At 34.2% G+C, this 72,089-nt stretch overlaps 1 pseudogene; it reads right to left on the bottom strand.

Annotated features, from left to right (window-relative positions):
* Window positions 1–20,550: 20,550 nt before the first annotated feature.
* Window positions 20,551–56,629, bottom strand: LOC105083667 (NACHT, LRR and PYD domains-containing protein 12 pseudogene; annotated as a pseudogene).
* Window positions 56,630–72,089: the final 15,460 nt, after the last annotated feature.

The following is a 72,089-nucleotide window of genomic DNA, read 5'->3' as shown; positions in this document are numbered from 1 at the left end:
CTCAATTATTTCACTCTTGAGACCAAGTTGCAGTTTCTTTGGGCAAATCAAGATGTTGTAAGACCACATTTTTTCCCCTTGGATCTTTTAATCCAGTTTAAAGGATATATTTGACACCAATTAATTCTTTTCAGAAATAGAAAATAAAAGTATTTGAGCTAAGTATTTGAGCCAAGTATCTGAGCTACACAACTAATTGGGGTTTTCCCTTATCATAGACAATAACAGTTATATTTCACTTGCTGAAAAGGAGTTTTATTTCTCCATGTTATAGCAAATTATGAAATACAGCTAGTAGCAGCCAGCTCATAATTTTAATATTTGCCTCAATATCTCCAAGTCCTACATTGAGACTACATTAGGAATGTGTACTGTCTTTAAGAATATCATAAGAAAGTGTCACCAAATATTTTAACACTAAAGAAAATAAGTTGCCATTTTTCTCACCTCTGGTATCAGTTTTCTCACTTCAAGCACTTGGTCTAATATCCAAAAACCATCCATTCTTAGTTATTTTACACACACCAGTCATTTATTTTTGTTGTCAATTTTTATATCAGCTTTTACTACATAAGAAAAGAGAAGCAAATAAATAATAAATAAATAAATAAAAGCTTCCAGCTTCTAGCAATAAATATTTGTTTTTCCCATGGCTCTGCAGTTTAGGTTAGGAGTGTCTGCTTTAAAATATTCCTCCTGGGGCCAAGGCTGAAAGACAACAGCTACGCAGTCACAGCTCCCCTAGATGTGGCGGATGACACACCCAAGCACGCAAACACATTAAAAGCCCTGCTATTGTCACACCTGCTAACATCCCATTGGCCAAAAATGTAACATGGTTGAACCCAAGTTTAACTAGTAAGGAATGTACTTCTCTCATGGAGTTCAGGGAGGAATTACTGTTTTTCAATACTAATATATCTTTGCTGTAACAGAAAACCATAGACTGTTGGGGTGTGGGTAATACACAATATTGATTTATTTTTCACAATTCTGGAGGATGAGGAGTCTAAGATCAAGGCATCCGCAGATTCAGTGTCTGTTGAGAGCTGAATTCCTCGTTCATAGACAGCCATCCGTTCACTGTATCCTCACATGGTTAATGGGATGAGAGAACTCTTCCAGGTTTCTTTTTTAAGGGCACTAATCTCTTCCAAGAAAAATCTGTCCTCATGACGTAATTACCTACCAAAGTCTTCAACTTCTAATACCATCACACTGGGGGCTAGGATTTCAACATAAGAATTTGGGAAGCAGCACAGCCATTCCATCTACTGCATAATGTAATCGAATAAGTCCCACTAAAGAAGAAGTGAGATAAAACAGAGAATGTCTTCAACAGCAATTTTCCAAGAGTGAAAAGCAAAAATGAAAGGAATGGTATGAAGTCAATACAATATGGTTTCAATGCATTGTGAATCCAGCTTCTTCAATATCTTTTTTCATCTTTGTTGTAATTTAGTCTGGATTATGTAATATTTCTTCCATTTGATCAGTTTATCTATCTATCTATCTATCTATCTATCTATCTATCTATCTATCTATCTATCTATCTATCAATCATGTATCCATCTAGCTAATTAAAATGTCCATGATTAGATTTAATAAAACTCACAGGATATTAGAGAAGCATAAAAATTAAAATTTGAGGAGATCTGAGATTCTACTTGACTATTCATCATTGTTTTCACATTCTCCTGAACTGATAACTGCCCTGGCTTTAAATGTTTATAATGAGAGAACAGCCCACTCTTGAAGGTAGTTGAGCCAGAGGTAAGAATTCTAATGGGTTCTTTCTTATATTCAACTAAATTTGTCCCCTTGCATATTTCACTATTTTACTCTTTCTACCAAATATTACAGGTTTTTCCTCTAGAACAGTATGCAAAAATTATTTGACATGAAAAAATTTTAAGTCAAGGGAACTCAGATATGTTCTTGTATTATCTCTGCCGATCTCTGATCTTCAGTTTCTCGTAAGTCTTAGAGTCACACACTGTTAAGACATGTTTTTAACTGTTATCTACGTCCATTTTTATTTATGTCAAATATAAATGGTAAAATACTCCAGAGAGAATTTTGAGTAATTTATTTAAACATATATGTCTGTAATGTTAACTAATTTCACCTTCATTCTATCAATCAGTGAGATAGTTAGAGCTCACATTGAGTTTATCAACATCTAGAACATCAGGTATTATTCAAATAAGCTATGAATCAAAGCTCATGCAATGTTACACCATTTAAATTAATGTAGTGTTTTTAAAGTTTCTTTCAAATGCTATTAATTTGGCTTGCTAGATCTAAATCACCATTCTAATATCGTTAAGAAATTTTAAATTCCAGTTATTTTGTCTAACTCATTAGATATCCTTTCAATTTTCCTGTGTCCAGAGTTTAGAAAACAGTATCTCATATTTTAATTTGATTAATTCATAAGAGCCATGAGGCTATCATAAAGTGAAATACCAAATACCTCAACTTCCGTCTTGATAGTTTTGGAGCATTTCTGTATGAATGTTTGTAGTCTACTATAGTTCACAGTTTGAACATCTTCACAAGCACATCAAAGGAAGTTTTTAGTATTTTGCTAAAATAAATATGTCATATCCACAATTGACTTCAACTCTGTCCTAATTAATGCCAAATTCAATGGACATTTTTCATCTGTCATCTTCCGTGACTCCACAGCAGAATCAGATACTATTTAATTAGTACATTAAATATACTCTTGGTTGCAATAGACAAAAACCCAATTGAGAATAGTTTAAGAAAAGGAAGGAATTTATTAGAGTTTCCATTTTTTTTCTTTTAAATTTTTCTTCACACTTCCAGCTTGAATCATTGTCAGTTATTGCCTGGAATATCAAAATAGCTTCCTAACTAGTTCCTAACTTTCTCCCATTCCATTTGGTGACTACAACATGATTTCAAACATGGTGACTTCCTTGGACATATAGCTTACTCTTACCTCCTTACCTTCCTGAATTCCAAAGCAGAGACCATCTTTATATTTCTTGAAAACCTTGAGGTCCCCCAATTCTCAGTCTTGGATTAGTTTTTTCCTTTGTTAACTTCCTGGTTTGTTCCCTGACCTTCCCTTGGCTGACTGTATATGTTGTTTAGATGTTGACTCAAGTTCCTGTTTTCTAACTTTTCGATCTAAATTACTACCAGCACCAATTCACTCTCAATCACTTCATTCTGTTTTTTGGCATGAATTACACTCTAGCACTGTGCTATATTGTTTATGTATTTATACACAGTTATTTTGTCTATTATCACATAAGAATGTGAATCAGACTAGAGAAGGGATACCATTTGTTTATAGGTGCATTCCCCATACTAAGAGAACAGTGCCAGATAATTAGTTGGTCCTCATTAAATTTAGTACAAATAAATGTAACACACCAGAGGAAGAAGAGAATGGAAGGAACCAATAGTATATAATCTGCCCCCACTAACTCTCATTCATATGCCTCAGTTTATTTCTAGATGTCCATTTTCTGTCAATCTGGCTATTCTGCAGGCTAGAAACAAAGGTCCTGGAAACTCTAAGTTACATGTTTATTTGTATACCTCTTGATATAAATGGATTTATCCATCTCAGCTGAATTTCTAAAAAATTCTGGAGACAAATAAAAGATGATTGGCCTCACTTTGATCATTGATACCCAATATCTGAACTAATTATTTAAAAGACAAATTGAATATACTGTGGTAGAGACTGCTGGTCTAAGATAATATTAAGTCTCTCATCCTCCCTCTAAGAGCACCACTAAACTGGGTTTCACAAGGCCCTTGCTTTGAGTAGTTCTTGCACATTAAATATGTGTGGGAGTGATGGAGGCTACTTTTAGCTGAGGCGGATAAGAGGAGCACTTTCCTCTGCTGTCAGCAAGATAGAGGATGCATCAGAGGACACGATGGTCATAGGGGTATGGTGGAGTCAATTAATGGGAGAAAACTGGACACAAGAATGGTTGCATGAAAATGACCTGTGGATCTCCAACCAACCCATCTCAGTTAGAAATATACTTTTATTGTGATAGTCAGCTGAACTCTAGTGTATTTTGATACAGTATTTAGCCTACCTGAACAATAAATATTCCCTCATTCTCTGATTTTCTGATGTAAGTCTAAGGCCTTTTCTTGTGTATGGTGCATTGACCCAAGTTCCTAATCAATCAGTCAATTCCTACAAAATTTCTGTAATCAAAAAATAATAAAACATGCTCAATATAGCACCATCTACTTTTACATTTCATACTACTTATAAAGAAGTAAAAACTTTTAGATACTTGCAAATAAATTCATGCACACCTTTTTTTTTTACAATTTTCCATTTCTTATATATATATATATATATATATATATATATATATATATATATATATGGCATTCAGCTTTTTTTTTCTTTCAAATTCTCTTGATATAGTTCTCCCCAATGATTCTATTTACTTTTGTAACAGCATAAACCCTTTTCTTTCAATAGTCATCTTCTATCATTTTACTGATACTCAAATTAGTCAATTAAAAATGATTAAAACCAGCATAAGGCACATTTAGAAATGAGTATAATTGATTTTTGGTAAAAGCATAACTCAACTTGCGGATGAATAACTTTGAGAACATACTGTAAGACAGCTTATTAGCAGAAAGCATTCATCATGTGTAAACATCAGTCATTATTTCTCACAAAGGAGGAAGAGCATAAAAGCAAGATCACCGTTGAAGAGAAGGTAAAAAGGCTTAAAATTTCAACACCACCAAATACCATCATTCTGGTCACAAATCTGTTTCTTTTCAATACAGGTCTTCTAAATTTATGCTGTTATCAGTTTTGCTACCATCTAGCTAGTTTCCAGAAACAAAACCAAGGAACTCTTTCTTAACCAGCTTTCTTCTACAAAATGCATGCTCATTATTTCAGGATCACTTCAAAGATTTCATCAGATAAATACTGAAATGTCCAGTCACAGATCCCTGATCTGTAGAAGGTGTTATTCTTTCTTTTATTTAATAACACAGTACAAGCTTGTGTTGGAAAACTATGTAATGTAATTATTGTTTATTTGTAGATCTTCCCTACTGCACAACAACATAGGCCATGAGGTACTTTAGAGCATAAACAAAATTTTATTAACATTTTTAAATGGTCTGTTTTGAGTAAGGAACATGGTAGGAATTCAATAAAGAACTAGCATGCATTTACTTACTAAGCTCCAGGAACGCTGCTAAATGTTTTACATGGCTTATTTAATTACTCTTCTAAAGAACACTATGAAGTGAATACTGTTAATATTTCAATTTTACAGATGATATGTTGAAAGTGAAAGAAATTGCATTTTTGCTCAAGAAATGTCTTGCAGCTAGTAAGTGTCTTAGCAGTCTCTCTGGGCAAATCACAGTGCAATTTTGGTATAATGTCCCTGCTTACTGAGATGGTCATGCTTCAGTCAAAGGGTTTGAACAATGAATGCGTAATTACACATTGGGATAAATGTATGGAATCAAAGAATGCATTGCTTGTGATTATGTTCTGTGTTTTAATATTTGAATTTTCCATATATTTACATTTATTTGCAGTACAGTGCCATCAGCCATACATTTGTTATATTGCTTATATTACTTTGTGAATAGCAAATACTATCCATTAAAGATTAATTTTATTTAAGTCATAGATGCAAGTTACTCTCAAGCTTTGGAAATTATCCTGATGCGTTAGTTTCATTGAGAAAGTCTGTTTTTAAAATTAAAATCTGTTAATATTTACAGTGTTGCTAAGACTTATTGTGTCTCTCTTCACACCTTAGTCTTGTAATTCCCTAAACATATCATACATATATGCAAATGTTTTATTAAAATGATTCCCTAAAATTAAATTTTCTTTTTAATATTTTTATGAAGGTGCACTCAATTCCTTAAAAGAAATGTTCTTGTAGACTTGTTTTCATTGTACTATTATTAATGAGAGTTTTGTCCTCACTCCTTAAATTTCACACTTACTTACCCTTGCTCTGTAAATAAACCACAGTATGGGAAAACTGGCTGAATAAAGTTTTGCTATTACTAATGTATCTGATTATGGTGATTGTCTCTTAATCTTACTGATTTTAGTCTTGAGTCATACTTACTGGGTAGAAATCAATATTAATTGATTAAAACTGTCACCAGTGAAAGTAGCAGACTGATTTTGCTGCTTAGAGTTAATTTTCTGAATGGAGTTACATTTCTGGTGGATGTATTATTTTTATTATTTTCCTGATGTTTGTAATAGTAATTATAAACATGTAGGAAAATAAAAGAGCCATTCATGACATATGTTAACAAAGAAGTTCACAATCAGTGAGGTAAAATATTTCTTTAAAGAAACTTTTTCATCAAAGAAAAAAAATTTTATGAATGAAACAATTATTTGAGAAATAAGAGTTTTGTCTTAAGTTCTCAAATCTCATTATTCTGTAAGTAAAACCAAAAAGCAAAAGGTTGCCAAATAAATACAAACATACATCAGTAAAACAGATTTACCATCCAGAAATAAAGCCAGTATACTCAAGATCCTAACATTTGATGATGTTAGACTTAGAAGTCTCTGGTTAAGGAATGCTTCAGTTTAGAAATGAAATTTACATGTGTTAAGTCTGCTGCTATCTGATTAAAAATAGGCAGAGAATCAGAATAGACATTTTTCAAAAGACATAAAGATAGGCAGTAAGTACATGAAAAAATGCTCATCATCACTAATCATCAGGGAAATAAAAATTAAAACCACAATGAAATATCACCTCACACCTGTCAGAAAAGCTATTATCAAAAAGGCAACAAATAATAAGTGTTGGTGAGGATATGGAGATAAGGGAATATTCATGCTGTGTGGATGAGAATGTAAATTGGTGCAGCCACTGTGGAAAATAGTATGGATGTTCCCCCCAAAAAGTAAAAATATGACAACCATATAATCCATCATTTTCACTTCTGGGTATTTATTTGAAGACAAAGAAAACACTAATTTGAAAAAGATTCATTCCCATGTTTATTGCAACATATTCACAATGGCCAAGATATGGAAAAAAAATGCCCATCAATTGATGAGTAGATAAAGAAGACGTGACATACACAGACAAACACACATGCACACACACATAATGGAATACTATTCAGTCATAAAAAATGAATTCTTGCCATTTGTGACAACATGGATTTACCTTGAGGGTATTATTAATCATGGTCATTGGTAATTCTCAAAAAGGAGGGAAAATAATTCCTTTATTTCATTAATATTCACTAATCATGTTTTAGAACCCATATGGAAAAGACGGAGATACTGAACTCTATGAATTTTTTAAAATTTGCATATCGAAATACATATTTAAAGGATAAACTGAAAAATGCCAGACTAAAGAAGAAAAACTACAAATTATATAAAGAGTTTATTATATAGAGAGAGTTTATTATAAATAATCTAATATAAAGCATTTTAAAAAGATAAAATATTATGTGGTGGTAATTTTCAGAAAATATAATTAAAATAGACAATTAAAAAAAGAAAAATATTCCAGTGGACACAAAGTCCACAAATTTCCTGGTGGGCCAAAACATAAAATTTAAAACAATAATTAGATAATATCTTTAAAATAAAATCTTAAAATTAGTCATCACTGGTAATACAGGATATTTTTAGGTTGGACATTTGCTTCTACTGCTGTATGTATTTCAGTAAAGAGAAAATTATAGAGTAGTATTTAGTGTAGCTTTAATCAAAGCTACAAATTATATTCCTATGTAGAGAACTTTTCTTCTCTAATTTCCTTCTAAAATAAAAAAGGTAGAGACTGTTATTCTCACTAGGAGCCAAGAGATTCAAATTGCTTCTGTGTAATTAGCTCACTCATTGATCAAATACCAAATATAATTATGAGTCGACTCAGTTACTCATATATCCTCTGATAACATGACATTAAATATTCAAAGAAACCCTTTCAAACAGATAAACTAATAAGAGAAATTAATTAGTATGTTTATTTGTGATTCCTGTTGAAGGCAAAAATATATGTTACATTATCAGCATCAAAAGTTCTTTTGAATGTTTTATCCATAAATTTAACTTTAAATTCTAATAAAGCTGATATTTCAAGTCTGTTTTTTCCATGAGTGCTGATGACAATAATTTCTACTTCACTTTTCAAAAGGAAAAAATCTATTAAGTATAATATAGCGCTAAGAGCCAATCTAACCAAATATCCTGTCTGTAAAATTAACCAAATAAATTAAATTCCTTGCTAAAAAGTTATTATATAATGTACTATAACTTTAGCTGGAAAATGTAGCTTCTGTTAATATTACTTTTTATTGAAATATAATCCATTGCAATGTGTCAATTTCTGGTGTACTTTTGTCAGATCAGATGCCATTTCTGAATAACAACTGATATATGTCTTTCATTCCTCTAAACTTAAAGAAAAAGAACTTAAAAGGGTTATCCTTTGCATAAAAGAAGACCATTTTCTTCCTTCACTGAGAGCATGTGAACATCAAAAAGTCTTACTCTGCCTTTAATTCATGATTTCCTTCAATTCTGTATCTTTTTTAAATGGCCTTTCTTAAAATAGCATCAATTCTTCCCGTCGTAGAATTCCTTCTTTTATATCTCAGAATTATAGTCGAATTGCCCTTATATAACTGCTAATAAAATTCGATTTGAAAATTAACAGAGCTTCTGGTGTGTAACTACACAAAGCATCAAATAACTACATTTCTTCCAGGTGTATAAATGTCTTTTCCAAACTCACCCCGCCCCCCCCACCCCCCAATATCGACGAACAAAAGAAATACATGTTCACAGAAGACAATGGTTGTTACACAGCAATCTAATGCTAACAAGGGTGTTGCAACGTAGTCTATATACTGCCACTGAAGACATTTTGAAGCAGTCTAATCTAAAGTTTAGGTTTACCTTAGTAAAGGAAAAAGCAAGAGTGTTTCTTTATAAAAATTGTTTCTCAGAGAATCATTTCATATCACTTTGACCCGAAGAGGCAGAAAGAAATTTTATATATTAGCCTAGTATACTTTTGTTATGGATTATTTTTTAAAGAAGCACAGTGAGCCTGAACAATGAACAGAATGCATAATGTATGGGAAAATGAACAGTGAATAATAAATTTTTAACTTAAACAAGAACCTATTTCTCCTGAGGCTCAACAGTTTGATCAAGACACCATGTTTTAAAATGTGGCTTATAACCTACCACAGTGAAGTAGGTAGGAAAATGTGTTTCAGATAAGATGTAAATTAAAAAAATCTCCTCCTTTGGTTACATGTCTCAGGGAGTTGGACACTTCCCTTTAATAAATATTTCAATTTAAAGAGAGACGCCTCAGTAAAATGAAAACAAATGGCAGTGCTATTTCCAAAGAGACAGTGTATTATTTTTAAATGGATGCAATGTCCCAGGCTCTGCCCTATGACAGTTAAATGTTCAAAATGAGACAGTCAAAGATAGAGTTAACTCATTCCACGGGTATGAAATTGAGTCTCTGTTTTTGCTCTTATTTGCAAAAAAGAAAAGAGGAGGAAAAATAACACCAAATCGAAATACTATTCTTACAAAGATTATATGTAACAAAAACCAGGCTCAAAGGACAGTCTCAAGGAATGTCACTGCAACTTAGAGCTAACCTTGTGGATGACCACTCTAATATTCTTTGTTACAAGTATTCAGAACATGGAAAACAATAGTTAAGTAGTTATTCCTAGATAATTAAATTTTTAAAGGAACTATTCTTTGCTTGGTCTTTACATTTGAATCTGAAATTTTTATTAGACAATGAAGGGAACTGGATGTGAAACAATTCAACCACACATACTCCTGGTATCATGCAGCTTTGTTGTTCCACACACAACAGGGATTCTCATGGCATCAAGATTCTGACTGTCACATTTGTTTTGTCCAAAATTAAAACCATTGTAAAATATCAGGACAACATGTCCCTCAATTTTCACATTAGTCCCAAGATAGTAGAAAAAATTATGAAAATATCAATATATGTGTAACAGAGCAGGACCTGTGAGACCTTCCAGGGTCAGACCCCTCCGCCATACCCTCTGCTGTAGCTCCTCTCTGAAGTACCCAGACAATAGTATCTCACGTATATTTCCTGAGATTTTAGATGCTTAAAACCACCACCAAAGGGAAGAAATGAACTACTTCATGATTGAGAGCACGTGGCCTCCAGACCTTCTGGTGCCTATGGGTTGACAGTGTTGACACCCTGTTACCCCAACATCAATGAAACAGAGAACTGTTCATGAGCTGATCATGTACCCTGTGACCTCTCCACCCTTACCTGGCTTTTAAATATGCTTTGATGAAACCCGTTGGGGAGTTCAGGGTTTTCCTGTGCATAAGCCACCCCATCCTCCTTGCTCGGCCCTGCAATAAACCTTTCCCTGCTCCAAACTCTGAAATTTTGGTTTCTTTGGCTTTATGGTGCATCAGACACACAAACTGGCATTCAGCAACATATGTAGATGTTGGGTGATAGGATTGTCCCTCCCTCCTTTTCATTTTCATTTCACCTTGTTGAGGAAGAGTATTTTTATGCATTAAAATGCAGTCAAGTTAGACTATAAGAAGTGGTTCCTATCAGCAAGAGACAGTTTGTTTAGCTTTCAGATGTCTGTCTTTGAAGAACATGTATATTGAGTAGAACAAGTTTTATCCTTGTCCTCAAGAAGTTGACAGTGTAAAAAAGTTAAGCAGAAGTGATGTCTTGGTGAACAAAATTAGAACATGTTGAGATTGATTTCTTCTTGGGAAAAGTACAAAAATCTATCCAGATAGTAACTACTACATATAAAATAGATAAACAGCAAGTTTCTACTGTATCACAAAAGGGACTATATTCAATATCTTGTATTAACTTACAGTGAAACAGAATATGAAAATGAATATATGTATGTTCCTATATGACTGAAGTATTGTGCTGTACACCAGAAATTGACACAACATTGTAAACTGACTATGCTTCAATTAAAAAAAAAAAAAGGCTATGAAAGTACATAATATAGAAAACCAACCCAGACTTCGGAATAACTGAGGTCTGTCAACTGAAATAAAATCACACAATGTGAAAGTTGTGAGTTAAGTTTTATTTGGGGCAAAATGAAGATGATAGCCTGGGAGACAGCATTTCAGATAGCTCTGAGAAACCGCTTCTAAGAGGCAGGGAGGAATTCAGTATTAGATATACTTTAGTGTCGGGGTTATACACAGTTAAGCACACATTTAGGCAGGGGCTTGCTGCTAGTCATGAGGACCAGATGCCACCTTTAATGATTTTAGTGCTTTTCTAGATATGAGGAGACGCAGGAATTTGGGCTAATAAAATCTTCTCCTGAAAATGTCTATCTAAAGACCTGTTCTACCAATTTTCCCAGAACACAGAGTGCCTCATTCCTGATCTCCACCCTGAACTCCTTCCAGAGAGCATTGAAGGTCAGCTGCTTCAGTGGCTTGTGATTGAATCCAAGCAGAGGTAGATGGCAAGTGCCAATGTGATTCAATCCTCAACAACTTACTCCAATCTACACTGTTAGCACATATTTGTTAGAATCTTAATTTCTATTATTTTTATTAATATTCCTGTTATCAGAAGAGAAAATTGATGTATTATTGCTCTTTTAATTTCTGGGATTACACAGGTGTTAACATTCAAGTGTCAGAAATCATTATGATGAAATAAAATAGATAGTATTTTTTTCCTAGAAAAAAATGAAATATCTGGGCCCCATACTAAGAGATTTTGAATTAGTCATTATGAATTTTGTTTTGTTTTGTTTTAATGCCCCAGTGGATTGTAATGTTTGGTCAAGATTGAAAAACTCTGGCCAAGACTGTAATTTCCCTGAAAGTTAATTATGCTATGTAAGGTAGCAATAATGCAAACATTGTCAAATTTGATTACATCTACATGTTTTTCAAATCCCTGTATGCTACACATTTTTCCTTAATTCATCATTGAAAGAATTGAATATCCTTGTAAATATCTTTTATGTCGTGATGTGTTAATTGTTATTTCCATGATCCAAATCCTTCTGAAGATAGCTAATTTCTAGTATGGATACTGGACTGCTTGCAAAGGAAGACTATATGTGATTTAAAATGTATGATCGCATGTGACTAATCCCAATTGTATAACTTCTCAACTTTCGAATCTTTACTGCAAACTGTAAATTGCAGCCAAACACTCCACTTATCTAACAGTTATAATTGCCTTAGCAAAAGCAAATTTGTGGGTTAGCATGGGATCGTCATTCTTTTAAACAAAGATGCTAACCAAATTATTTTCCTGCTGACAAAAAGAAATGGAGTAAAGTATTCCAAGTTTTGATTAGCTACTTAAGATTTTGAAATGCATAGATAATGTTTGCTTTCTGCACAAATCTAACATTAAATGCTTATAACTAATGGCATAGGATATACATAATGTATATTTAGGAATTAGTTGCACAAGAGTTAAATGCATCAATAAGTAACAGTTTTGCATTATGCAACACAGAAAGATTCATTTACCAATAGTTGGTGATCCATTTGCAATTCTTTTACTGTTTATTTAGGCCTAATTTTCATATTCTTCCTGATATGTAAACATGCTAGCCTATTAATTTAACTTCAGGATTCCAGTTCACTAGACAGCTTAATGCCCTTGTTATACAATTGCTCTTGTTCTTTGTACTAAAACTGCAATTTTATGAAATCTAGTGTTAAGTATGAATATAGATTTTCTAATGAAGCAAAGCTATTAATATATGAATGCATTCAACTCCTCAGAGTGCATACTTAATGGAACATACAGTCAACTAATACACTAGAAAAACTTTTAGAATGAGATTAACTATCTCTGTGCATTTTAAGCTTTTAACTTGAGAAATATACATTTCCATCAAATTAGCTGATTCTATTCTTTCCAAAAGGGTACACACATTCAAACTTCAAAAACTAAGGATTTTAAACAAAGACAGAGATTTTAACCACACTAAATTAAAAGAATGCAAGGTACCTCTGACATTACAATTTTTCTTAGTTTGCAAAAGTGAACATTTGTTCACTGAGTTGTTTATAGACTATTGAGAATATATGGAAGAATTCATGGATGTGTATCATAATAGTGGTTAAATAATAGACATGAAAAATGACTCTCCACATAGATGACTGTATCAATGCAACATAAGAAAATTCATTTTGAGCTTTCTCACAAGAAGAAATTAATTTAAGAATCACAGATGTGAGTTAAGCAAGTTCACATCTCCCATTTAGGAATTAGTGCTAACAATTTTTAGTCATTCATCAATTTACCTTCTGGGGTAAAACTATCACTGAGATTTTATTAATCTACTTGTAAATTTGGGAGCGGATGATGTCCACCTGAATTTGTACACTAGGATATAGTTTTTATTTCTGTAGTACTAAAATGCAAAATGTAGCTAAATCATGAGTAAAACATTTGGCTGAGTGTGTGCAAGATTTGTTGCATTTAAAGATAAGCAAACTGAGTGCCTCAGAAGACTATACCTTTCCCAATGCCATGATGACTAAGTCAGGACAGGAATGTATTTACTCTCAAAGTCTCTTGCTGCTACAGGACACACTGTAGCAAATCAACTAAGGGATAATCTTCCAGAGTAATGAAAATACTGTATTAAATTTTAGCACATACTTTTAGTTTTAGTAGATTATAGGAATCTGATACAATTTGATTCTGTTTTTTCCACAGTTAGTGTCAAGTGATGAGCAGAGGTTGTCAAAATATTATGCATAAAGTACTTTTCCAGACTCCAAACATACATTTGATAAATATGTCTTTTCTTCTCCTTTCAAACTCTCTAATGATTCCTAAGCAACTGTTCAACTTGGCAAATAACTAGATTCTCTTTTTCAGTACACCTGAATTTATGGTAAGGCAAAAGACTTGGAATAACCAAAATAATACTGAAGAAGATGAACAAAGTTGGAGAAGCCACAGCACTCTTTCAATAATCTCTATAAAATTTAGTAATAAAGATGTGTGGATTGGCAAAATAATAAACACATAGGTAATGCAAGATAATGGAGAGCTAAGAAAATAGACCCACAAACATACAGCCAACTGACTTCTAATAAAGACACAGGCAAATCACTGGAGAAAGAGTAGTCATTTCAACAAAATCATGCTGGAACAATTAATTGTAAGTCAATATGCAAAAACAAAACAAAACAAAAACCCAAAAACAAACAAAAAAAACCTTTAGATACAGATCTTGTACTTTTCAAAAATTATCTCAATATGAACTTGAGACATAAACGTGAAAGGTAAGTCTATAAAACTTCTAGGAAGAAACAAGGGGAAACTCTACATGATCTTGTTGTTGGAGTTTTAGATACAACACCAAAAGCATGTTGCATTATAAAATGATAAATTGGCCCATATAAGAATTAAAATTTTGCTTTATGAAATAGGTTGTGATATAAAATTTGTTACAGGATATCAAGGAGAAAAGTGAACATCATTTGAGGATTTTACCACCTCTTCTGAAGAAAGGATAAGTGTGTTTTTGGTAGTACTCAGCATGGTTGTATCATGTTAGGGGAATTATAACCTTGTTGTTGTCTTTATTTGGAGATGAAATATGGTTTAAGGCAATGTTTATGGGTGCCAAGTTGGCAAGAGGTAGACTTGTGATGGTTACTTTTATGTGTGAAATTGACTGGCCATGGAGTGCCCAGATGAAACATTATTTCTGGCTGTATCTGTGAGGTATTTTGGGATGAAGATATTATTTGAATTGGTGGATTCAGTAAAATAGATTGCCCTCCCCAATGTGGCAACATCCAGTCACATGAGGGCCTGAATAGAATAAAATGTGGAAGGAGGAATTCACCCATTTTTTCCTGCCTTGCTGTTTGAACTGGGACATCTCATTTCTTCTTCTCTGTCCCTAGGGGTGGGTTTTATACCAGTGGCTCCCCTGGTTCTCAGGCCTTCAGATTCTGCCTGATTTACAACCCCAGTTTTCCTAGGTCTCCAGCTTTCCTGGGTTTCCTGGGTCTTCTCAGTCTGCATAGTAGTCTGAAGCCAATTCTTCATAATAAATCTCCTTTTTATGTCTATCTATCTATCTAATCTATCTATCATCTGGCTTCATCTCTTATATCCTACTGGTCTACTTCTCTGAAGGACTCTAATATAGACATCTATTCAACTTACAAAAATAATTCTTAAAATTCCACAATAAAATTTTTAAAAACCTGGTTAAAATGGGCAAAATATCTACAAAGATATCTCACCAAAGAATATATGTAGATGACATATGAAAAAATGCTCAATAACATTTTTATTAGATAATTACAAATAAAAACAATGAGGTACTAGTATAGACCAGTTAAGCTGATAAATTTCTAAAATCTGAAAATATCAGTTTCTGTCAAGAATATGAAGTAACAGGAACTCTCATTCATTGACAGTGGGAATACAAAGTGGTACATCCACTTTGGAAGACAGTTTGGCAGTTTCTTAGAAGGCTAAATTTTATCTTAACATATAATTCAACAATCATGCTTGTAGATATTTACCCAACTGATCTGAAAAAGTACGTCCACACAAAAACCTGAAAGTTTACAACAATTTAAATCATAATTGTCTATAACCGGAAACAATCAAGATACCCTTCAATAGGTTAATGAATTAAGAAACAAATAAACAATAACAACAAAAACCAAACAGGAGTGCATATATATAGGGCAGGATTAGTAAGAAATTTAAAAAGGGTTAACCTATCAAGCCACACAAAGGTATAAATGTTCATTGCTAAGTGAAAGAAGCCAGTCTGAAAAGGCTGAATATTGTATGGTTCCATTTATATGACATTCCAGAAAAGTTAAAAACTACCAAGACAGTAAACACATTAGTGGTTGCTAGGAATTGGAAGAAATATATTGAATAAGTGAAGCAAAAAGAATTGCATTTTAAAACAGTGAAATTCTATGACATTGTAACTGGGCATACATGACCCTATCCCATTTTCAAAGTCTACAGAACTTGAAAGCATAAAGCGTAAAGAATGACATTTAATGTATGTACATTTTTCTAAAAATTAAGGAAGCCAGAAAATTCCAGGATGGAATAAAGAATGTGACCAAAAAAGAAAAAATCTAACTGCCTTATAAATGTATGAAACAACCTTACAGAATAGGGTGGAAAAGAGGGGCCAACCTAATTAACTTCAGAATTGAGTAGAGTATGAAAGACAAAAGGCAAAGGGAATTCTACACCAGTACTACAGTCCAGTTGAGAAAGGTGTTTCCTCTGGGGGCATGAGTTAAGAATTCCAAAATGACTATACATCACACTGGATTAAACAACTGAGTGAACAGATAGTAGAAGATGGAAGATAGATTTTCTCAATGATGGAGTGGATGGTTACAGACAAATGAGGAGAAGGGTGGGACAAAGACTAGGGAGTGTTGTTTGGTAGCTTAGAGAAAATTAACAGCTAACACAATTGCCATTTTTTGTAATTTTATTTACCTCATTATCAATTATGCATGACCAATTTCTTGTGTAATAAATGCATGTTTAACAGCAAACTGTATTCATTGGCAATAAATCCCCCATCCCAGCCTCGTTTCTCATTTCCAAGTTGGGGCTTATTACAGGATTGCCACCTATTTCCTGGAGAGGACCATAGACTATCCTCTTTCTTTCTCACTCATAACTCTTATCTCTTTTCCCAGAGCAGGAGGAGGAGAAGTTAGATTGACAGACACCAACGTCTTAACTCTACTTAAAATGCTGTAAGAAGCTTGGCTCACTGTAGGCATGGTGGATGTTTAAGAATGACTTTGCCTTGTGGGTGCTTTTTTGGGTCCTTCGGAGTCTGACCCCACCAGACCTTTCCAATTGTGTGGGCCATGTCACTATTTCATCTGCAGCTCCTTCCTCAGGAACTCTCTTACTACTGGGATTTTTTGCTGTGTCAGATTTCCCTCTTGGGAAGACTCCCTTCTAACATGAGGCTAGGCTGACCCTACTGCAAGAATTCATATATAGCCACTGGGATTTATGCACATATTAACCACTCCAAGAAGGGAGAACAGTTATTGGCAGATGCAGCCTTTACCCTGCTACCCACAGGTAATTTGATCCTTCCTAAGCATGAGTCAGGAACTAGTCCTTCATATCCACCAATTACCAAAGCACACAGCACATGCTCTCAGTGGTTCTGTTGAAGCCCTTCTCACTACAGTTGGAATTAGAAATGCATCCTTTCATTCCTGTCTCCTGTTCTTCTGGGAACAGCCACACAGACGTCTCTCCAAGTTAAATCTTCTTTAGAAATTCTCATTTAAAAAATTTTTAAGTTATCTGTCTCAAGAGTTCTTGGATTTTATTGTGTTTATGCTTCAGCTGAAATTGAGGTAGAAAGAGTCCCATTTTAACATCATGTGATCGTGGCCAGCGTCTGCAGTGGAATTGTTGGCATTTTCATCCCTTTTTACATAGATCCTTCACTCCTAGAAAGAAAAGAAAAGAATTTTTGAAAAGACTTGTAATTTGATTATTTACTATTTTTTTATTTTCTGTTTTTCTAAATTCAATCACTGCAGATAAATCTTATTTTAATGTCAGTTAAATTAGAGACTGTGAACTCCTATTTATAACCGGTATGTAAAATTGTGAAAGACTCCACTTAAAGGCTTAAGCACTCCTTATTGAATGTTTATGTGACCAATACAAAACATTATAGATAGTGCAGCTACAGAGTGGAAAAGAGACAAAAATCCATAAGATTTTTTAAAGATACTGTAGTAGGTTGTATGGTGGTTCCCAAAACCATGTATGTCTACATCCTAACCCCTAGAACACCTGAATAATCTTATTTAGGAAAAGTATCCTTTGCCAATATAATTACATTAAGGACCTTTAGATGAGATTATTCTAGATTATCTGAGTGATCCCCAAATCCAATGACAAGAGTCCTTATAGAGAAATACACAAAAGTTGGACTGGGGAGAAGAGAAGATGGTGGTGTTAAAGATGGAGGCAGAATTGGAGTGATGCAGCCCCAAGGAAGACATGCAGCCCCAAGGAAGGCTGGCAGCCACTGGAAGCTGAAAAAGGCAAGGAAGAAATCTCTTCTAGAGCTGCCTTCCCTCCAGACAGAAAGTAGCCTTTCATAACCTGATTCTGGACTTCTGGTCTCCAGAATTGTAAGTGAATAAATTTCTGATATTTTAAACCACACAGGTTGTGGTAATTTGTTTTAACACTCTCAGGAAATTAATCTGGGTAGCTTCCTAGGAAATTAGTTGTTATATTAAAATATTCTAAAAAAAATAACCAATGTATGGTACATACAGCCTTAATTTGTCAGTAATTTAACAATCCAGGGAAGATGACTAAGGGCAGCAAGAAGCTCTTCTCGACAAATTCAGGTCCTTCCATCTTTGCCTTCTTTATTCTTTGGCTCTGCTATAGTATGAGTTCATTCAGGAGAGGAGGAAAAGAGAGGGTGGAGAAGTCAAATACACTCAGTGAAAATACATTGTTTCTGCTCTCATTCTATAGGAGAGAATTTGGTCAAATTGCCACATGCAAATGCAAGAGAAGCTAAGGAACATTCTCCATCCTGTGCTTGGCTGAAATCCTATAACTATGGGTGAAGGAGAGAAATGTTTTGGCAGAATGCTAGCAGGATTTGTCAAACTTAGTGTTTGCCAAAATTGGAATTTGCCAAAATTAAAGTCGTTCCTATTTTCAAATCATTAATATCATCTATAAACTTTTGAGTATATATGCAATTATACAGCTTTATTTGTCCTTCATATGATACCATGTCATTTTCAGAATGTGCACAAGGTACATTGTCTACATCATTTTTCTAAGGCAAAATAATTGTAATAAATTAATTTTGCAAAACATGATTCACACATTGTACTTTAGAAAAGCACAAATCCAATTAGCAAATGTGATAATTTAAAGTTGCTAGAAGTGTTGACTAGTTGGTCATTTCTTGAAACAAATTGCTTCTTAGAACTAATCATTATTTAGTTTATTATACAGCCATTAAATGATCAAACTATGTCACCACACTTTTATTAAAACATTTGAAAAGGCAAAAGTTGTATATGCACTTTAAATAACTTTAAAATGTATTAGATGAAGATAAGGGAAACATAAAATATTGAGAAATCTCTTATACTGTCAGTAACAACAGAAATCTATTTCCCTTGTGAAATAAAAAACAAAAACAAAAACAGTGACTCCCATCAGACAAATGGTAAACACAAAACTTGCTTTTCATCCTAGTAGCTAATTAAATTTTTTGATGTATGTGTTTTGAAGATTGTATTCAGTTTCTTCTAAAAAAAATTATACACTAAGTTTTAAGAGCCCAATAAATGCCTTCTTCAAATAGCTAATTTACATGTTTCACTATCAACACGTTTCTTTCTTTCTTTCTTTCTTTCTTTCTTTCTTTCTTTCTTTCTTTCTTTCTTTCTTTCTTTCTTTCTTTCTTTCTTTCTTTCTTTCTTTCTTTCTTCTTTCTTTCTTTCTTCTCTATCTCTCTTTCTTTCTCTTTCTTTCTTTCATGTGGGTAGTTATGGGACATTTATTGATGTCCACAGGAATGATGTCTTCAGAATCTGAGTTACTTCTTTTTCAACCTTTTGTAAGTCACAAGGTTACCAAATATTTTATCTCTACAAATTTCCTCTGCTTCCCATAAATTCTGGTCTTTCTAGATAGCTTCACTTAAGGCTTTATTGTTGCAGGCTCATGGCCTTCTTCTGAAATTTCTCTACAATCATTGGTTTGTCTGAAGTTTCCTGGTTCAAATCACCAAATGTGAAATTCTGGTCATCTAAAGCATGGGACAGGTTATTGGTCACCTATAGTTGGTTAATATGGCAGGTGTCCAACTATGGTCCAGTTGGCTCCAGCCAAGGGACAGAATCATTGTGCAAAAGAAGACTGCAAGTGTTGTTGTTAGGGTTGTTGGCATAACAAGCATTCTAAGGTACACCAGCCTTCTAGATGGTCTAGCATCTTTATTGCACCATTAATATTTGAGAACAAGGTCTCCACCTTTGATACAATTGACATGTATGCAAAATACTTTGTTGCAGGGGTTGTCTTGTGCATTGTAGGAAGTTTAGCAGTACTTCTAGCTTCCACTCACTAAATGCCAGTGGCTCCCTCTGCCTCAGTGTCTCCTGATATTGTCAAGTGTCTCCTGATGGGGCAAAATCACCCTCAGCTGAGAGCTTCTGTGCTAGAATCATCTAGGACCCTGCTATAAATTCTCTTTGTGGCACCAACATTCCTCAAACTAAAATTCCAAGCTCTGTCATATGTAGATTGCATAAATCCCAAGCAGAAAGGATTTATTCTGTATGTAAATTTATCTCTTGAGAAAATAAAAAGCCTGATCATTATGTTGATTAGCAGGTCATGGCATGATCTTCCTCCCTCCTGACACAAGAGAAGAACCAACAGACAGAACCATTCAGCAGCTGATGTCTAAGTAAGGTTTTGTTAGGCAAAGTGCTGCCAGTCTTCTGTGGGTCATTATTCAGGTCCCTTCCAAATAACCAAAAGACCCAACTTTTGCAGCTACAATAACCCAGGCCCTTGTGTAGCAGCCTGATACCTGTTTTTCCCAGGGTGCTATTGGTCAGATAAAGCTCTGGGTCTGGGTTAACCTTCAGAATAGAAGGGAGATCCTCACAAACTTTTCTTATGAGCTGACAGCTTTCCAGTCATAGTTTCTGGAGTTTTTAAGTAGGGACATAGCCCCTCACAGAGCAACCATGTACCCTAGTTTTCCGGATCATTCAGACTCAGCTCCAACTCCCAGAAATGATGGCTGGCCTGAAGCATAGCAGAGACACCCTTCTGCAGATCTGAGTCAGCAAATGCCTAACTGGAGAGTCCGGGGTTTCCACTGGGGTGCCTGAAACCCTTACACATCCCAGCACCTTGGGTTCTCCAGGCCCTTGAAGCTTAGATCCAGCTCTGTTAGGCTGATTCACACTGAGGGTAGAGGTCAGGTCTTCAGAGGCAGCAGCAGTGAGGTGCAAATATTCAACCACAAGATTCTCAGCCAGTGACTGAGTGCCTTAAGTCTTCACATAAGAGCCTCAACTCAAATTGTCTAGCATGTTTGGTGCTGAGCATGGAGGCAATGTCTTGGCAAGCAGCAGTCTCCTGCTGACACTTCCTCCACTGAATCATCTGCAGCCTGTATCTGGGATTCTGGAGCCCCTCACAAAGCAGTATCCTGCCTGGAAGCCCCAGGTCATTGCCCCTTCGGTCCATCCTTATTAAATTCTTATCAGCTATCCAAGATGCTGTGAGGTCCTCACTGGCAGTGCTAGAAACTCAGCACCGCTTCAGCCTCAGGTTCTGAATTTTACAGCTAGGGTGTCTGAGTCCTTGATACAGCAGCTTTACCCCTAGCTTCTTGGGGGGCTGCAGGTACAAAACCAGCTTTATCAGATTTAGATTAGCACTTAGAGGAGCAGCAAGCTCTTCACTGTGGGCATCTGGTAAAATGTTCCTCTTGACTGTACCTGTAGCACCTCACCCTGTCTTCTTTGTCCACATTGGAGGCAGCCCTGAATAAGTGCACCATTGAGATGTTCCTGCAGTTCTTCATACAAAAAGCAGGAACTCAAGGTAGTGATGTTGCTGACCATGACCACTTGGAAGTCACTCAGGGCCTGTTGTACAAATTCCTCCTTCTTTGAGTTTCATAAAGACAGCGGAAAAAACTCCTAGGAGCCCTACTTCAGGCAGACCCCTTGCTCTGAGATTTGCTTTGGATCCACTCCAATAGTTCCATCTTGATGCAAGGAATATCTTCTAGCAAGACTTTTCTTCAGGTTGCTTCTCATTTCCTCGTTCAGGAGTTCAAAGAGGAAATGGACTGGGGGTGCCAACAAACCCCTTTCTAAAAACCCGTACTCAGCTAACAACATCCTCATGTTCTGTTCTGGGCTAGACCCACTCTCCCCACCCTCCAGGATATAGTACATGGCTGCCAAAATATTCTGAAAACTCAAGTGGATGAAGCTGTAGAACTTTGCACACTTGATATCCTTCTAGAGGATGCTTATGTGGATGGAGGGAGAGATATCCCTGGCATTAGACTCGGAAAGGAGAGTTTGTAAACTGCTGTTATGGTCCTGGACATCTGTCTCACCCCGCCACACCCACTCCCACCTTCCAAGTGCTGCTTAAAACAGGTACAAATGACCCAGCACACTGTGGAGACAAATCATAGTGTGAAGGGAAATTCAATGTCCTGCATGACATTGAAGACTTGGCCGCCTGCTCCACAGTGGGGAAATAATTGTAGAAGCACTCCCTCCTTTATGTCTCGGAGAAGCTCAGGATCTCCACATGCTTGGGACCTTTGAGCAAATGTGGAGCTTCTTCAAAGCCATGACCTGGTGGTAATGAGCAAAGACGGCCCAGGCAGAAGCTTCTTCCAAATCAGTCTGCTAAGGAGAAGTTCTGTGAGCCATTTATTCTTCTAGCAGAGGTACCAGGGGTCCTGGGGTTTGTAGAAAGAGGACTTGAGCTCCTCAAAGCCATCAGTGATGAAAAAGAAGCCCTCAGGAACTCAAACTCCTTGGAGGGGTACACTGGGCTCTGGCCAGCAACTGGAGACAAGATCTTGTGTGCTTTGCTCGGAGGGGCTCTGGTTCATCTCCCTACAGTTGATGTGGGAGAGATCATCAAACCTGTCTTGGAAGAGCCTCTAGTTGGCCCTCCAGCATCACCTTGTGGACCAGCATAAATTTCCCGTCCTTGCTGCCCACTGCAGGACAACAGTACACAGTGGCTGAGCGGTGCTCCTTGCCCATTGTATATATTATTTAAATTGCTAATTTCTAACTTTAAATAAGCCAATGAATAACAGAACAGTTAATGTGACATAGAAAGCAATTCACAAATGGTGGTGTGATGGTTAATTTTATGTGTCAACATGGCAAGGCCCTAGATTCTAACTATTGATTCAAATACTAATCTAGATGTTTCCATGAAGGTATTTTGTAGATGTTTCTAACGTTCACAATCAGTTAAAGAGGTAAAGAAAATTTCCCTGAAAAATGTGGATGGACCTCTGAAATCAGCTGAAGGCCATAATAGCAAAAATAAGATTCCCAGAAAAAAAAATTTTGATCAAGATTGCGGCTTCAAGTCCTGTTAGAATTCCTAGCCTGTCTGCCTTGCAGATTTCAGACTTGCTCATCCCCACAATCATGTGAGCCAATTCTTTATAATAAATCTCCTTATATTTAATATATAAATATTTGTATATGATTAATTTCTTTATATATATGTTTATTTATTTCACTAATATATAATATATATAATCCCTTATTTATTCTGTTTCTTTGGAGAACCCTGGCCAATAGAGGTGTATTTGCTAATAATACACAACTGTTGTTCTCTACTGTCTTTCTTTTACTTATTGAACATGGACAGCACAAGTGGATGATAATAGTGTTTTCTTTCAAGCTCATTTATCTGTTACATTTTATAGAAGCTATTCCAATATTTCAAGTATCAGTGACCCAAAGAGGAGCTCTTACCCACAATGTTTAGACAAAGTGTCAATGCCAGTATGAATGACAAGTACATTTTAACATTACATCCCCTGATGGAGGAAGTAATGTAGTCATATTTAAGCCCATGAAAGCAAGAGTAGCAGCTATTTCTACAATTAAAGTTTGTCCAGATTGGGGTCATCATGACAGTCATCTAAAATGACAAATAGAAAATAATGATTTCTTTAAAGATTGGAGATGATAGGACTGAAAAAGAATGTGGGATAAGATTCCAGTTCAAAGAGATGAGCCACGGTGCCTACTTTATACTTGGTAAACTTTATCAAAAATAATATTTATTTACTATTTATTCCTGTAGAATTTTCTTTGTGATTTCGGTAAGGTCCTGAAGTTAAATCCAATAAAGGTTATTATACTTGTATTGCTTTTCACTAGTAGCTAGTTCTTTTTTTCCCATGAGTGATCCAGGGAGACTGTGTGGACTAAAATCAAGTGGCCAGCAGGTCAGCAAAGGGGTAAGACCCAGCTCTGCTCTCTGTAACATTTAGCCGATGCTGACACAAATAGAAAAATGCATGCTCTCTGACCTACTTTAAATAACTTTTATAGTTATATAACCATAAAAGATTAATCCAGGTAAATAGAGTTAGAGTATTAACTTATAGTTATACTGTAATCAGTAATGGCAGTGTGGATGTGTCATTATCATTTCTGCCTATGAATATGTTTCTATCTGTGCTTGTGCAAGGGAGAAGTTACATGGCTTACTGTAACCTGTGAGAAATAACAATTGTAGATAATATTTACTTTAATTGGGTTGGAGTGATTTAAAAATCACTGGTTATATAGAAGTCTTTCATTTCTGGTGTAGAAGGGGGATTTGGGTTGGGGAGTGTAGTAGAGCAGGAGTAATAGTTTTCAAGATTTTGTAATGTACTTACAAGGAAACAATGCCAATGGTTACAAAATTTAAATGCAAGATTTTAAGAAACCTTTTAGTCACACTTCGTTCTGAAACATAGAATTAATTTTCATTTTCAAGAAAGCGCAGTGGTTTTGCTTTGTGTTGCCCACCAAAACAAGAAAAATGCTTTGTTCAATTAAGGCATATCATTATTTGAATGCCTATCCGGGTCAAATTCAAAAGTTGTCCTTTCCTTACTTTACATGTTAACTTCTTTCTCAATGAAGTTATTCCCATTAAATTTGTCTATCTCTCTGTTTCTGTCTGTCTGTCTGTATTCACACACACACACACACACACACACACACACACAAACACACACACCCACATCCTTGAACAACATGGGGTTAGAGGTGCCAAACCTCTGCAGAGTCAAAAATCTGCATATAACTTTACAGTTGTCATTCCATTTTCATAGTTGTACATCTGCAGATTCAACCAACTTTGGGTAGTATAGTGAAACAGTTATGTATTTATTAAAAAAAAACCCTGCATAAGTAGATGCATGCAATTTCAAACCCATGTTATTCAAGGATCAACTGTATATATACATATGTATATATATTCATGCACACATATAAAAAGATATCACTGTCTATAGATATATCTATGTCTGTACTTTACAAAATTTCTGTTCAGGAAGGTCATTAAGAAGACATGACCGTTGGTCTGACCTGTGAGCTGGACCTGGGTATTCAGAGGCTGTTCATGCCCTTCCCTGTCCTTGGAATGTGCACTCTGCTTGACTTCCTAAAGCTAGAAGCTACCCAAGGACACAGCCCTGAGACACTAATGTGGTATTGAGACTATCTGGACTGTGTACACGAGAACCCAGTCAAAGACTCTATATTAACCTTAAGAGTTGGTGGGCTGTTACAAAAATCTATTCATTTTGAGGCAAACCTCTTAAATACATTCCCTTACTTATTAAATCTGCCACTTAGCAATCTGGTGTGTTCTGCCATTTTCTTCAGTCTCTCCCTGTCCTACTCCCATGGGGGCTGGTTTCAGATTACACACAGAAGACTCCCAAGGATAAGTCTATAGATGAATGCATTTCTACCTATGGATACCACCCACTTTCAGTATAATCATTATTTCCAAACAATGATTTATGAGAACTTTATCATTAGGAATTCTTTTGAGTTGTTACTCGGAGGAGAGGAACAAAAGTTATCTCACTTCTCAGTCATCCAAAAAAAAATGAATTTCTAATAGAAGACAGAGCGTGATATAAATAGAAGATTTTATTAGTGAAGTAAAAAGGTAGTAAAATAAAGTACACCCTGAGAATTGGGGGCGGGCCAACCCAAGAGAGGAAAAATGGTGCCTCTCCTTTGTTTTTCCTGTTTTTATATCCTGGCTTAGGGGGCATTTTTGTGACTGACTGACAGCTCACATTCTTTGAGTGCTCAGGCTGATTGACAGCTCACGTTTCTGTGCTCAGGCACACCCATCTCTTTTATGTATGTTCTTACTCATGATGCACACAGAGAAACCTATGGGAGGGGCTTCAAACTGTAATGTTAATTACATTATAATGCGCATTGGGTGGGCCAAGTGAAGCTGGGTCCTTCTCTCTGCTGTGAAGCCACAGTGTTTGATTCTAGCTGGCTTCTTTGCTGGCCTTCATTTAGTAAAAGTTTTTAGAGCCCCTTATCCTGAGCACAGGTGTACTGTTATTTTCTACGTTGCTCCCTCCCCCTCCTCTCCCCTTGCCTGGTGCTCATTTCTAACTGCCTAACATTGTCATCAAGTTGGTTTTAAAATTAAATGTATTCTATATATTCTAAGTCATTGAAGATTGGTAATATTTTCCTTGCATTTTAAATTATACAACCTAAATTGAAAAGCTATCATCTTTTTCTAATCCAGTTCTAAACCTGGCAAAGTATACTGTAATTTATATTTATTTACTTAGTTTCTTATTAATATAGTTTGTTACAAAATTCAATTTTTCCTTTTATTATATTTTTAGTCTGTAATCTAATGACATAGCATTCTTTAAAATCAGTGAATTTAAAATTTTTACTTGATTTTTTCCACAACTTGTATGCAAATTATTACACATGGTAAAATGTTTTTTATTTGCTAAATTATTTCAACACTGTAATATATTAAGTGTAATATCATCTTTGACCTTAACATTTAAAAATTATACTTAATGGTATATTTCCTAAGAAAAACAGAGCATTCTGTTTTTAGTTACCCAATATTAAATATTCCATCAACCCTCCCTCTCTCTCAAAGCACAGCACCTTTTATCATTAGGTAACTTCACAAGTTAAAGCTGCAATGGGTCTTTTTCATTTCCCTGCTTTCCTTGATGTGTCTTCTTAGCTAGAATCTTCTTTATCTTGCCTCCCCTAAGGCAATGTTATAACAGAATCTGGCAGAAATTCAGTAATTGCTAGGAGGTGCTTGATTCCCTCCTGCTGATTGTCACTGAAAACAACTGAACATCATTTCCTTGAATATGTTAGTGCTACAAACTAGCTCTTTACTTTTGACAACACTCAGTTTCAAATCAGTGACTTTTTCAATTATTTTTGTTCCTTCAATTTTTAATTCTTTTCTGCTTGAGAGGATTGCAGTTGGTGTCTCAATTGGTGCTTAGCATTTTCATATTGTAGGTGAGCTTATTTTGAAGAGTATTTTAGAGAAAACTCTCTCCTTGACTATGTTAGGGCTTCATTATTGTGCTAAATTTGTATACTTGGTTTAAAAAAAAATACTTGCGTATTCTCCCTATAAGAGGATGAATGAGAAATACTCACTGCAGTCACTTAAAAAGTATGATACAGAATCACATAATAAAATGGCTGTGAAATAGAAATCTGTTTAACTTTATTTAACAAACTATTTTACAGATCTATCTATCTATTATTGCCAGGTATTAGCATCAACAAAATTGACTGGCTGTTCAAAACACTAAGGAAGCAGGGGTTTAAAACTCTGTTTTGAGTAGGTTTAGTTGAGGCAGAATTCACAATGTTCTAACTACTTCTAAGAATTATGGTTTTATCTGTTCTTAGGGTGAGCTATCATATTTCACAGAAGACACAGCTGGTAAGTGCTAATAACAGAAAGCTGAGTAAGAATATGAAGAAGCAGGAAGCAAACCAAAGATCTTTTATGGGAGAAGACCTGACAACAGAAAAAATGAAGTGCTATGAGTCTAGATGGGAAAAGTAGAGTGGATAAGCAGAAGGAGTTCCTTCTGCTTATTTAAGTTTTAATGTGAAACAGAATGTAGCTACAGTTGAAAATCTATGCCTGCTTCTTTTTGTATGAAAGGAAGTATGAATGGTATAAAATACATTTAAAAAATCACTGTGTATAAGCCAAGTGTTTTGAGAAACTGAAATAAACAAGAAATTGCTCATGATGAGGGAAAGACAAATATATATTAGAAGATTCCAATATTGGAACAATGACTAAATAAAACTAGCTACCTCCTAGATTTAAGTCATAGATCTCAACATAAATAAACTCTTTTGAAGAATTCTAGAGAAGAATACCAACACAAGTATCATTTATTAAAGAGGTTTGAGGACTAAAACTGTGTTTATTAAGAGACAAGCTGTCTGTTGTGTTATATTTTCTTGGACTTTAAAAAAAAAACACACCACAATATTTTGAGCAATTTTATCTAATTCTTTATCCTATGAAATCAATTCAATAAGATTTTTAAAAATATTATTATTTTCATTCAGCTTGTTAGACTTACTTTGGGTGGTGGGAAATATATAAACCATATATAAATAACAATAATAAAGCAGCTAATAACCCTAAGACTGATTCCCTCCATAATCTAGACATTTAATGTTCTATCTTACTACACATGTAGATTGGTAACAAAGAGGTAGTAATCACTCTCTCAGAAGAAAATTCCAGAAAATATCAATTCCTAATACTCTTGAAAGTAGAGAGTATATTGTACAGAAAAGCACAGAAACTGACTCTGAGTTGAAAAGTGATGCAGAAGAGTCAAAATCAGGAAGTAAAGAAGATAACTTGGCTTATTATTTGCATGCAGACATCAAAGAAACCCTGGGGCAAATATAGATCATCAAAATTCTATGTCTAAAGTCTATGTTTTGGGAAGTGTCAAAAGTTAATTTGTTAAGCAAAATATTAATATTCTACATGTTAAGGATCATTTTATTACAGTTTTCCAGTGTTGGTCCTTTCTTAGTGAAATACAAAATGATACATTTTAAAATTAGTGATGTCCTAGAGTCAATAAAATAGAGCAAATGCTCAATAGATATTCATTGAATTGAATCCAAATCAGGCACACCCTTGGTTGTTCCCTCAGTTTATATTAAATTCTTTAGATTATACACATTGAAGAAAAGGTTTATCAGTAAAAGACATTTGTGAAATAAAATTCTTTATTTCACTCTATTTAAAATTAATATGGTTTTAAGATGTGAAGTTTTATTTTATTTAGATTCATTTAAATTTAACATGGTTCTAAGGTGTGAATTTTCACAGAAAGATATCAATATTATTTTATAGTAACTCAGAAAGTATAAGAAACAGAAATATAGGAAATAAGCTTCAAAAGTTACTATTGATTGAAAAAGACTTTTTTTTTTTTTTACAAAAACAAACATAAATATTTTACATATCTAAACCAAAAATGCAGGAAAGAAGAGCCACAAATGTAAAGGTATGTATTGCTTTTTTTCAAAGAAATTTCAGGTCTTAAAAATTCCAAAGGATGTATGTAGTAGGGGTAATATAACAATAAAATAAATATTTAGCTTAAAAAACTTTAGAATAATTGGCAAATATAGTTAATTGTGTGCTCCAAGGTTCTTAGGAATATAGTTTCTTTTTTTATCTACATACTTTGTACATTTTTTATAAATTCCTTGGATTTTGAATAACTTCCATGTTTCAACTTCTTGCTTAACTAACTAATCCATGTCCATTTTAGGAATAATATTGAAAATGGAGAATAGATACTAAAAGAAACGGATCGGCAAACATCCACTATCAATTACACCGGTAAATATCATTGACAATAATGGGCATTAACTAACCTTCTGGGGATAATTTTAGGGGCAAAACAACATATTTAATTGCTTCCAGCACAGCACTGATGAGGTTGTTTAAGACTTTCTTAATTTTTAATGTGATTTTAATTTTTAAAGGAATAATGCCAAGGTTTAATTATACTTCTTCGCCCTTATGGGCAGTTTTCTTCCATAGATGTAGCGATGTCTACAAGTGTTGTTCCTTTTTTATACACAGGAAGGAAATTAAGCCCAGAGAAGTGCTAAGTGACTAGCCAGAGGTCATAGAACTCATCAGCGGAATGGCTGTACAAGTAATAGAACCACAGATGTCTCTTCTAATTCTATCTACCAACTCAAGAAAATTTCCATTCTTAAACTGCCGAGTGTTCCTTTAACAATGTGAACAAACACTGAAGACTTCCATGGGTTAGACAGAAAACTGATGAACCTGGAGATTTTTTTTAATAATTTCATTTTTCATCAAGCTAGGTTCATATGAAAAATATATTCTAAAATTAAATTCTGATATATTTAGAGTTATACCAATCAGAGTAGATAATACCTGAACACTCAGTATTGATTCTTTTTAGACTGAATTGTACAGACATCGCCCTATCATATGTCCTTGAATCAGTATTGCAGAAATCCAATTGCCCTACCCTTAGCCTCTTTCACGAAGGCTGGTTTTTGTTATTGTGTGTATGAAGCCTGTAAAATAGCAGTGTCCCCTTGGGAATCATGATGATGGAAATTAAACAAACACAGGGACTGAAGCAAGCTTAACAATTCAATGTCACAAGCAGGGAAATAGATGCAATTCTAAATGTTATCACAATTAACTTCTCCTGTCGGTTTGTTACACATTTCAATTTTCAACGTGAAAATTGTCATTATCTATTTTCCTTCAAAAATTGTTAACGATATATTATCTACTTGCCATGAAAACTATATAATATTGATTGGAGTCTCTTGACAGAAGAAGCATGTAAACTAATTATGTCAGCAAAGCATCCCAAAAGCAACTGATGCTTTTTCTATTGATTCCTCAACCTCAAAAAAAGACAATGAGTTCCCAAACATGCCCCAAGAAATACTCCTTAAGGAGAAGACTATATCTGTGTGCATATTATTTAAAAATAATATTATAGCGCTGCTGAGCTCCATATAGACATGAAGTTCACTTCAAACTTTGCATAGAGGAAGATGCAAGTCTTTGTCAAAAATAAACTCACATAGATTTGTGTGTACACCTTGAAACCTTAAAGTATGATTAATGCCTGTCTTGCTGTGCAAAAGAAGGAATCCCTTATTGCTTTCTCTGTCTCAGTATGTAGTCTATTTGCTGTTTGATTTTTTTCAAAATTTAAAATTGTTCTTCAATTTATCTTCTGCTACCTTTGACTTCTGCTCCAGTAATGGAGTTGCCTGTAAGAATTTAAGGGCAGAAAAAAAAATGGGAAAAAAATCTGTATAACATTGAGCCAACATTGAGCAGTGAGGTCCCAAGAAAGACGGATCTCAACAATGGTGAACCCATCTTCTCTTCCCCAAACATCTGTTCTGCTTTTCTTCTCAAAGCATTTGCTGAGAAACCAGGCAGTGGAATGCTGTGAAGATTCAGAAAAGCTGGCAGCGCTGTAGGCTTCCTCACAGGGCTGAGGAGACAAAAAAAAAAAAAAAAAAAAAAAAAAAAAAAAAAAAAAAAAGATGAAGGATACCAAAAGGAAAAAAAAAGATTCAATGATTCAAGATCCCTATAAAAAGGGAAATGCAGAAACGTGAAACTAAAACTCAGCATTAGTTTGTCCCTCGGGGCACTTACACATTATTCTCTACAAGCCAAGTGGGTAAAGTGCCAAGTTGAAAGTGGCTGAAAAGCAGAACAGTTTTCAAAAGTCTCACTGTACTAAGGAAACTAAAGTTGGAGTTCAAAAAGGAACAAGGAGAATCCTAGGAAATAATGGCCCCTGGAGCTCAGTCGGTATGACTGCAGGGCTCTGCCCGATGCAGGTGACTTTTCAAGATAAACTGAAGCTTGAAAGACGGAAAACCAGCCTCAGATCCTGATTGGATTGAAGTAAGTTACTCCGGCCCTAACCCTTACACAGGATAATGTGCATCTTCCCAGGAGGGGGCAACATCACAAATGCTGTCAGTTCCCCACCAATCTCCCTGGACACTTACTATGTTACTTTAAGCCAGTCCCATTTGCCCAAAACTGCATCTCTTTGTCTAAGGGCTTACAGAGCCCACTGGTTCAGCACTAGCATAGCTGGACAGCAGTGATGGGGAATTAATCGTTCTCCACACACCAGAAGCAAACCTCACCTGGTGACGGAGACGTCTTCTCTCTTGCCCTTTGTGTGAGATATCTCTGAGATGCATGCTCTGGACTGTTTTCCTGACTTCCTCAATGGAATTTACCCCAATTTTCCCCTAGGGGTGACTGACTAGTTTGACGATGCACACTTTATTGACTTTTCTTTTTCCTGCTCTGACTTCCTCATGCTGTACTGGTGTTTCCTGGACATCTCAAATAAACTAACTCCTTGTGCTCAAATTCTTGTCCCAGGTTTTGCTAATGTCAAAACCCAAAGTAATACAATCAGTCAACATTTCTGTACTTTACACAGTATCTTGTTGATTTTCAATCAAAAATGATTAGGCACCTTATGAAACAGAACAAAGGAAGTGTGAAAGTTGAAATAGATCAACAAGTAGCAATAGATGTTGATTTCAAGAGACATGCTTTAAAATAACTGATCTTCAGTCACCTTCAGAATTCCATAGCACACATATTCACAATGGAAGGAAATCAAACTATGTCACCACAAAATATGCCTCTTCAATATAAAAAACTGTTTTGTGTTAAAGGCACTTAAAAAGACAGCAGGTATAAGAATGGTGCTCAGACTCTCACCTTTTTCTTTCTGAAACCAAGAGACAAAACTCCCATATGAAAAATGTCCTTTCCACACCAGAAGGAAAGAAACATTCTTATCATCAAGGAAAGGAAGCTGAGACCAAGAGAATTCTGTTCAAACTGGTTAAGATAATGATTACCTTCCTTCAATCTAATGCATAGTTGAGTTACTTTTCTATAAATGTTTTCCTTTGTTCAACCTAATACAAAAAAGTTTAGGTTTTGCCAGTTATATGGGTGTTGATTCCTTATGAAGGCTCTGGTGTCACATAAAATTTGTATTAAGTAAATGTGTCTGCTTTTCTCCTGTTAATCTGCTTTACGCCGATTTAATTCTCAGACCCAGGTGAAAACCCTGAGATGGTAGAAGTAACGTTTTGCCTCTCCTACACAAGTAAGAGATTTAGTTTATTGTTTTCTTTAATTAAAGTACAGTTGGTTTACAATGTTGTGTTAGTTTCTGATGTACAACATAGTGATTCAGTTATACATATTTTTTTATTATAGGTTATTACAAGGTATTCAATGTAGTTCCCTATGCTATACATTAAAACCTTGTTGTTTATTTTATATATAGTAGTTTGTATCTGCTAATCTCAAACTTCTAATTTGTCCATCCCCCTACTTTCCCCTTTGGTAACCATAAGTTTGTTTTCTATGTCTGTGAGTCTCTTTCCGTTTTGTAAATAAGTTCATTTATATCATTAAGAGTTTTAATAGTACTCAACCTATTACATATTCTACAATTTTCTTGTTGTTGATAATAAGACTTTATAATAATAGAGACCTATAAAGGTTCCTTTTTCATACTGACAGGTTCTCAGGCCTGAACACTCCAGTTTTCTTAAACTGGAGTTTGACAGCTGCTTAGTTTTCCTGCTATCACATCTATATTTACCCTTTTATTAAACAGTTCTAATATTAGAATGAGTGGTGCGTGGTCAACCCCTTGTTCTTTCCAGGATGAAATTTTGCTTTGGGCTTTTATTCTCCTCCTTCCCCTCTCACTGTAGGATCTCTCTCTTGTCTAGTTTACAGAGTAAAGCAGTCGTGCCTGCCACTGAAGCCCGTCCAATTTATATTTGATGGATATTGTTTAATTTGTGAATTCTCTATTTTGAGAATTCTCCAGGTCCCTACTCTCATCTTACTGTGCTGGGTACTTTGTAAGGAGTTGATAAATCTTTTATTGCATCACTTCACACCCTCTCTCTGGTTAGGAAACTATTTGCTCTATATTGATTCTCACTGTATTTTTTTCCTCATAAAATAAATAAGCCTTTGATCAAACACACAGTTTCCAAAGGGGTAAATATGGAGGAATAAGAGAAAGATTCTCCACACTTATAGAGCAGGCTGATTTAAACAATTTTAATGGTGAGATAGGGGATATCACAGATTATTCTCATTTCTTTATGCGATTATTTTCCTTCCACACTAAAATGCAAAGAGAAAATACTTTCAAGTATACACACTTTTTATGAATGTTATCCCACACTAAAGCGAGTTTTAAGCACAATGGTTTTGAATACATGCCTCAAACAATTATTGAAACTATAATTTTATTCAACTGTTTCTACCAAATACTCAGTATATCTTTCAAATTCAAATTCTCTTAACTCATAATTAGGAAAAAGCATAGTATGCCATATTCAAACTCATTTTACTTTGAATAATAAGTTATTTTGCAAAACAGACTATGTGTTGGAAATGCCATAATCGTCTCTCCTTCTACTGTATCTTCTGCTTCTTTCTATTTGATTTAGAGTAATTAAAATGATAAAATATGTCCATGAGTTTTTTTTTCAAAGAATAAGAAAGAGAGGCACATTAAAGAGCTTTATTTCTTTCACTGCCAAGTCTTTTACTTTCTTAAAAAACAATGAATACTGGAAAAGTCACTTAGTCACTTGGACTAAAAACAGATTAAATTACCAAACAGTAAATTATTCTGACTTTGCATTTATTGCAAATCCTAAGAATTACTAAAAAAAGAGGAAAAAGTGATGACTATATTAAAGCTTTGAGGAAAAAGAATAGGAGATATTATAACTTGTTTTAGCATTGTCTAAAACATCCAATTATATATGTAGCTATTGTTCTGTTTTGTTTTTCTTTGCCATGTGCCCTGTGATGACTTCAAACTGCTAACCTGATGAGACCTAGGAACACTTCTCTTTGACTCCTTAACTTCTTCTTCACTTCATAGTATCTTGCCCTGTAGACAGCATGAACTCTAATAAATATTTGATGGAGAAAGATCTGGTAGCAAGAAAACCAGCCTGCAAGAGGTAGAGAGTCAAATCTATGGAATAGTAATTAGGGAGAAGCTTCTTGTCAAATGTATAGCCAGGCAAAACCCTGAGGAAAAAGCTTTAAAGCGATTTGAAGTAAACTCTCCAGATAATCAACAGTGACCTAGTTAGACTGCAAACAATGATATCAAACTGGCTTTGTAGAATGTATCACTGCATCTTCCAAAAATGTCATGTGTGACCAATAAGAGCATGTGAAAATTATGAAATGAAGTAAGCCTATATCTGGCACAACTCTTTTGGTGTGTGTATTTCATTTCTTTTTGTTGTTTTCAATAGTTTTTTCTTTTCTCCCTGTTAATATTAGTATCCATTCACATCTGTCCCTAGACTTCTCACTCATGTTCAGAAAAGATGATCGGCCTAGACGTGTTGTCTTTCTTCACTGCATCATTATTGCCCTAACACATCTCATTCTATAGAGGCACAGTCAAATGGATTCATTTTCCTAACTCTATTAAAACCCAATTCCTTCTACTTTTCTTAGATGAGAGACAATTTCCCCTCACCTCATGTCCCCTTGCATGTGGAGAAAGCTCCAATTATCAAATATATGTGTCTTCTTGGGACCTCCTCATTTAACTCCATCCTTAGGAAAGTGAAGTGAATAAACTAGTTGAGTTGAGTTTTGATAAAAGACTGGTCATAGGTATACTAGATTCTTCCTCTTCTGGAAAAAATGTTACTCCTTAAAGTCCATATTTTCTTCTGTTCTCCATGCTGGAAATCTCTGTGTTTAAATCTGTTTAATTCAGGGTTTCAGGATGAGAATACTTGCCCACATATATGAATTAGGTCCCCTAACTGAGACTTTATCAGGCAGAAAATGATCTTTTGGTCTCCATGAGTTGACATCTTTGTTTCTCAGTAGGTTAAAAATGTATGTAGCATACAAGAGTGTTAATTATTTGGTGTTGTCCTTAATCAAATCTAGGTAGTAATGCTTCCTAGTAATGCTTTCTAGTAGGGAACAACTCTGGATAACACCAATATCAGAGCTTTAGTCTAAAGAAAATAGGGCTGCAAAGAAAACCCTTTTCCTTATTGACATGAACATGTTGTCATGGTGAAATGTTTGTATTCTATTAAAAGATAAAGACTGGACATTTCGAATTTCTTTTCTAGTGTTGTTATACAAACTGGAATGCTTTTTAACTCTCTGCTCTTTCCAAAATAGACCAATAAAAAGTAAGAAAGGACATAATACAAAAACAAAAAGCCAAGAAAACTAGTGGAGGAGTGCAGTTTGTTCCAAAATCCTCTCCTAAGCAAATGGTCAAAATGTATTTCCAAATCGGATAAGAAAAGGATCTCAACATTATTTCTGTAACAAAGAACCTAGAATAGCAAAGGATCATTTTGTTCTTACCTCACTTAACTGTGGCCTCACCCCGGCCCCATGCTTTTGAGGGGCTGCTGAGAAAATCCTCCTGCCACCTATGTAGTTCTCAGGGTCAGGGGTCAGTAAGGTCAATGAGATGAGTAAACCCAGGACCCATATTTGAACCTTTCTCCAAGGCCTGCTTTTGGTACATGTGACCAACCTCAGAATTCTCCAAAAAGCACTGTACTCTTGTCTTGAGTCATGAAAAATTTAGGAGTTAGCTCCTTAAGAGTCTTACATAAAATAAAACAGGGGAGTAAGTTTCGGAGATTCCCTGAGGAATCTGAAATTCACAGAAAGAGAACATGTAATAGGCTGCCTGTGTCTTGCCTTGGACCAAGAAGATGCTTCTTCAGTATTCAGTTGGTTCAAAGAGATACTTATGATACATTCAAGAAAACTATACTTAGTGACTAAGCTATGTTAGATTACATGCATCTTCTCAGTTAAAATTAAAATAATAAATTAGGTCCCATTTGTTTGTTTTTGCTTTTATTTCTGTTGCTTTGGTAGATTACCCTAGGATAACACTGCTAAAATTGATGTCAGAGAATGTTTTGCCCGTGCTTCCTTCTAGGAGGTTTATAGTGTCTTATATTTAAGTCTCTAAGCCACCTTTAATTTATTTTTGTGTATGGTGTGAGGAAGTATTCTAATTTCATTGATTTACATGTGACTGTCCAACATTGCCAACACCAGTTGCTGAAGAAGCTGTCTTTTCTCCATTGCATAGTCTTGCCTCCTTTTTCAAATATTAATTCACTGTAGGTGTGTGAGTTTATTTCTGGGCTCTGTATTCTGATTTATAATTTAACTGATAAGCTTTACTCAGCAAAGGAAATTATAAACAAAATGAAAAGACAACCTATGGAATGGGAGAAAATATTTTCAAACAATGTGACTGACGAAGTCTTAATTTCCTGTATGTACAAACAGTTCATACAACTCAATAACAAAAAACAAACAAACAAACAAAAACAAGAAATAACCCAATCGAAAAATAGGTAGAAGAACTAAATAAACATTTTCCAATGAAAACATAACAAATGGTCAATAGGCACCTGAAAAAATGCTCAGTATCTCTAATTATCAGAGAAATGCAAATCAAAACTACAATGAGGTATCACCTCACACCAGTCAGAGAGACCATCAATAAGAAGTTCACAAATGATAAATACTGGAAAGGGTGTGCAGAAGAGGGAACCCTCCTACACTGTTGGTGGAAATGTAGTTTGGTGAAGCCAATAGGGAAAACAGTATAGAGATTCCTTTAAAAACTAAAAATAGACTTACCATATGAAACAGCAATTCCACTTCAGGGTGAATATTCAGAGGAAACTGTGATTTGAAAAGATAAATGGACCCCAAAGTTCAAAGCAGCACAATTTATAATAGCAAGGACATGGAAGCAACTTAAACATCCATTGGATAAAGACGAGGTAGTGTATTTATATATATACCACTCAGCCCTAAAAAAGAATAAAATAATGTCACTTGCAGCAATATGGATGGATCTGAAGATTATCATACTAAGTGAAGTAAGCCAGAAAGAGAAATAAAAATACCATACTATGTCACTTATATGTGGAATCTAAGAAATGAGGCATATTAATTTATTTATAAAAGAGAAATAGACTCATAAACTTAGAAAACAAACTTGTGGTTATGAAGGGGGATGGTGGAGGGATAAATTGGGAATTTGGTATTTCTAGATGCTAATTACTGTATATAAAATGGGTAAACAGCAAGGTTCTACTGTACAGCAGCACAGGGAACTATACCCAACACCTTGTACTTGCCTATAATGAAAAATAATATGAAAAGGAATATGTATATATATATTATGTATAACTGAATCACTATGCTGTACACCTGAAATTAGCACATTGTAAACCAACTATACATCAATAAAAAATTAATTAAAAATTAAAAAAGTAAAGTGATAATAAAGGATAGCTACTGACAGTAAAATTAATTAATGTTGATTTTCTCCTCTTTCTTTGATTCTAAATGTCAATACATTTCATTCTTTTCTTTTACCAATTATTTCTTTCTTTATACTGCCTGCTTTGGCTTTATCCAACAATATTTACTTCTATGTATATGACTTTCAAAAGTTTCTCTCTATTTATATTACACATTTATACAGTTTCTCAGTATTTATGTTACATAGTTTTCTTTTCTAATGTTTTTGAGATGCAATGTACATCTAAAACAATTCACCATTTTGAATGTGCAGTACACTGATTTTTGATAAAGTTAAAAGATTTATGCAACCATTATAACAATCCTATTTTAGAACATTTCTGGTGCCCCAAAAAAACTCCTGTGCATTATTAGTTACTTCATGTTCTAATGTCTAGCTCCAAGAAAGCATTAAGGTATGTAGTCTCTATAAATTTTTTAGTAGACTTTATTATTTAGTACAGTTTTAGACTTACAGAGAAACTGAGAAGATAATACAGAAAGTTCTCATATATCCCCAACCAATTTCCTCAGTTGTTAGCATCTTAGGTTACTAGGACATATTTGTCACAATTAATGAATTGATACTGATAAATTGTTATCAGCCAAAATTGAAACCACTGGCAGTCTTTCAGTTTTTGTTCTTCTTTAGTGTTGTGTTGAGTCTTCTGTGTCTTTTTCCTTCTGTGTAGGCTTTAGAGCCATTTTGTTTTTAAATCTACAAAATTGCTTGCTGGTATTTTGACTGGTTTGCTCTTGAAACTACATATATATATATTTTTACTCCCTTCTCCGACATTCTGTTTTTGATGTCATATTTTACATCTTCATCTCTTTATTGACCATTGTTAGTCATATTTGATTTTTCATTGTTTTGTCTTTCAGTCTTCGCACGAGCTCATTTAAGTGGTTGATACTCAGTCATTACTATATATTTGCCTTCACTGGTGGAATTTTTCCTTTCCTATACATTCTTCTTGTTATCAAAGCGTTTGTTTTCCACCTGGATAATATCTTTTAACATTTCTTTTAGAGCAAGTTTAGTATTGCTGATTTCTTTTAGTTTCTGCTTGTCTGAGAAGTTCTTTCTCTCTCCTTCTATACTGTCTTCAGGCTGGGTAAAGTATCCTCGGTTGCAGGTTTTTCCCACTAAGCACTTAGAAAAAATCATCCAACTTGCTTCTGACCTGCAAAGTTTCTGCAGAGAAATCAGTTGATAGCCTTGTAGGGAATCCCTTAACTGACTGCTTTTCTCTTGCTTCCTTTAGAATTTTCTCTTTACCTTTAACTTTTGCCATTTTATTTATGATATGACTTGGTGTGAGCAATTCTGCTTTCATTTTGTTTGAGATTCTATGCTTCCTATACCTTGACATCTGTTTCAATCTTCAGGTTGTGTGAAGTTTTCACCTATAATTTCCTCAAAAAATTTTTTGACACCTTTCTCTTTGTATTCTCCTTCTGGGACCCCTGTAATGAGAATGTTACATTTCATGTTATTCCAAAGATCTCTTAAATTGTTCTCATTTTTAATCTTTTTTTCCTATTCTGATTAGATGATTTCCATTTTTCTATCTTACACATCACTATGCAGTCTTCTGTATTATCTAGTCTGCTATGGATTCCTTCTAATGTGTATTTCATTTTAGTTATTGCGTTCTTCATTTCTGACTGGTTGTTTTTTATATTTTCTAGTTCCTTGTTAAAATTCTCACTTTGTTCATTTATTCTTTTCACTAATTTAGTTAGCATTCTTATTACTAGTGCTTTGAATTATTTACACCAGTAAATTGTTTATTTCTGTTTCATTATTTATTTGTTCAGAGGCTTTTCTCTTGCTCTTTCAATTGAGACCAATTCCTCTGTCTTCTCATTTTGTTTAACTTTCTCTGGTTCTAGGTAATTAGGTGAAACTGTTATCTGTTGCAGTTCTGAAAGGGTGTCTTTATGTCTGAACACCCCTACACTATCTCAGTGGCTTTGGTGAGATAACTAGATTTTATCTGGACATAGGTCACATCTTTCCTCAGAATGTGCTGGCAGCTATCACCTGGGTAGGAGGTGCAGCTAGAAATGAAGATGTTAGGACCAGAGCCAGGTATGTCAAGGCCTCACTTCTGCTCAGCAGCCGTAACTACCCTAACAAAGGTGGCTTCGGCTCTCAGTTTTGGGGCAGAAGCCCTGAGACTCAGGTCTAAGCTGGCTCTCTTCCCTTTAAATGTGTGCTCTCTCCCTCTTCCAGAACCACACCCTTGACCCAGAGGGGAGCAGAGCTTAAGCAAGAGGGGCCCATGCAGGCTCTTGGCATGTGACAGGCAGAGGCTGTGGGGTCTGGCCACAAACAGAAGTTGGGGTCACCTCTGATGTGCCAAGTGTGCAAGCACCAGCAATGGCTGTCCCATTCAAAGGTCACTGCGGATGTGAGCCTCCTTTGTCCCTCACAGTTGATCTCTCCCCTCTGATTCTGCTACCCCTGCCCACCCTTGTGTGGAACTGCACTACAGGGCAAGTGTGGCCCACGTAGGCTCCTGATGTGTGTCCGGGTGTGGGCTGTGGTGGTCTGGCCAGAGATAGAGGTTAGGGCTCCTTCTGATGTGCCTGTAAAACATCAGTAATGGGGGCCTTTGTCCTGCTCAGATGCCACTTCAAGTCTCAGCCACTTTCCTCTTTCCTCCATCATGACAGCCTTCACTCCAGTGTGGGGCTACAGCATGAAGCAAGTGGGGCTGGAGTGGTTTGGCTCAGGCTGGGGCATGTTCCAGGGTGGTTGTGGGAAACCAGTCACATTTTCAAGCTGTCCTCTCTGCCCTGCTTTATGAGCAGGCAAGAACACATGTGCTCTTCATGGCGGTGGTCTCATGTTAGCCCCACCAGCTCTCCAACCATCCAAGGGGGCTCACCTTCCCTGTGTCAGACCCCGGGACCAGGGTGCTTAATGTGTGGATCAGACTACTCACTCTCCAGGGAAGGTGTCCTCCTGTGTAATCTCCCTTTCCCTCTGAATCCTCTCAAAGGTCCCAGTCTGATCACTTCTCTTCCCTTCCTACTTGATTCTGTGTGGTTATTTCTTGCAGTCCTATTTTACAGGAGTCTTTCTGCCAGTCTCCAGTTAATTTTCAGTGAGAATTATTCCAAATGAACATGTAGTTTTGATGTGTTTGTGGTCAAGTTGGGTGGTGACTTTCATATCCTCCTAATCTACCATCTTGATCTCCTCTAACCTTGTATCTTGAGACCTTACTCTACTCATGTGTCAACTACAGGAATTTAAAAATTTTTGATCATTATTTGGTATTTTCTAGACAGGCAATTGTGTCATTTTTGAATAGATAGCTTTATTTCTTCCTTCCATATTTACAAGCTTATGTTTTCATTTTTAGGTTATTGCACTAGCTCAGTCTTGCAGTATGTTTGTTGGATAAGATTGGTTGGGAGGACATTTTATCTCATTCCCAGTCTTAGGGGGTACATACACAGTTTTTCAAGATTAAGTATAATGTTAACTATACATTTTTTAAGGTATTTGTCATTTTGATTAAGGTCCCTCCTTTTTCATGTTAAAGAGAATTTTTCAAGAGTGGGTTTTGGATTTTGTCAACTTTTGTTTTGCAAAATTAATATAATTATATAATTTTTATTTTTAGTCTGTTGATGTAGTGGTTTATATTAATTGATTTTCATATATGGTAATAGCCTTCAAAAACTGGTTGTGATACAAAATTGTTTTTATTTGTTGGATTTTACGTACTACTTTTTATCAAGGACTCTATACATGAGTTCTTAGTCTATTGATTTTCTTTCTTATAATAATTTTATCTCGTTTTGTTATTTAAGTAATACTGGTTTTATAGAGTGAGTTTAAAAGTATTCTCCCTACTTTATTTTGTGGAATAGATTGTAGAGAATTAGTATATTTTTCCCCTTAAATATGTGTTAGAATTGACCATTGAAAGCTCTAGGCCTGGTGCTTCCTTGTTTGAAAGGTTATTAATTATTGATTTAATTTATTTAATAGGTATGGGCCTTTTCTGATATCTTTTCTCATGAAAAGTTTGATAGCTTATGTATTTTAGGGAATTGGAAAACTTCATAACAGTTTTCAAATGTGTGGACTTGAATCTTTTATAATATGCCTTTATTATAATTTTAATGTTTATAGCGTAATAGTGATGATTCTTCTTTCCTTTCTAATATTGGTAATTTGTATCTTGTCCCTTTTTTTCTAGTCAGCCTGGCTAGAGCTGAATGGATTTATTGATCTTTCCAAAGAACTAGCTTTTTGTTTCTTTGACTTTCTCAATGTTTTTGTGCCTTCAATTACAGTGGTTGTTAGGCTTAAAACTTTCTTGCCCTTTACGTAGGTTTAAGTTTCTTCTGTTTCTAGTTTCTTAAAGTTGTAACTTAGATTATTGATTTTAGATCATCCTTTAGTTCCAAAATATGCATTTTATGCTGTAAATTTTCCTCTAAGCACTGCTTTTATCACATCCTACAGTTTTGATAAGTTCTATTTTCAATTTTACTTAGTTCAACTTGAGAAACTTCATGACTCATATATTATTTAGACATGTATTGCTTATTCTCCAAATATCTGGGGATTCTTCAGCTATCTTTCTGTTATTTATTTCTAGTTTAATTGCATTGTGGTTTTGAAACAAACTTTGTTTGATTTCCATTCTAGCAAGTCTGTTACAGTGTGTTTTATGGCCCAGAAGGTGGTCCATCTTGATGATTGTTGCATGTGCACGTGAGAATAGGCATCCTGCTCTGCTGAATGGAGTATTCTTAAAAACGGTAATTAGATCAAGTTGATTGATAATGCTATTTGTGTCAATCATTTGCAAGTATATTTAGTTATTGTCCAAAAGTGAGAAATGCTAAGACTGAGCAAAAGACCAACTTGGAGGATGGAAAGACTGGAAAGGAGAGTAAAAAGTCTTTAATTGTGTCAAACACAATGCAGTGCATTTGAATTTCTCTCCCTCCTCTTGATTAAAACTTTTTTTTTTTCAGTTCTAGGATTAAAAAGTTTAAATTCCCTCAAATATACATTAATATAATTGTATAAAGTTAGACTTGTGCATAACTTACATTTTATTAAAATACCAGTGAATTCTAAGAAAAAACATATTTATATTTTCATCTGGAATACAATTTACAATATTTACAAACAATTATAAATCTCAAAAAAATCTTAATCAATCTTAGAAACATTTTAAACAAGATTTTTTTTTGCAACTACAAAAATACACATATTTTTATTTATCACAATAAGTTTCGGATTTCTCATAACCTATACTTGTTCCCATTTCCTATTACAATTAGAAATGGACGTTCACATAGGAGTGTGTGTGTGTGTGTTTGTGTGTGTTTGCGTGTGTCTGTGTATATGAGTATGTGTGTGTGTTATTGCTATTAAAAACCAATACAGCTGTTTAAAGATGGCAAAACCATCTCTGGAAACACTTTTTAAGGGTTAATAGTGAAAAAGCTGGCTTGGTCATGTCTTCTGCTTGCAAGAGAATTTACATTAGTTCCCTGTGGCTGCAGTAACAAATTACCACTGAACTGCTGGCTTTAAACAACATACTTTAAACAACATACATTTATCCTCTCATGGTTCTGGAGACCAGAAGTCTGAAGTGAAAGTGTTTCATTGCTGCACTCTCTCCAATGGCTCTGCCTCATTCGGCTTCTGGTGGTTGCTGGCGTTCCTTGACATTTCTTGCCATTCCTTGAGCTTTTACTGGCATCACTAAATCTCTTCGTTTGTTTTCCTCTGTGGCCTCCTCCTCTGTTGACTGTGTGTATTTTCCTCTTTTTTTTTTTTTCATCAAAACCTTACCCTGCCTCACTCTGATAAAGATTTATGGCCCACTGGATAATCCATAATAAACATCTCCTCTCAAAATCTCTAACTTAATCATATATTTTTTTGATATAAGGTAATATTCTTTTTATATTAACCATTTAAAATAAGATTCGCAGTTTCCAGGGATTAAGATATAGACATACATTTTAATGTCATTATTTAAGGCCACCACCGTCTGGCCTTGAGCCCCAAACTTGCTTATCCTTCCCACATGCCAAAGTTACCCACTCAGTCCCAGTATGCCTGCAAGTCTCATCCTATTACAGCTTCAACTCTAAGTGAAAAATCTCATTTAAGTACTATCAGCTTAAAAGCCACAAATCTCATTACCTAAGTCATCTGAATCAAATATAGACGAGACTCTGGATATCAACAAAGATTCTCTACTAGACCCAACTCTAGCCAGGCTCCTCTGAGATTTCTTCTCAACTAGACTTCAACCTTGGCCTATGAAGTCTTGAACAAACACTTACATAGTGTCCAAAAGCTGCAACCAATATCCCTAAGATGACCTTAGCCACTCTTAAAGTGTCTGAATGAGAAAACTCCAAAGATGCCTAAAAAATATACTGTTTGTTCCAGCCAACACCTGAGGATAAGACTTCTGGCTCAGTCTCTATGGGAGGGTAAAATCCTAATTTTGCTAATTGCCAGCTAGGAGACACAAATAGCCTAATCACATTTACAGCAGCACTTTGTAATTTTTACTTTCCTGACTCTAATGAGCCCTAACTTGTCCTGCTCTATACTTCCTCAGTCTCTTATTAAGCTTTGCACAAATTAAAGTTGAGTTCAGTTCACGCTGGATTCTTTTCCTTATTGTAATAGTTTTAACTGATTAAAATCTGTTCCTAACAGTTTTGTTTATCTTTGACAGTATGAACCAACCTCAGGCAGATTCCTCTTCATCTGTGGATCTGTAAAACTAGAGAACAGGTTATCTGCTTCCAAAATACAATAGTGGGACAGACAGGCACAGAATAACAGTTATAAACACTCCCATTCTGAGAGAAAAAATGGGAGGACAGAAGGGATCATGGGTTCCAGACAAGCTCAAAATCAAGCAGCACAAATTCCAGTACATTTCACTGGCTAAGAATAATCTATTGTGGCTCAATATTCTATCCTGTAGGCCTGTGGTATTATCTTCTGGCCACCTAGATACACCATCTCTGTCTCTGCACCTGTGGCTCCACTCTCTGAGCTCCTTTTTTGCCCCAGAGCTATTTTTTTTTTCTAAAAAGGTAGTACATATTTACAGTTGAATAGATCTATCAGTTGTTTTCTACCTATGGAAACTTAGAATTCTGACATTCTTTTCTTATTTCATCCTTCTGTACCTTTCCATCTAAGCTGGCAGTGTTTCTGGTGATACATACTTTTCAAAAAACATGTGGGTCTCCTGTGCATGTCATAGTGGGTCCATATCATTAGATAAGAGTGTCCTCCAAAGATCTTTCTGGGATAATCCAACTGTAGTCTTGGCCTTGCTGAGATGGTTGCGTGGGTCCATATGTCACATGACTAATTTCTTCTGCAAATGGTTTTCTCTTCACATCTTTGTTCTACTTTCCAGACCACATATTCACAACAGTGAATCTCCTCAAGGCAAGTTTTGTTACCTGGATAGGTTGAAGTTTTCTAAATCATAAAGTCTGAATGGATTATTATGTTTAGAACTACCTCAAAGTATTTGGTATTCCTGGCTAAAAGAATTCACCTATCTGACAAGTAACAAAAATGATGAATTATTTTTATTTGAATAGTTCAAATGACTTTTGAATTTTAATATCTACACTTTTGCATCTGATCATTTCAATTTCATAGTCAGAATGCATTTTTTAAGTGTAAAATCAAATTATCTCTATAAGTAAATTTCTTTGCCTAATCTTTCCAGGTGACAAGATCATTATATTATTCAATGATTTCACATGATGCTTTCTAAAGAAATATTTGCCATTTTTCAAAAAAGGGAGATAATTGAGGAGACACAAAAATTTTAAAAATGCTATATATCTTTTGAATTAGTTGTCTGAATAATAACACAAACATAAATCTCAAAGTAATGATAGGCACTAGAAAGAAAGGAAAATTGAATTAGCACTCAAATTCTGGAACTGTTATTAAGAGGATGTTAACTAAAAAAAAAAGAAAATCAGAGTATATTTTAAAGTTCCAACAGAAGTTGCTGCAGTCCTCTTGCAGATGTAAATCCATCTTGATACATAAAGATTCTGCTTTTGAAACTGGATGTCTGCTCTTAAACAATGTAAAACTCTTCTGAAGGTTTTGCTCATGTTGTGTAGAGTATTCACCTTATTGAGCATCTCTCCAGGAGGGACTGAAAAAATCCCAGCTAATCCTCCATAGCAACTGTAAAATATTTTCTTCTGAGAATTATAGTAAAGGCTCATTATTGGACTAGAAAAAAATGTATTCTTCTCATCAAAACTGAAGATTTGTCTCCTTTAAACAGGTTTTTTCTCTTTTTTTACTTCACTCTTAAAGGGTAAGTAATATTTACTGTGTCTTAAACCCTGGCTTTACACATGTCACCTCATTGAATCTCCAGAAACTTTATCTTAATCTACTTTCAGACATATGAAACTATGTTACAGAAGCAGTAAAATGACCTGAGTTGGAGCCGGGGTCTACAAGGCAGCTCAGTTCACAGTTTTTGCATTGTTTCCCGATGTCTCTCTTGTTTGACTTGGTATCTCTTAGCTGGTCAGTATATAAAAGCTACTATTTGCAAAGCTTATTCTTAACCTGTTCTTCTATACACTTCTCATTGAGCAATCAATCACCTTTTACTAAAGTGTTGTTTTCTAGTGTGTAATATGCTCTTACTAAGCCCAAACCCTATTTAAACCAATTTGTATGGAGAAAATCTACCTTGTATCTAGTCCAAACCTGTCTTAAATAAAATAATCTTATAGCTTCTCATTAACAGGACATATGATTTTATCATATCTGTAGTATGGGAGCAGTCAAATCTAAGATACATACAAAAGGCAGCAGAATCGCTGAAGAAAAAGCACCACCTACTGATTTTTGCTGAACAATACCATTATACTTATGTTAAATAAACCTGGAAATAATTTTCCATTTAATACAGTCATACAGCTTGAATTAATTGTCTATTCCTGAATGTATTGGCATACTTTGAATATTTTTTCTGGACCAATATGAAAGTTATTCATTCTTGTGAAACTTACATTACATTGTATCAGTGAATTTAATGAAGTCCAGAATACTTTAATAAAACCAGTGAACAGTAAAAAATTGTGTTCAATCCTAAATTGCACTCCCCATAAATTCTAATTTCTTTAGCCACAGAAAGCAAACATTTCTGAATCTATGTTTTCAGAGTCTTGTTTAATGAAGTGAATTTGTACAAGCCATGAGCATGGTAAATTTAATATACCATGAGGTATATTGACGTTAGAGGTTTTTTTTTTTAGCATACAAACCAGCAATTTCAATCTTATATCTATTTAAAATGCTAAGTCCCCACTTGTAGTACCTTGGCTGATGATAGAGGGTAATTACTAACACATAGACTATGTTTTCTAAGGCTTCTCATTATATTTGAAGTTATTCATTTAATTATACACACATACAAATGTACACACAAGCTCACCTCTCCATAGTTATTTAGATTTTGATGTTATTTTAGTTCCATGGACTCCTCTAAGAATCAGCATGTCTTTTACTCCTGAAAGTTAGACACAGTTATTTATACAGTTTTTGTTGGTTTTTTTGTTTTACATAAATTCAGAAAATATCCAAATATCTGGAAACCATTTAGGTACATCAGTTTTAGAAACCACAATCTATTGCATGGTTATAAGATGTTAGAGTTATATGTTACTGATTTTAAAGATGTTAAAATGTATGTTACTGATTAAAGTAATTGCAAACAGATGTGTCCTTGCAGAATATGAAACCCTGCTCCTTAAAAGTAAATAGTGTATTTTTAAGTACTGTAACCTTGTTTTTAAGAATAGCACCTGTGCAAAAAAAAAAAAAAAGGGATTTCACTCAGAACTGTGACAATTTTATATGCTTATATGCAAAGCTCAGATGTTCAGATATTAATTTCCCTTAGTAGAAAAAAATTTCCATTAATAAAAGCCACTAATACAGTACTGCAGATTATGGGAGATCAAAGAAGAAAAATAGATTAAGGAAATCAAATGGATTTGACTGTGAACAATTAGAAATCCCAAGTGTTTCCACTGAAATACACATATTTGATCTGTAATAACAGCTGGTGAATTATTCATTTCAAATTTTAATTCCACAGAGGTTGTTCTACTTTTTAGCCTTTCATTTAATGGCATGTGTCTGTCCTAATCTATATAATATTTCTTATCAAGTAAGTTCCCAGAATGTAATTTTTGGTAAAATAATCAAAAAGAAATTTGTTTAAATAAAATACAATCAGCACTAAAAATAATGGGAATGTGATCATCATAAATACAGTGACCTAATTTTAACACCAGATATTTTTCATATAATTTTTAAAGCCTATAAAAGAAAAGTTTAAATATTATACAAATAAAATTTCTCCAATGTCTAGTCTAATATGCCATTGAAAAATGACATGAAAATATAAACAATTCACCCAAAACATGTTTACTGTCTTTTCAACTCTTTTCATGATCACTCTCATTTTTGAAATGTATTCATATTTTAAGTTTACTTCACTTGTTGGTCTGGTAAAGTCTATGTAGTTTTTACCTGTTGTTCAAGCAGAACTTTGGAAAAGCATATTTAGCGTAAGTCATTCTTTAAGGATAGTGTCTTTTAATTTTGTGAACAAATTTATAATAGACATTTGTGAGCCTCGGTGTGATCAAGTCAATATCTAGGACCCCCTGGTGTCCCTTTGCATTCCCTGAGTATGAGTCACCTGTTCTCTTTTATTCTGGACCTCTGGACTCTCTTTCCACCTTTGCGTATGCACTCAGATATTTCTGTTTGATGTTTATATTTTTCTTTTAATTTTTAGTCTGATTTACAGAAAGTTTCCTGTATCTGTGTAGTTTATGTTCAGTCAATGGTTTGGGCAGAGTTAGTATTCCTACACCTAAAGCCTATAAGGCTAACATTCTCTGCTGATTGATCTGTGGTTAGTCTGGGAAGCATATTCAAAGGACAGCCACCTGTCAAGTCTTCCATGGCCTTTACTCCCTGTCAGACCCTCTTGAATCCTTCCTGGGCATGTGTGCAGTTTCCTAGTCTCTTGGTATGTGTAGGGAGCATATTTAGATAGCTGTCCTATGTCCCTTTCATGTCAGAATCTCCTCGCTAAATTGCTGAGTTTTCTTCAATCATCTCAACCAGGACCATGACATCAGACCATAGAGGCACAAGTTTTATCCATTTGTTTCCTAATGAGTTCACAACTGCTTTAAAGAAGAAAGCTTTGAGATTTTACCTTGGTCCCAGATCCATTCTGTCTTCTCTTAGAGCAAAACCAATGATTTTGGGGGTCAGCTACATCCCTAAAACTCCAACTTACATCAACTACGGAGGAATAGGAGTGACCTTAGGCAAGAAAGCCATAGACCAGTGCTGTTCTTTTATGACAATCTATCAGTTTTCTGGGTATAAATGCTTCTCAATTTGCTGCCTGCCTTTGGTCAATTTCTAGAGCCTGGAAATGATAGTTTTGATTAATTTAGTCCAGTTTTTTGCAGAGAGGATTTCGCCAACCTCTTCATATCACCAAAGTTGGAAGTTTCTTGAGTGTGATGATTGGATTTGCAGTAGACATACTTCCCTACTCCTCAGTGCCCCTCATTGTACATCACGAAGCCTGAGGACTGTGAAGGCAATGGAACATGACCCAGAGCTCGACAGCAAATTAAGTGATTGACCTGTGCGACTCTGACCTGAGCTGATGATTCCTGAGACTTCTAGACTGAGTCCTACCTGTAAGTGCACAGGTGTAAACTGCAATCATCTTTACTAATATTAACTACTGGAAGGAAGAAAGGAACGAAAAAAAGGAAAGACTATTCCAAGGGTTCTATACTCTTCACATGTTATGTTTATTTGTTGGTTTCTGGTTTTGTAAAAGAATAACATTTTTTATTATGTTTAAATAAGAATTTGTTGAAATTAAACTTTTTAAATTAAGACTTAATATGTATGCATGGGGAAAATCAGAACCTAGGGTCTGAATACACTTTGCCTAGTGAGGGATTCTACACAGATCTTACATTGTGTGTATAAGGAAAGACAGGAAAATCACTTTCTAGCTGAAAGTACCACAATCAATTTCCTATAAATAACCAATTTTAAGGACGTACACTTACAATGATTATAAGAGCCTATTAACCATTGCATTTATAATTTTTGTTCTTATTTAATATTAGCACATATATAAGGAGTATTTTGTTATTTTGATAGCCCATCTTGTTTTAAAATTTTAGTGCTTCTGAGGTCACTAGAATAATTTTTTTCTCTAATTTTGTTCTCTTTTAGACAGCTGATTTTAACACCATGGTTATATTTCATGAAGTTTATAATTATGAAAATATTGCAACTAATAACTTATACACAACTGATATCAGTCCAAGCATTCAAGACTGAATCTTCTGATTTATACATCATGATCTGTTGTCTTATGAACTGCCACTTTTCTGGTAAGACTTTCTGTAGTTCATAGCAGTATGTACAAACTAGTTCACTATATAGCTTTGTGTATTATTACATATTAATGATCAATTATTTTAAATATAATATTGCCTTGATAATATTTAGTTTACAATTTTATAGTGTGTTACTGATCAAAGAATCCAAGTTCTAATTTTTGGTCTAATGTAATTTGTAATCTATTTTTAAGTGTAATTGACCAATTTCTAAATAATTATATTTATCTGGAATAATATTTGTTACAAGTGAGTATATAATGTTCTTTTGTTTGAATACTCAATTTGATAAATATGTGATTTTGTAAAACAATAGTGTTAATAGCGATAATCTCTGTAATTATTTTTTCCAAAGAGCGGTGGGGCTAGATCATTGATTTGTTTACCTAGAATAGTTAAGACCATACTCAACACATTCAAGTGGGTTTTACCTACAGGTTTTTATTTACCTATTTTTTTTCAGACAAACAGATCAACCACATGGGGACCTCTTTTTGAAACTATAAGGATTAACAGCACAGATCCAGACAGTAGAAACATTTTCATCTTTTGTATATTGTGAGTTATTAGCATAAAGCCTTTTATAGTAAAAGGCCACCATTTGTATTCATTTAAACTTGCTCTGTAATAGTCAGCACTCTGTATTCTGGAATGACAATGCCTTTCTATGGTAAAATGCAAAGCTAATTTTCATACCACACCGGAGGATCCTAGAGAACCATAGTAGCAATGAGTGACCTGTAGTCAGAATTTTTTTATGTGAAAGAATTACTTTTGTGACTAAGAATAAATTCACTAGGTCTCTTTATTGACAGAGAAAAGGTTACCTTTTTTTTTTTTAACAATTTTATTGTTTTAAGAGAAGACATTTGTCTTTATTCGTAAGTGGTTAAGTTCTTTTTTGATGAAGGAGCAGTAACTATAGACAGAGGAATGGGATGGGACATAGGGAATATCGAGGGGTAATTTTCAAATGACTCAACTACAGTATTTTAGTCTCTCATGCCTTCACTTTGCTTATGTAAAGATTTTCTTAAAGTAAATTATTATTGAAAACCAAGTATTTTTACATTTTGAATATTTCAAAAATATTTTGAATATGACACAATTTTGTGCATTCATAGTGATAAAAGAAAAACCTCATTTACTTTTGTCTTTTGGTAGCTTGGCTAACTCGGCTGGATGAAGAGTCTGGAGAGAGAGGGCAAAACCTCTAGCTGGTGTCATCATACCTAGAAACCACTTATGTACTTTGTAAAAAAAATAAGAACAAACAAATGAAAAGCTGTCTCCTAACATAAAATTATTTAGTAAGAAAAGGAGTTGTAATATTCTTACTAGGCAGATGGAAAGAATAGTAATAAAAATGCGACCCTTACATCAAACAAAGAAAATGCAAATAAAAAAACACTGTATGTGACCAAAAAATAAGTATTTTTAAATGGAAAAGGCCAAAATTCATACCACGGGTACAGTTTTGGTGAATACTATTCACTCAACATTATTCAGGTGGCATGAAACTGTAATTTGGGCACGTTAGAGTCCTAAGTACAGCAAAGACTGTTTGTGCCATAAGGATTCCCATCAGCTGTCCCTTCAAGGCTTCCAAGAGGAGCCAGTACTGATATGTAGCCACTATTACCATTAGTGTATTCACTTCCCTTTATGCTATGAGTTTTATCGTTGCTTTTTAAAAAGAAATTCTATCCATTTCACACCTTCTAGAGTAGAAAGATCAAACCAACTCTGAAATATCTGGAGACAGTAGCAATCTGCTCCCGTTCGTCCCCAGGCTGTCTTGTGTTTAGTCAAATTCAGTATTATGACTTTCAAGTGTTGTGCAGCAATACATCCTTCTATTGGCAAGCTAAGTGCAGCCCTGGATCCAAGACTGAACAAGAAAAGAAGAAAAAGGAAATTATATTATTATTTGAAAGATGACTGTTTTATAAGCCAGCCTCTATTTATCCTCCTGGGGCATAAAGTTCCCCAATAGTCTATTGCTTCTTTTTTCCAATGAAAATTATATTCTTCATGCAGTGCACACACTTATTCTTAAGAGTTCTCAAGTCCAGGTCTCACATCACTAGATTGGGATAGTATGACAGTAAATTCAAATATCTCTTTGCAAAATTGCAATTTATACTGGAGACTGGTACACATAGATGAAAATTGTTCTCAGCTGACTTCAGAAATAAAAATGGAAAAAAGAAAATGTATTGTCTAAGTCTAATAAAAGTACTAATCACTTTTGTCCATAACTTTATTGTACATTATTTACATGCTGAATTTTCATATTTAGTAAGGCCAAAGCTATTAAGGAAACCACTTCCTTTAATTTCCAAGCCTTTAATCCACTCCCAACCTCCAAGTACATCTGCCTTACCTACAGAAACCTCTCACCTCCACCATTACATTGATCATAGCAGGAGCCTCTTGTTCCCTCCCTAAATTTCTATATGCTTTAATGTTTATTACAGAGGAAGGATTGAGAAGTTCCACAAGTTCATGTTTGGCTTACCTATTTGAAAGTGAGTAGACTTAGTTCAACATCAAGTGGAGAATGATGGAAAACCACACCCCCCAACCTCCCGTGCATATAATGGCCACATCAGTTATGCTTTCTGGTTAGCAACACTGTCACAGAATATTTTCTCCAATGACACATTCCAGTTCATGACTTAATAAGTCTATGGGATTACCACCACAGCATCACTGTACCATCCAAGCTTATTCCAGAAGACCTTCTCCGTTCTACATCAGAATGCCCTCTGCCCTTCAGCCCATGCATTTGGAAAGGGCTTTGGATGCCACACACACCCAAGGTTTGAGGTTGGCTGAGACCATCTCAGTCAATGTTTTTTATATTCTGTAGTTTCAGTTGAGGTGGCAGTTCAGACTTGTTTTCAAGTATTTTTCCCTTTAAATTTGTATCCTTATAATTGAATTTGAATATATCCTAATTGCCCTGACTCTTTAAAGACATGGTTGCAGTATTTTTCTCATCTTCCAGAGTTGGATCATGTGCTATCTACTTTGCTATCATATCCTTTTTTTTTTTTTCATTCTGTTCTTTGAAACCCACATAACCACCTCCAATTATAATGTTTGCTAATATTTTTGGTGCTTGGAATCTTCTATCTATATGCCTTTTTAATTACCTAATTTTAAATCTATTTTCTCCCAATTTCACTGGCAACATATGACTGTTGCAATTTTCCTAAGGATTTTGCAACTTTTTCCCAAGTTCAACAAAACTTTCTCTTCTCTTTCTGTCTCTCTCTCTCTTTCTCTCTTTTTTTTTTTCATCCTTTTTATTTCCTTGCTAAATAAAAGTATGTGCTTTATGTATTATGATTTGTGGGACTAAAAGGTAATCTTATAGCCAAATTAATTTTTAATATTATAAAGGATAAAATTGTTTTAAAAAAAGATTCACTTGAGGCATATATATGTGTGTGTATGTATATATATGGGTTCTGATTACCCATCAAATAGTAAATAGCATTAGAATGTTTATAAGGACATCTAGTCAGTCAATGGTCCATTATGTTAAATATATCAACTATTCAAAAAATTAAATTAACATGGAAACATAAAAGGTTAATGTCCTCTCCATGACAAAGAGGTGAGAAATGCATATTTTGTGTATTATATTTGGAATTGGTTGCATTCAAATTGATCTGACCCTTTAAAAAGTATGCTGATCACAGCATTGTTTTTCTTACTATGAGGAGAGAGACCAGAATGGGCTTATTTCTCACACAGTCAAGGAAAATGATTTTAAAAATAAATGTATCCATGTTAATTTATGTTTAGGAGTCATATCCTAGTAAAAATATAGTTCACATTAAAAGCTGAGAAAATGTTAGAATGAGTATTTCACATAGAATGCATGCCAAAAAGTGGGTGTTTATTCATAACTCTTGCGCTGACTATAAACAAATTATGGAACATTTAAAAAATATAGTTACTGTATTCATTTTCTAGGGTCACCATAACAAAATACCACAGACTGGAAGGCTTAAACAGCAGAAATTTATTTTCTCACAGTTCTGGAGGCTATAAATCTAAGATCAAAGTGTTGGCAGTTTTGATTGCTTCTGTCCCCTTTTTGTAGATGGATGCCTTCTTGCACTATCCTCCAATCATCTTTCTTCTGTGAACATGCATCCCTGCTATCTCTTTTCTTATATGTCCATGAGATTAGAACAAGCCAGTCAGATTAGAACAAGCCCCACCTTAAGGCCTCATTTTAACATAATCACCTCTTGAAAGAGTCTACCTCCAAATATAGTCTCATTCTGGAAGCTGAGAGTTAGAGCTTCAACATACGAATCTGGGGGGACACATTTCAGCCCATAATCATTACTTTACCCTGCCTAGGTGTACCGAACCATTATCTATACATGATGGTAGCAGATATATACGTGTTTTTGTATCAGTTGAATACTATGTAATCAATATTAGTCTTGGAGAATTTAGTCAATAATGTACTTTATGTGGATCATGAAGAAATTTTTAACACACTTCCCTAAAGCTAAAATGATCAAGATGTTATTTCTCTTTCATGCCTAAGAAATTAATTTTGTTTTGCAATTCTTTGTACTAGTAAAACACTATTTCAATAAATTCTAATTTTAGTTGTATGAAGTATTGACTTTTGTGCTTCACACTAAACTACATTGTAGAAGAAAATGCCTTTGATTAAAAGGATGGTATTCGATCCTAAACAATGCTATCAGAGTTACCCAAAATCATCATTAATGCTTTTGGTTCTTTATTTCTGAATATCATTCTATTATAGAACACATGACATGCACTTCATTTAGATCTTTGTGACAGTCTCAAGAGTGATATGGTTGAAGGAAATATGGTTTATCAGAATAGGCAAATAATGGAATTCTTTTGATATATGTAAAAATGCCACTTATCTGTTTACAGAGATCTACTAAATCAGAGTATGCTGTAATATTTCCACCAGAGACAAGCTTACACAGTACTTCCAGTCACAAACATACACAATGGCCAAGCATACAATCTGAGAAAAGTCAGGAAACAATCAGGCTCTCCAAGAAGTTGCTCATCATTCAATTCCCAGAGACTCATCTAGTTGTTCTGGAGGCTCCAGCTAGGAGGTTCCTACTTAGAATAGAAAGAGATGAGTAACAACATCAAATGATTCTAAATGTTCACAGTGAGCTTGGTGAATGCAAGGTAGATTTCTCAGTTATAGGGGTCCCCACAGAGACCCAGAATTCAAGCCCCCATAAGAGAAATTGTTGGAGTTCACTCTCTTCCCTTACTTTCAGGGTAGTTGTTTTCATCATTTAAGTCTTTTAAAAATATGTCTTGTATATACAGTAGAAAACCAAACAAATTTGCATCATGATAAATACTATTACTGTAAAAATGATAAGGTGTACAATTTGAACAACTAAAAGCATTTCACACCCCTTATTTGAATGAATTATTTTCTCTCCTACTTCAATATTTTTCCAAGAGAAAATGCCAGCTCAATGCTTTCCTGTTAAAAGTAATAATTGTATAGGTATTACAATTGTTATTATATAAACAATTATAAACAATAGTAGTCTTCTCTTCAGACTGAACTCTTTATAAACACTATATCTTTATAAACACTACTTTTAAAATCATTCTTGCCCCCTATCCACAGAGAGATCACTCAGGCTTATCTTTTCCAATGGTAAAATGTGTCACTATCCAAGGAACATTGGCTGTTTTAGAGTAAAACGTTATTCTCTCTTTGTATAAAATAAACATGCATGCTCACACAATTTTAAAACTCACCTAACATAATTCAATGATACAGTAACAAGTCTATTCACAAACGCTGTAGCAAAATCTAATTTTGGACATCTGCTCATGGTAGCAATGATACAATAAGGACATAAATTAGTCCCTCTTTTTACAACTAGAAAACTAGACAAACATATGAAAGTAATATATTCAGATAATGGGAAAAGTACAGAAATATTATTTCTGAGACTAGAGAAACAATAAGCTGAACTTTATCATTGCTTTGACTTTCTACTTGGAGACAACATCTGGAATGCAGGCACAAGAAAGAAAATCCAAAAAGAAATTGATAGACTTGATATAAGGAGATGGAGATAGAAATTCATGGAAGATGAGGCAAATGGAAGCTGCCAGGAAAATTTCAGGTGTAAATAAATACTCCAGAAATATGAGAGGGCTACATATGAATCATTGCTTAGTCCAATGTTCTCCATATATAAATTGAAAGTGATGAGGAAAGCCAAAGAATGACTGGATAGCTTAAACTAAATGATTCTTGGAGGCTTCACAAAGCATGGTGATTTGAGCTGAGAACCCAGAATAGAATGTATTTAACCATCATTTGAGGCACACAACAGAGACCACAGAAGATGATAATATCTTAGTAGTAAGGCTGAATTAGGTATGGAATGAAGTATAATACAGACCTTGAGACAAATAAAAAATCTCTATAATGTGTAGAGAAATGTAAAAAATATTCTGGTAGACATCTCCACGATGTCTTTCAATGGTCCCCATCACTTGATATGCACACACTTGTGTCATCTTTCATTGGGTGTTGGGCAAACCTGCAATTTGCTTCCAGTAGATAGAAAAGGTGATAAGAAATCACTTCTGTGTCTAGGTTACATAAGACCATTACTTATTTAATACTAGCAGACTGTCTATATTGCATTAACTTTGCATAGTTTGATGAAGTAAGTTTCCATATTGAAGAGGCCACATTACAAGGAACTGAGAATGTTTCCTGGCCCACAGTTAGCTAGTAATTGAGTTCCTCAGTCTCACAACGTTTGAGGAATTGAAATAGTCCAACAACCATGTGATCTAGGCTTTCCCAGCCAACCTTTGAGATGAGACTTCAGCTCTGTATGCTATCTTAACTGCAGCCTTGGGAGAAGCCATGAAGGAGAGGATTCTGCTAAGCCAGGTTCATGCTCCTGACCCACAAAAACTGTAAGATAAGAAATGTGTATTATTTTAAGCCTCTATATTTGTGGCAATTTGTTACACAGCATTAGGTAACATATTCTTTTTTTTTAAATTATTGATGTTTAAAAGGATAATTGACAGATTAAAGCAAGATAATGACAATCCTTTTGGAGTTTGAAATACATGCAGAAGTAAATCATATAACCCTAAGAGGACAAGTGTGAAGGGGGCAGAAATGGAAGCATAAAATTTGAAATGTGTAACATTTACATCCTAGAGCATTATTTAAAGCTAGAGTATGATAAACTTGAGATATATATTTCATGCATGGGAGTTCAGTATTTGTAGATACTAACTACTATGTATAAAATAGGTAAACAACACGGTCCTACTGTATAGCATAGGGAACTATATTCAATGCCTTGTAATGGCCTATAATGAAAAAGCATATGGAAGGGAAAATATATAAATTAATACATTTATATATACAGATAAATATATGTATAAATGAATATAGATATAGGATATATGTATAAATGAATTGCTATGCTGTACACCAGAAATTAACACATTATAAAGCAACTATACTTCAATAAAAGAAAAAAAAAGACTGAGTATTTACACTTATAAATAATTAAAAATAATTGGAATTTGAGATCAGAAAATCCATTCAAAGTAGCATAAATCAAAATCTGGGCAAAAATTTAACTAGATAATTACAAGATCAGTATGCCTAACACTGCAAAATATTACTGAAAGAAAAAAAAAAGAGAGAGAAATAAATGGATAGCTATACTGTGTTCTTGGATTGAATTTTTAACGAAGCAATTCTCCCCAGGTTGATCTTTACATTTAATGCAAAGCAAAATATACACCAACAGCTTGTCTTTTTTGAAGAAACTGGCATTCTTTTGCATCTCAAAGAGTGAATTAGTACATTTTTACTAGATTTTTAATAATTCTTGTCAATCAATTTGAAGGCATTCTGGAAGTACAGAAAAAAGTCAATGTGAATCCTGGGAAGGTAAGGGTTTGAATGTGGTAAATATGTGAAGGGCAATTCCTAATAACATAGAATGAGAATTGCATGTAGCTAGAAATTCTGTTTTGAAGAGAAGCAAAGTCATAAAATGCAGAAAACATGTATTAGTAAGATTTTCTATAGAGTAACTGTCCAGATATGTCAAATTATTTACAGTGTACATACTCTCTGATACAATCATATAATTCTAGAGTTTAATATAAGGATGTATCCAGGCATGTTTTCATATTCTATTTGCATAATAGAAGTATTAGTGGAAATAATGAAAAACTGAAGCAACTTAAATATTGCATAATATGGAAAGGGTTAAATAACAATAGAGTGTGGCACATTTTAAAATTCACAACAATGGAAATTATGCAAAACCCTTATCTCAGGAATTTTTTTATATATTATTATAAAAAGCTGGCTATGGTAGAGTATGTTTATTATACCTTGAAATGAATGTGTAAGTAAGAAATATTTTATAATGCACTCTATAGAACAAAAAGTTGGTTACAGAATTTTCCAGGGATTTCAGACAGTGAGTGCAGACAAAGAATGTCACCTGTCATATCAGTAGACAAGGATGCTGAGGCCTTCAAGCCAGTAGCCACTGCAGCCACCACCAACTGTGCATTCTGAGGGGTTTCAGGATGGAGAAAAGTAGGATGCTGGCCTTAGATAGCTAATGTACATACCAAAGGAATGATTTCAGTGAGCCCAGACTCTTGCATCTTCCTGTACGCAGAGAAACACTCAGTTTATTAACTTGAGATGTCTGATTTTCTTCAATCAACAGAATCTTTTGATGTTCAGACTACCTGGTTTTGTTGCAAAACTCCTGTATATCCTGGCTCCTCCCTTATCTTTTCAGATCCGTCCCTCAGAGTGATCTGAGAGGCAGCCTCCGGGGCTTGAGTCTTCAAAAGTCCCCTAAAAAAACATCATTCTCAACTTTTAGGTGGTGTGTTTTTTTCCAGCCACAATAGTTAATTTGTAGATTTTATTTTCCTTTTACCCAATCTGTATTTTATGAAGTTTTTACAAATATCATGCTACACTTAGCAGTAATAATAAATACTGTATAGTATAGATCTATGAAACTTAGATCGGACTTTTCCAGAAAAATGTAACTATCATTTTTCTTCAACTTTAAAGGATTAAGTTAGTTGAAAATGAAGAATGGAACAATTCATACAACAATTCTATTTTCTGTTTTGTTAAAAATGTAAAAAACATGGATAAAAGGCTGAAAAAAATGCCTCCCATTGTTTTGGAATAAGTATTATTGAAGGAAACAAGTATGAATTTCAAGGAATTGAGATAGGTAACTAGAGTGAGAGAGGTAAGAATATCATAGTAGGTGTGGAGATGAGCACAGATTCCCATGAGATGCATATAGAAAGAGACATTGGAAAAAAAATATTTTTTAATTGAAGTATAGTCAGTTTGCAATGTGTCAATTTCTGGTGTACAGCACAATGTCCCAGTCATGCACATACATACATATATTTGTTTCCATATTCTTTTTCATTAAAGGTTACTTATAAGATATTTAATATAGTTCCCTGAGCTATACAGAAGAAATTTGTTTTTTTAATCTATTTTTATATATAGTGGCTAACTTTTGCAAATCTCAAACTCCCAAATTTATCCCTTCCCACCCCCTTTCCACCAGTAACCATAAGATTGTTTACTATGTGAATCTGTTTCTGTTTTGTAGATAAGTTCATTAGTGTCCTCTATTTTTTTTTCTTTTTAGATTCCACATATGAGGGATCTTATATGGTATTTTTCTTTCTCTTTCTGGCTTACTTCACTTAGAATGATGATCTCTAAGTCCATCTATGTTGCTGAAAATGGCATTATTTTATTCTTTTTATGGCTGAGTAGTATTCTATTGTATAAATATATCACAGCTTCTTTATCCAGCCATCTATTAGTGGACATTTAGGATGCTTCCATGTCTTGGCTTGTATATAGTGCTGCTATGAACATTGGGGTGAATGTATCTTTTTGAATTAGAGTTCCCTCCAAATATATGCCAAGGAGTGGGATTACTGGATCATATGGTAAGTCTATTTTTAGTCTTTTGAGAAATCTCCACACTGTTTTCCATAATGGTTACACAAAACTACATTCCCACCAGCAGCATAAGAGGGTTCCCTTTTCTCCACACCCTCTCCAGTATTTATCATTCATGGACTTCTGAATGATGGCCATTCTGAGTGGTGTGAGGCAATACCTCATTGTAGCTTTGATTTGCATTTCTCTGATAATTAGCAGTATTGAGCATTTTTTCACGTGCTTATTGGCCATTTGGATGTCTTCATTGAAGATTTACTTGTTTAGGTCTTCTGCTCATTTTTGGATTCGGTTGTTGTTTTTTTGTTATTATATTGTATGAGCTATTAATATAGTCTGGAAATTAAACCTTTGTCAATTGCATCATTTGCAAATATTTCTTCCATTCCATATGTTGCCATTCTGTTTTGCTTATGGTTTCCTTTGCTGTGCAAAAGCTATAAGTTTAATTAGGTCCCACATACAAATCAATGGAACAGAGAACCCAGAAATAAACTCACAGATCTATGGTCAATTAATCTTCAAGTAAGGAGGCAAGAATAAACAATGGAGAAAAGACATTTTCTTCAGCAAGTGGTGTTGGGAAAATAGGACAGCAGCATGTAAATCAGTGAAGTTAGAACACTCCCTCACACCATACACAAAAATAAATTCAAAATGGCTTAAACTTAAATATAAGACATGTCATGATAAATCTCCTAGAATAAAACTTAGGCAAAACGTTCTCTGACAAAAATCTTAGCAATGTTCTCTTAAGGTAGTCTACCCAATTTCATTAGTTGAAAAATTATCTGAATTCTCTATCTGTAGTTCATAGAACAGGCCAGAGTTGTAGATATCACGAAGTCCTGAGACTTTAATAAATATTACATGCATAAATTGGGGTTAGACAGAATAAGAAATTGACCTAAAATAAAACTGTGAGTAACAGGAATATTTATGGGGTAAGCAGATGACTAGGAATAATGGAAACATAGGAAAGAAATAATTATAGAGAGGTATAAGGATAACATGGGAAAAATGGTGTCACTCAAGTAAATAGACATGGGAAAAAGTAATGGAAACAAGACCTGTCAAAAAAGTCAAAGTAAGAAAGAGAATATATAGTGCTCTTTGCATATTAAATTTATCAGGTCATTAAGCAAGAATAGTCATTGTGGGGGAAAAAAAAGCAGTGAAGACTTCAGCAGACTTAGAAAAAAATTCAGTGCTTGAGGGAAGCAGGGTTTTTTAAACAATGTTTTCATTTTGAGAGAAATAAGATGTGTAAAAGCAGTCATCAAATTATTATTATTTTTATTATTTACTAAGGATGAGATTTTTGAATGTTTAAAGGATAAAGGATGAGAGTAAAGGAGATGTCATAGGAGCAGAGGAGATTATTTATGGATGATTTATGGATTAGAAGTAATTCTCTGAAGCCCTGAGGAGGCATGATGTTTGAGAGTATTGGCCAGACAACTACATGCCCAGGATCAAATCCTGATTCATCCTCACTTGCTGTGTGAGTAACTCACTAAACATAGGCCTCAACTCACTACTTTTTTTTTTTTTTTTATACTGGAGATAAAAAATTACCTACCATCTACAATTGCTATGAATATTAAAGTGTTTATTAAGTGTAAACTACTGGAACCAAGGTATGATGAAGGGAAAATATCCAATAAATGTAGACTTCACTGGATGTGAAAAGTTGGAATGCATGGCATGAAAAATTGTAAAGTAAGTTGACCTTTGATGAGTTACAGGACAGTCGTTTGAATATAAGAGCTTCATTAGCATTTCAAAAAACTGATTATGTTTTCATACTATTAGTAATAATAGTGTGAAAGATATAGGTAATATTAATAGCAAATACTTACAGAGGGCTTACTGTGTGCTAATCACTGATCAAAGGGATTCAGATGTACTAATCATTTAAAATCTACAAAAACACTTTAAAGTTAGTGATAATAATCTTCTTAAGCATAGGAAGAAACTTACATGCAGAACAGATGCATAACCCAGTCCTGGTTACCCAAAGAAGTGATGGCCTGGCCAGGATTGTGTCCCAGGCTCTAGGACACTTTGAATGCCATATTATGCTGCCTTGTCCAGATACTTTAAGACATATCTCTCCTTACTCATATGCTTTGAATCCACTTTGGGAAAGGCTGACAAAGATTGGTAAAACATGAGTAGCAAAACCCCATCCCTAGGAAATTCTGTGACTTATGGCACAAACAGATGAGGAGGAACATATAGGGAAGTCAGTCTCTAAGGTATCACAAAAGTTAAAAAAATTGAGTAGGGTGGGGCTTGTAGTGACAGAATTGTCATAGAAACAAACAATGAAAGGATATAGGAGATCAGAATTTTGTTTTAGTGGATTAGATTTACTTTTACCTAGCTCATAACTAGTCACTTAGAGTTTCATATTTCTGTATTTTTCTTCTCCTAATATAAAATGTTACCTTGGGTACCCTGGTATGAAATGTCAATACCCTTTCTAAGTAACTCATTATCATGAGCTAACTTAATCCCTGAAAACTATATGACTTCTTTTAGAAACAAGAAGTTTTCTCAAAAGGTAGAAATCCAAATTTTATAACACATTCCTTTGATAAAAACCATTGTATATTAGTCATTTGCTCTAAGACATGCAGAGCATAGGAAACTTTAATTTGAATTTAATGATTATGTATTTTTCCACATGAAACATAATACTCATTGTTTAGAGAAAGTGGTCATTTAATAAGTAATTCATGAATGTTGACTCTTTGTAAAGTACTAGACTTTATATTTATCAAAAGCTAGCTCCTCAGATGAGAGGATATTTTATAAATGGCAATATTATTTTCCATAATCTGACTACTGAGAAACTTAATAGCAGTGGCTTTTATTCAAGGTAAAATAATATATAGAATACATTTTCCCCCTAAAATAAATATTTCAAGTTCTTTCCTGAATTCCATTGGTTACAATCATTCAAGTATGTTTATAATATCAAAATATTTTCAGGTAAGCTATATTCTCTCTTGTCTCCATTAAAAGTCAATGCAACATACTATGTAACATACAAAATTCAACAGAATTATTTTTAATCCAGATATTTTGCCTAACCTTCAGCCCAATTCATTAACACCTCTGTAATATTCCTTACATACATCATATAACCTCTTAATCCTCTATTGCTTATAAATCTTCTTATACAGTCGCTTGAATTTGTTATTGTGTGGACTTTCTTTGTAACTTGGTGCTCGGGGCTGAACTTGCTATATCCAATGTTATCTGAGTAGGATTGACAGCTAGGGATGGCTCTCCGCTTTAATATGGACACTACAGCTGTATTAATTCTAAGTCAAAATTGCCTTTCTGACAGCCTTGTCATGCCATTGACTTACATTCCACTTGTAGTCAACTTAAACTCTGGGTCTTTTTCACTTAAACTGTTGGAAATTCGCAACTCACCTGTCCTGTACTTTGCATTTGGTTCTTGAATTTAAGTTCAGCAATAAATTAGGAAATGAATTATTCAGTATTGCCAGTGGCTAATATTGCTGTTCTTGTTTTCTACTCTAACAGCATCCAGTGATACTTGGTGAATTTTGAATAGAGTTTTCCTTCACAGTTTTTTTTTTTTTCAATGCTGCGATCATAAAAGATATGTAGGAAGAATGCTGAGCCACAAACACTTCACTTCTGCTTATGCTCTACCAGAGACTGAAAAAATGGACCCTGACCTTGCTAAACTGTTCAATTATCTAGTGGTTCTTCTGTTTCCTTTAAGAAATCCATGTGACAAGGATTGAAGTTTGCAATAGTTTTCATATCTCTGACTGCCTTTCATCTGAGGAAAACTCGCACTGTGGATTTTGGAACTGCCTTGCTTACAGCTCACATGTGTTTTTTGTTTTTTTTTTTTCTTTTTTACTTTCCATTTCTATTAAAGAATTTTTTCTTAATTCCTAAAGTGATGCTTATTAGGACTTGGGTATTTATAAATATTTTTACCTTGTTATAAAAATGTTTCAATGCTAAATATCATACTAAGCTAATACAATGGCCGATATGAACTAAAGAGAGGAAATGCAAATACATGATATACACATGTATCTCACAGGTGATGTAAACTTTAAAGAGATATTTCAGGATTTCATTTTGATTAATGTGTGAGAGTGGTATCATTAGATTCCTGCTGTAATTTAGCAGTTAAAGCCCTCTGAATAAAATTTAAAAAACAAACAAACAAAAAAAAACAGACCAATGGGTAAAGTCATGATCCTTGCTCATGTTCACTAATGATATAGGAAACAAAACAAAACAAAATAAAACAAAACAAAAACCCTCAATGTTTACTTTTTCCCAAAGAATTCTGTTATAACGTTGTGTGGCAAGATATTTGGCAATTTAGTGAGGGATTTTCTTCACTGAGATTTTTATTTCAATTTAATGTCTTTACATCTTTCTCTCTCTGTGTATATATATATATATATATATATATATATATATATATATATATATATATAATTTTGTGTGTATACTTATATCTACATTTGTTTCTCTGTAAAGTAGGATGCATTTTCAGCTAATTATGAGACAGTGTATGTATCATAGTTGCTAAATGACTATTTTATTTTAATTTAACTGACAAAAAGGAGGGAATACCTGCAATTTCAATGATTTAGTTGAAAAGCACAAAAGACTACATAATCATGGGTAACAGCAACCAACCAGAGTGAAAGGGTGACTTATAAATCTCCTAGATACTGCTAACTAAAAGTGAGCACTCGCCATCTGCCTCTACAAGGATTGGATCATGCTGGCATTTGCCACCTAACTCTGCTTGGATTAAATCATGAGCTGCTGCAGCTGCTGACCTCCAACACTCCTTGAAAGGAGTTCAGGTTGGAGGTCAAGAATGAGGCACTCTGTGCTCTGGGAAAACTGGTGGAACAGGCCTTTAGATAGTTAGACATTTTCAGGAGAAGATTTTATGACCCCAATTCTTGTATCACCTCATACCTAGAAAAGCACTAAAATCATTAATGGTGACATCTGCTCCTTGTGACTAGCAGCAAGCTTCTACCTAAATGTGTGCTTGATGGCACATCCCCTCTTCACTGAAATCATATTTAACACTGAGTTTTCCCCCTGCCTCTGTGGAACAGTTTCTCAGAGCTTTCTGGGATGCTGTCTCCCAGGCTATCGTTCTCATTTTGCCCCAAATAAAACTTAACCCACAATTTTCACATTGTGTGATTTTTAGTTTAGTTGACAAAATAAAGCTTCTTTATAATAAAATCATGTCTCTTATTTTGTTTGTCTTATTTTGAATTATGACTCTGAGAAATATGTTGGCTTACTGATGGCTTAGACGGAAAGGGGGTAAAAGAGTCCTAAGAAGGAAGACATACACTACTGAGTTGAGTTTCTTTTTTTTTTTTTTTTTTTTTTGCCATTTTCTTAGAGACAAATTTTTGAGTATCTTTATCTATTTGTGACTATAAGTTAACTGAAATTAAACTATGTAAACAAAATTAAAGCAAAAATTTCACTGGACAAATTAAATAGGCAAGAAAGATGTTTTCCAAGGCCACTGTAGTAGAAGAGAGAGGTTGGAACTCAGTTTGAGCTCAACCCCACTAAAACAAAAGGCTGGAGAGTTTTTAAGAGCTGGAGTTAGGGAATTTTAGGCCATTTGTGTTGCCTAACTGGCTTTACCAAAATAAAAAGTAAACTTTCTCGTGTCTTCACGTCAGGAGGTAGTTTTACAATTTGGAGTTAGTCTGCCAAAGTTAGGCTCCTTGAGAAAGATTTCTATTCTGCAAACTAGCAAGAAGCTTTCCAAAAGATTTACACCTCAAAGGAGCAGAGAAATAATTTACAATTATAGGTTTTCAAAAGCAAAATCTTAAGAAAAGATATGAGGGGGCCTGGAGTCAGGATGAATCCTGTCCAAAATTTAGTCAAGTTGTAGGAAACATTAAGCCAATTTTGGTCAAGGAACTTTCAAAGCCTCTTTGCCCCTGTGAAGTTTTATCTAACCATTCTACTCCATAATTCTGTGCCATCTATTAATCATTTGAACTAAGTCACACTGGTATTTCACATACTGAATCAGCCTAAAAGCATGTTCAATTGGGGTACATTGTTTAAAATATTCTACTTTGAATTTCTTTCAACAGAAGTGGAGTCTCAAGTTCACCATCATTCCCACCACTGCTTAATGTCTTATAACCTTCTGATTTTTTAATTTCACTCATCTGCTATGTCTCTAAAGGCATCTGAATTTAAAACCACTCCAAGTCACTTGGGCTTTGATACATTTAGAATTGTTTGTTACTATATTAGCCAATGTTTTCCAGAGAAACAGGATCAACTGTATGTTTATATATAGAGACAGAGGAATTTTAAGGAGTTTTCTCATCCAGTTACAGGAGCTGAAAAGACCAAAATTGACAGAGCAGGCTTGCGGGGTGGAAATTCAGGGAGAATTTGATGTTGAAGTCATGAGTCTGAAGGCAGACTAGAGAATTTCTTCTCTTCAGGGGACCTGTCTTATTTCTTCAAGCCTTCAATTGATTGGATCAGGCCTACACATTATGAGGCATATTTTACTTTACTTGGGGAATCATTAATAAAGACAATTATCTATTACTATCCCACAGGAAAAATGATTACATGAGGTATATGTAAAATTACACTTACTTAGATTTTTGGACATCGAAGAACAATGCTTATTATAGCAGTCAGTTTCAAAAATTAATTTAAAAGGAGAGTCAGAATTTCAAATTGAGAAATTATTTTCATCAACTTTTCAAAAACAAGTTAATATCTAGTAAATATCGTATTTTACTTTTATCATTTGTGTATTTTTTCTTTAAAATATTTTAAATATCATAGCACTATCTCTAATAGTGAAAATTCTGATTAATCCCAAAAGCATATCCCCACAAACCAATGTTATCCAGTTAGTACATGAATTTAGCAGATGATGTGCACCAAGAAATGCACAACATAAGCCAATATGCATCTATATTGCAAATAATGCCAGAGTATATGTACTGTTTTATAACTTACTTTTCAATTAGTAGGTGATTAACATCCTTCTTGTTGTAAGATATAGATCTACTTTTTAAATATGTGCATATGATTTTTTTGAGAATTAAGTTACATTGAAACTATTTTTTATTATTTAACATTTCAGTCATCTAAATATTTCCTTGCAAACAGTTTTGCAAATAGCATCCTTATGCATATATCTGCAGGCATCATACTTTAACACATGCATTTTACAATGGTACAAGTTATTTCGTTACATGTGTTTAGTATGGAGAATGAAAAAATCATCACAAAATAGAAGTTTGGAAAGGCAATGTTTCGGTACTTGAAGGCTCAAATTAACTTTGACATATTTACTGCCAAACCAGTTTCTAGTATTATAATTTGAAAACAGTTACATAAAATTCCACTAATTGTCATTTTCCAAATTATCAGTCTATTCAACTTGTGTTCCTATTATTGATAAATTCTTTGTTCAGAGAACCACCATAAAACTCCTTAATATTGTGATTAAATAAAACTTCTCAGCTAATTGTTAAACTATTACAGTTCCAGCAGTTAAATATAAAACTTTCTGAAATCCTTCACGCTGAACATAGATTTTTTTCCCCCCGATCCTTCAGAAAGGAGAATTGAGGTGGAGAAAAAAAAAAATGTTTGTTTGATTTTGAACATCTTGAGTTAGAATTTATAACTCTTTTTCAAAATAGTTATACACGTATGCAATGTTGTCAATTATTAAAGAAATAAAAACTTCAACAGTTACTAATTGCATATTCTAAAAAAAGAACTTCATTATCTGTTATAATTTTATACCTCATTAAAGCTTTTTTTGTGTATATCATACTCTTTCTCATCATCAAAGAGTATTTGAAGCTCATTAACTATCTTGAAATGACAAATTACCTTCTTTCTTTGGCTACAAGTTTTTCTCGTTTTTATCTGTAAGCATTTTTCTTTCAAGATTACATTTAATCTTTTTTACCCTTTAAATGATTTACTTCATAACTAACAGGAACAACTTTATAATTAAATGTTTTGACAGAAAAAAACCTTATCTGTTTTGCTGAAGAGCATGGCTATAGATTGGCTTACTGTATAAAAAGTCTTTATCACCAATGATATGGAAATAGGAATAGAAGGGAGATTATGAATACCAAACTAATCTTCAAGCCTAATTAATAAAAATACTTTCAAATTTTAAATTTTAATGGACTTGAGATTTTCATATTTATTTTATTATGATTAAGCTATATAGTTGAATTCTCTTTGGCTGATAATTGTTGAAGAATACTGCCATGCCTAAATTATTTTAATATAGGGAAAATTAGTTCTGCCATGTTGCTAGTAAATGATAACATCTTTCTGTTTATAATGTTTCACTCTCTTGACTTTCAAGATTAAATTTTGTCTGAATCTCAGTAGCAAAGTAAACAACTAAACGTACCAAATTCCACAGAGCAGTTCCAACATGCCCTTTGGTTACCAAGTTAGAAAGAACCGTCCAAGTTCCAAAACCTCATAACAAGCTCTTGGGTATAGACTGGCCACTGATGAGTAAGTCAATCTCTTCCATATTTCAAAAAGGATTGAGGGCACAGATGGACATCATGACAGTAGGAAACTGTATACTTTATTTAACATTGTTGGGTCTTTACTTTTACAAACTTGCTTTTATTCTTTTTCATGTAGGTCTTTATCTTACTGCTTGTCAAGAATGCAAAGTAATCCAGATTTTAACCAGTGACATATAAATAGTAAGTAGTTCATACGATATCTCAGGAATATTTAACTTAAATTTTAAAATTAATGTCTCCTAATTTTCAAACTTATGTGTCTCTATCTGATGATACACTATATAATTTACTTCATCATTTCACATACAAACATATATGTACACAAATAGACACACAATATTACCAGTGTATAATAAGGCATAACTGATTATTTTTCTTGCAAATAAGACACTTTTTTCAGTGCAAATAATATTAAAAATATACCTGTTTAGATCTAATTTTAATCAATTTATGGACCTAACATTTCTGTTCATTTTATGGGAAATATTATGAAATTAATGTAAGGCAAGATATAATATACCAACAAATTTAGAAAAGCACATTTTTCATAGAAACTGGTTTTAAAATAATCTGAGATTTTCTTAATAGTTGAGAATTTACATTCTATCTAATTATCTATCTGTCTGTTTACCTATCCATCATCTTCTGTCTACGTAATGAAGTCAAGGCTTTAAAATGAATTTTCTAAGAATAATGAAAAAGCTCAGAGATGGTTAAAACAAGCTTTTCCCTAATATTGGATGTTAACATTACATAGGGTGTTTGGGGATTAAAAAAATAAAACAGTGGGAAATAAAACACACTTGAATGGGTCATTGGTGGGGGATAACAGAAAAATCATGAGCAATAGATGCCTGCAATCTCCTAGCAACAACACCCTGAAGACTCAGAACCAGTGAAGCATGGGAAACAGAAGCCAGCACTCTACATCTACAAGTCATTTTCTACATGCTTTCTTTTTATATTGGGTATTCAGGTTTCTTAATTTGTAAATTCTTTTCTCCTAAGAGTAAATAACCCCCCAAAACCAACATTTTCTGTTTTATATCTTTATTTGATTGGATGCAATCAAGGGAGCCTATTGAGGGAAACTAATTAATATTGCTCTTTCATTATTTTTTAAATTTATTTAAGCAATAATTGGAGGATTTTCACTGAAACAGTGGTGTGAGTGACAACTGTCAGGATAAGGTGTCAGGCTTATCATTCAGAATGATAGTTCAAGATAGATCATTCAAAAGTTTCCATCCTCTTGAGCACCTAGTATGTGGCAATGCATTAACATCCATGGATCACTGTAGTCAGAATTATTAATTCAGCACACAGAATAGGATTCATTGTTGATGGACAAGTCCAGACTTTTCAAAAAATTTGCCTTCCAGGTGAAGAGGATTAGATCACTGAAAATCTTTATTTGAAGACACATGATGGTTTAGAGTGTGAATAGCTCTATGTATATATTTATGGATATATGAATGTGGATGGGTATTTGTTTTGATTATATGTTGAGCAACCATGAAATCAACATAAATATAAATGTTAGAAATATAACAATACCTACTTCTGTCTATTCTTTTTAGCTACCTTTGATTCTTTCATATTCAGTCTCCCTGTTTACATCCAGAAATATCCCATATTTTGAATTTTGTTTTTATTGTTTGCTTGCACTTTTTACCGAGTGTTATTACATATTGGTCCATTCATAGCTATATTAAGTATTACATTTATAAATATATCACAATTTATTTTTAGTTTCTTAATTTTTAGCTCTTATAAACAATGATACAATTAAATATCTTTTTCCTTTTAGTTGTAAATATTCTGCGGCCTTTCTGTTACCAAACCTGCACTCAGTAATGCTAACATTGCGTTGAGGTGAAGGAAAATGCAGTTCTTATTGCAGGTACCAAGCAAGGATTTGGGGCAGCTAATGTTCAAAAGACCCAAATTCCCTGATGGATTGCAGTGAAGAGTTTTTAAAGGCAAACTTAAGGTGAGGGAAGGGAGTCGCAGGGTGCATAATTAGCTCATGCTCAATTCTCAGATCGGTCGATCGTGACGTAGCAGGGTGGTGTCACAGGGGTTAACATCATCAATCCTCAGGCTCCAGCAGGTCTGGGAGCTATCATTATACAGTTAACTTCTTCCATTTGGTGGGGATTTTAGTATCTGCAAACATCTCAGGAATGTGCATCTGACGTTGATATAGACATCCTTCAGGGAGGAACTAAAGATTCTGTAACTGCTATGTGGCTGATCTACTAATTAAATGGTTACTGGTTCTTCTGGCCCAACTGTTGTTTTCTTATAACTACATGTTCACTTTTTTCAATCATTAATTCTTGAGCCAGTCACACATTAAAACTGTGTTTGAATAAATGTAGTCATATACCAACATCTGACAAAAATAATAGTTTCATTTATTGAACAATTACATTGTGAGTTTTTGCAACCATATAATCATATGCTTTTTTTTTTTAATTGAAGTATAGTCAGTTATAATGTGTCAATTTCTGGTGTCCCAGTTATGCATATATATATATATATATATATATATTCATTTCACATTCCTTTTCATTAAAGGGTATTACAAGATATTGACTATATTTCTCTGTGTTCTGTGCTATACAGAACAAATTTGGTTTT

The sequence above is a fragment of the Camelus bactrianus genome, chromosome 14, assembly GCF_048773025.1.
Source record: "Camelus bactrianus isolate YW-2024 breed Bactrian camel chromosome 14, ASM4877302v1, whole genome shotgun sequence".
Lineage (NCBI taxonomy): Eukaryota > Metazoa > Chordata > Mammalia > Artiodactyla > Camelidae > Camelus > Camelus bactrianus.
The sequence above is the reverse complement of the archived record's forward strand: the minus strand, read 5'-3'. Positions and strand labels throughout refer to the sequence as shown.